The sequence below is a fragment of the Malaclemys terrapin genome, chromosome 1 (assembly GCF_027887155.1).
Source record: "Malaclemys terrapin pileata isolate rMalTer1 chromosome 1, rMalTer1.hap1, whole genome shotgun sequence".
Classification (NCBI taxonomy): Eukaryota; Metazoa; Chordata; order Testudines; family Emydidae; genus Malaclemys; species Malaclemys terrapin.
In genome coordinates, this window is record NC_071505.1 from 95874249 (window position 1) to 95946337 (window position 72089).

The 72089-nt window shown below is 45.4% G+C and overlaps 1 protein-coding gene across 1 annotated transcript; it reads right to left on the bottom strand.

The window, feature by feature from the left end:
- Nucleotides 1-14590: 14590 nt before the first annotated feature.
- On the bottom strand, nt 14591-51651 carry ISX (intestine specific homeobox). The gene is made up of 5 exons (XM_054032541.1): nt 51468-51651; nt 39010-39261; nt 21455-21606; nt 16238-16354; nt 14591-15404 (listed from the first exon to the last, which is right to left on the bottom strand). The coding sequence occupies exons 1-5, from the start codon at nt 51649-51651 to the stop codon at nt 15168-15170; spliced, it is 942 nt and encodes a 313-aa protein (XP_053888516.1). The 3' UTR covers nt 14591-15167.
- Nucleotides 51652-72089: the final 20438 nt, after the last annotated feature.

Below are 72089 nucleotides of genomic sequence, written 5' to 3' on the forward strand. Positions count from 1 at the left end.
TGGTAACCCTATTTTAAGGCATTTGGAAAATGCTGTGATATCAATGAAAAATGGACTCGCCTGGTTTCAATGCAAGGATTTTCCAAGGGTATGGGGGAAAAACAACAACAACTTTCAAGCACAGAGGAAAAACTTTTGAGAATAACAGCAATTAGAGGGGTTTTTGCCCTGGGCTTGCAAGTGTGATTATTCCTTTTGTGGCAAACAGCATGCTTGCAGCTTTGCATGATATGTACAAGAGAAACATTAGAGCCCAAAACCCCTGTATAGTTAAAAGAGCTTTCATAAAGCAGAACCTACAGAAAATATATATTTTGCAGAGGAATCATGATATTCAGGAACGGCTGAGACCCTTCTTTCAGTAATAGTGAAATTCCATCCCTGTGCAAGGGCCAGCAAAAGGTCCCTAGACCCATCCCACTTGAGTACCTTTTTGTTAATTAGCCCCTGTTTGCAACATGTAGTGCTCCTCTGTGTAAAGACTAAACCTTATTATTATTTATTGTAGTTGTTTTTGTTCTTTGAGGTTTTATAGCCCTCTAACAACTGCCTCCCCGCCCCATCCTGCAGACTCCGCTCTTATTACACGCTTGGAGAAAGAAACAGAAAGGGGCTTGAGGTGAGATTTGTTAAAGCTGCTAATTAGCCAGTGCCATAGCCTTAGAATTAAAGTAACAAGGAGTCTGGTGGCACTTTAAAGACTAACAGATTTATTTGGGCATATACTTTCGTGGGTAAAAACCTCACTTCTTCAGATGCATCTGTTAGTCTTTAAGGTGCCACCAGACTCCTTGTTATTTTTGTAGATACAGACTAACACGGCTACCCCCTGATACTTGATACCATGCAAAGAATTAAAGTACACTCTCTAGGAGGAATCCTGAGTCTTCTTTCCCTGCATCTGAGACACATACTGAATTTACCGTCCAAGAACAGTGGCAAGCGAGTGATGTTGATAACCTCCGATGCTCTGCTTGACAATCCGGCTGAAAATGGATTGGTATGAGAGCCTGGCTGGAACTGAAGATTCTGATCTAATCTTTAAAGTTTTTAACAAGATTGCCAAACTAATTCAACTAAATGTGAAATTTGATCAGGAAAATTCCCCCTCCGGAGCCCTCAGGCTGGGGAAGAAAGGAGAACAACAGCAGCACTGTTGATGACAAAATTCAATCAGCGTTGAACTGCCATTGATTGCTTTGATTTGGTGTGTGTTTATCTTTTAATTAAGCCATTCTAATCTGTTTTATTTTGTTTATTTTTGTCCTCTTTCCCCATGCGTAGTTTGGTGGCAGCTGTTCTGTGGGCCCGACCAACTAATTCTACAGCACTATAGCTCTTATAGATAGGCTTGAAATGATTAGATTTTTTATCAGTAAATGTCAGCAGATGTCGATTTCATCGTAGACACACAAACCAACAAAAAAAATATGTCCATCTACAATAATCAAAATTTACAGCTAGGCAAAGTAAGAAAAATGCTGTTTAAGAACTTATTAGAGCTTGATTTAAGGATATTTACTTTGTATATTTTGACGTGATGTTGACAATTTGTGTTTTTATCGCTTATAAAGCTTTGTTTTTGAATCTTTGAGGGGGGCCATTTAGGGATCTGGGGCAAAAAATCTGTCAGGGACAGTACTTGGTCCTGCTGTGAAGGCAGGGGACTGGACTCAATGACCTTTCAAGGTCCCTTCCAGTTCTTTGAGATAGGTATATCTCCATATAATAAATCTCAATATTTACTATCATCATATAATTATTTTCTGACATCATCACCCTGTAATTTCTCGCTAACGGTGTGAAAATCTGAATAAATCAAACTAGAAAAAAAATGCTTAAACCCCATAATTTCCTGCAACTTTGAAAATTTAAATAGATAAAAATTAAAATAATAAAAAAAAATAATAGAATTTGGCCAAGTTTACTTATAGATCAGGGATTTTAAACCTTTTTTCTTTTGCGGATCTCTATAAAATTTCGAATGAAGGTGTGGCCCCCTTTGGAAATCTTAGATATAGTCTGCGGATCCCCAGGGGTCCGTGGAAAACCATTGTTCTATGGTAACGACAACCTTTTGTGGACTTCTTAGACATAGTCTGCTGACCTCAGGTTGAAAACCACTGTTATAGAGCATGATGTAGGGGAGATACAATGGTAATAGCGGTCTCAGAAGAAGATAGCTATTATTAATATTAGTTATGGATATCACAGTAAGCTCTAGAAGTCTCAGCTGAAATCAGGGGGCTTATGCTATGCACTGTCCAAAGAAGTAGTTTAATTCCTGCCTCAAAGAGTTTATATAGACTAGACAAAGAATGGGAAACAGAGGGTCATGCAACAGGTTAGTAGCAGGGCTGGGAATATAGCCCAGGTATCTTGAGTGCCCGTCCAGCTCTATCAGCTGAAGGTAGAGTCACAGAGTTTAAGGCCAGAAGGGACCACCAGATCATCTAGTCTGACCTCCTAGATCGGGCTAGAAACCATAGATGCAGATGCCCACTTTATACACTTCCTTTTCTTGATGAGGCTGACATGCCATGATTAAAACTTTGTTTCTTTTCTGTGTCTGGCATAAGCCTCTGCATAAAGAATTCAGTCTGAAGCATGGGCATTTCACTTCATATAATCACAGTCTGTTTCCTCATGGGAACTTGCAACAATGAAGAGATTGTGAGTGGGATGGATGGAGATTTGAGCTCTACTGCAGGTTAGGTCAAAAGTGTTGCAAGTCTGACACGTTTCAGTCTAGTACTAAGAGGTTCTTGTCTGCATCATAATACCACAGCATCTGGGGTTCTCAAACCACATCTTAATAGAGTAATAAGGGACTGAGATGTATAGTGGTTACTGTCACACCTACTAGTCACAATTATATATACTTAGATTGTTAGCTCTCAGGAGCAGGGGTTGTCTTTTTGTTCTGATTGTACTGGCCTAGCACAGTAGGGTCCCGGGCTCTGACTAGAGTTCCTAGGCACTACAGCTATACAAATAAATAGTAATAATAATATAGACCATCTCCCCATTCATTCAAGAAACTGCATGTAGCAGCTGCAGGCCTTGCTCAAATGGCAAAGTAATGTTAGGGAAATATTTGATGTGCTTTTAGCTGTCTTTTAATGCAATTTTATAGCTGGGAATAATGAAGAGGAACCAGAACCATATGACCTTCCATTTCTCTCTAAATGATCACCAAGCTCTCCAGGGACCACAGTTTGAGAACTGCTGCACTAGCCAATTCAGCATCCTGGGCTATTGATCCACTGGAAGAGGCCCTGGGCTGAGAAGACATGGGGTGTTGTAAGTCAGGTTTGAAATGACTTGTGAGCAGGGAGCTTGCACTGCACGGGACATTACTGTGACAAGCACTAGCTATTTCTAACAATCCATCAGAATCAGGAGCATGAAATTCACTAAGTTTCTTTAACAAACAAATAATCATACAAAACAAGGGAGGTGGACATATCTGCAGAGAAGAGAAGCCCAAACATCATATAGAAAGTACAGTGAGGAGACAGAGGTGGGGTAAGGTTAGGGTGACCAGATGTCCTGATTTTATAGGGACAGTCCTGATATTTGGGGCTTTTTCTTACATAGGCACCAATTACCCCCTACCCCTTGTCCCGATTTTTCACATTTGCTATCTGGTCACCCTAGGTAAGGTCTAGGTGGGAAGAAAGATAAAAGGGAAGTTGCTGCTACATGCAAAGGGACCAGATTGCACCCACGGGTGTATCGGCACAACTCCAGTTGAAGTTAGTAGGCGTTCCGTACTGTAACCAAAAGGCAGAAAACCCTTTAATTCACTTTCCATTTCAGTCTATTGAGATCAGCCGTGGGTGTTAAATAAATACCAGAAGATAATTAAAAGCATTAAGGACTAAAAGCTGTGTCATTCTGTAATAGTCAACTATTAAAAGCGTCTGAATTAAGTCCTGACTTGTAATGGGCACGATATCTAATATCGTCATTGCTAGGGCATTAGACTTTTTGTCGCTTTGCGTTTCTAATAAGCAGGTATGCTGCTTTATTATGCAACGGCTAATCCTTGCATATGTTTTTAATCATCACTTGGCATTTATAATCCAATGTTGTATTAAACCTAAAGCACTGAATTAGAGAGGCATGTTTGATTTGAAAATGATGTGATGTTTTGGGGAGATGGAGGAAGGGGTTCTTCTAAGATTCCCCTCCTTCACTCCTCCCTTTCGAGGTGGCCCTTATGTCATGGTGAGTGAGCCTCTCTCTGGAACCTGACACTGTTGTACCACTGTTGGCCAATGGAAGCTGCCTGAGAGCAGGGCACAGTGCTCCCTTCTCCCATGGGCTGACTACAGTGACTTTGCAGCACCCTAGCTCTTGATAGAGTCCAGATCATCCACACAGCACGTCGAATCAATCCTCAGGGATGGCTGAGCTCTGTTGGGTGTAGGACGTGAGAGGGACTGGAAGTGGGGGCAAAGATGGCTGTATGTCACCTTTGAGCTTCCCTAATACCTATGGCTGTCACTTCAGCCCTTAGCACAAGTTAGAGCAGCCTCAGCGATGCTCTAACTTATGATAGACTTCAGTGCCCCCAAAGGTCCATTGACAGGAATGTCCAGAGCATGGTGCTACACTATGGCCCTACTGCCCTCCCTGACATGGGGGCTGGTTTATGCCAACTAGGGATTTCCCTCACATCAGGGAAATCCCCAGCTAGCCACTTTGAAGGCTCTTATGTGCTGCCAGTAGTGTAAAGCAGCTTTTTCAAGGACAAACCTGGCGCCTAGAGGTGATTATTTGAGCATTGCAGAGATATGGAATTGGTAGAGTGTTTGATTTAAGGTTTAGTTTGGCCCTGTCTCTAGTTTTCAGTAATCACTGTTTAATTTTTTAATTTCAAATCATAGCTGAAAGTGTTGTCACATAAACCTATTCAAGACATCCATTGTAATTGAAACCACCTCACCAGAAAAGACAATGGAGTAGGAAAGGACCAGTCAAGTAGGATACCACCTGTCCCCGTTTTGCCAGCGTTCTCTCTTTCTTGAGGTAGCTGTCCTTGGAAATCTCTCAGGGTGCTCTTTACACACTGCCAGCTGTTCAGTTTTATGAGCTCAGGACATTCCTGGATGTCCTGGTCTTTTGTACCTCAGAGGTGGCAACCCTAGGGGCAAGTGAGCAGCGTGAAAAGGCCCAAAAGCAATGAGACTTCTTAATGAAATGATCTGAACGTTACTGAGAGTAAACTGGGGGCAAGTGATTCCTGTAAACCTCAATATTTGAGATGAAGACAGAGCTATTTCCTTGTTCACTTGCTGCTTTGAGCCTGTTTTTAAAGAAGCCATCAGGGCGCAGGGCTCAAAATCAAAAGTCTGGAGTGTTCTACAGCAACTTTAATGCTAGGCCACAAGGTGGAGGGACATTAAGGCTTCTATCCTACATGGGTGCTCCCACAATGTTCTCAGTGTAGGCTCAGGGCCTGAGGCCGTAGCTCCGTTTAGTGAGCAGGTATTCGGGTTGCTTTTCTCTCTCAATAGGTCCAGAGCTGCTCCCACTGAAGCCAGTGGAAGTTTTGTCATTGAGGACCAGCACCTACATGTGCATGGATGTGAGTAGGAATAGAGCAAAAAGAGACTCACTATTCAGCAACTTGGGAGTGGAAGAGGCTGCAGCTGAGAATCTAAAGAGAAGGGGGAAAATCGTGGAGAGAGCCATCACAGTCTATCTGAGTTTCTGGACTATCATGATTGAGAATGGGCATGGCCAATAAGAAATACAGATGGGAGAGAGAGGTTGCCATGGGGAAACAAGGGCATGTTCAATTGTTTACATGACCTAGCTAAATACACAGCGTAGTAGCACAAAAAACCATGGAGGAACAAGGCGTTCCAATGTGTGATTGAAAAACATTGCTTAAGTCGTTGAAGGCCCCCATTCTGCTGCCCTTCCTCACACTGAGTGATACCTTATTCCATGAGCATGCAGTCACTCTACATGTGAAGTAAGCCACCATTCAGCTCGAGGAAGGGAGGCGGAATCAGCACCATCTCCCATGCAGTAAAGGCCAAGTCCAATTTAGTTGGGTGGATTTTTTAAAATGGATTCTTCCAGCTCTAAACAGCAGAGACTCACACTCTGGAGCCTAACCATAAACAGGTCTCTTCATGCACCCAATCATGCACCTGTACCGTTGTGCTCTAATGGGCTTGTGGGCACAACCTATACTGCATTCCAAGTTTCTCCCCTCACCCCTACTTTGATCATTCAGCAGAGGGAGGATTGAGTTAAAAGAAGCAATTAAGTATTTAACAGTTGGAAAAACTTCCCAGAGTTCTACAAAAATAGGCAATTTTACCAACAGGATCATCTTTTGCCCAACAGAACATGAAGGGTCCCTTTAAGGAAAAATATTTATGAAGAACCAGTCATAGAACTGCAGATAGCGTTGGAAAATATCTTTTGAGCCAGCCAGCCCAATCCTCTGCAGCTGAGTCAATGACAGTTGCGGGCACTCAGCACCTTGCTAGCTCAGGATTAATTTCCATGCTCCTTCACTGCCTTTTACACCCATACATACAAACAGGGCCGGCTCCAGGGTTTTTGCAGCCCCAAGCGGCAAAAAAAAAAAAAAAGCCGCGATCGCGATCTGTGGCGGCAATTTGGCAGAAGGTCCTTTGCTCCAAGTGGGAGTGAGGGACCGTCCGCCGAATTCCCGCCGAATAGCTGGACGTGCCGCTCCTCTCCAGAGTGGCCGCCCCAAGCACCTGCTTGGCAAGCTGGTGCCTGGAGCCGGCCCTGCACACAAACTACATTAAAATACAATTAAGGCTACAAAGTCAAGCACTCCAAAGTTAAGAATGCCAGCATGAAGGTTGCCTGTGCAACCTTCATTTGGCCTCCTTGTGCATGTGCATTATGATACAATCTTACAACCTACATGCTCTCAGCCTGGCATATCCTGCAGCAGCCCAGAGCTGCAATTGCCAGGAGTTCAGTCCTGTTCAGTCCCAGCCTGGAGCCTGCCTAATGTGGACAGAACCTTTGTGGATTTTAGTTGCTAACATCTAAGAAGTCTCTACTCAGAGGTACAAACTCTGATTTTTCACAGGTTTATAATTTGGCCAAATTTAGGGCAGATTTTCACGAGGCCAGAAAAAGGCGCATCCCTGACACAAAGGCTGCCTCCTGCTAGGTTTGTTCCACCCCTGGGGGGTGCTAGATTTTTTCAAAGAAAAGGTCACTAGACTTTTTTTATGCCGGCAAATGACCTTCTTGGAAACAGCTAAACCATTTTGACTGAAATTTTCCAAAAAATAAATTCAGCTTGAGGCAGACACCCGGCATGGAAAATTTCAGCCTGAACAGTTAAAGTTTGGCAAAGTCATAAGCAACTGAAAGGGGATCTGATAACAGGAAGTGTCAAGCTACCTGCCAATTATAATTAAATCCCACCAGTAAGGGGTCAATCATGGCTTTATGAGAAGCTCGGGGGCAGCGGGAAGTTGTGCTGCTCCAAGAGCAGACTAGGACACAGATTGTGATTTGAGGACTCACAATCTACATCCTGGTTTCCTCGTGCCCCAGCGGGGGGAGGTATCCAACCCCAGTCTCACATCTGGTGCAGGGTACAGCCCCTGCTGCACTGGCCAGCGTGCTGGGGATGAGAGTGCCAATGCTCTGCCTCTTCCTCTCCCATATCCCACTTCTTCCCCTCCCACAGGTGATCATAGCAGCTTCACAGAGGGTGTTCTCCCTTCTGCATAGGTACCTGTGATATGAATAACCATTGCAGTGGAAGAAAGGGGGTGGCTTGCACCCCCTTACTCGGTTGTGTGTGCATGCAGGATGGCCACAATCTCACCCTGAATTTGAAAGCAGCAGAAGAAATTGGACCAGCAAAGTAAGTCAAGGAAAAGCAGCAGCTGCTCTGTTAACGCGTGCGGTAAACCAGAGACAGGCGACAGCACTGCAGGGCTGCTGAGGGCCCAGACTAGAAAATTGGTGACAGACGAGGTTGCTGTTACTGAGGGTCCCAAACAATTTCTTTGCCTCAGCGGACACAAATGAAGCAGCAGGTAACATCCCAGACACAGAAACGTGTTTCCTGGCGAGAAAGAGGGAGAACTGTTAAATTGGCTCTTCCAGATGAAATGGCCATTACAGCTGATAGAACCGTTCAAAACCTCCAGAAGCTAACAAAGCCCCAGGTCAAGAGGGCTGCAAATAGCAGTGCCTATATTTAATCCAAGAATAAAGAAGGATTCAGGGAACTGCTGCCATAAACTTGACATCAGCTGTGTGGCAAGGGTACCTGAAGCAATGATGAATGAAATTGTTAGCTCGCTTAGCGATGCAGCAGTCAGGGACAGTCACTGTGGATTCCTGGCATGAAGACCCTGTCTGATCACCTGTCTGATTCTTTTCATAGGCCACAGGATAGTTCAAGTATCCGAGCATGGGCCACTGAAATGCTGGTCTCAGGAGGGGCCAATGCAAGCTAATCCATAGGGGGCGTTCTATCCTTGGAACATTTATGAAAACAAGAATGATAATGATGAATTCTTGGCTCTGTTGAGACCCGGGATTTATCTGAGCTGATAAAGAAAGTGATTTGTTTTGTTTTTTTTAAAAAGCATTTAATCTAAAATCCCCTGTAGATTCGACTCTGAGTTCATTTTTTGATCATAGAAATGAAATAACTCCGGACTTTGCTCTTTTCAGAAACTACTGACTCTGAAGAGATGGAATGAAAGCCATTCCCCTCCCCCCCTCTTATGTTCTGCTGGGTTTCAAGAGGCCACAGAGGCTAGTTTAGAATGCTAGTCACTTGAGATGACATTAGACTGGATGGAGATCCTTGGACAGACACTGGAAATGACCAGTTTCAGCAAAATCAAAGGCAAGGAAGTTTGACATCCTATGGAAATGGGTTAAAAAGTGAGTGAGGGACAAAGAGCATCAGAAAAAGGGAAGTCCAGTGACACAGGGTGGAGGAAGCGCTTCAGGAGGCTGTATTGGAACTAGCTGCTTGCCTTTGCCAAATTCTGTTCCCCGGGACTGATCAAAGCCCATTAAACTAACCCATTGGCTTCAGTAACCTTTGCTCAGGCCCTCATTTGCATGCATTCAGCACTGATGACCTCTATGGGGAGTATAGGCAGGGCATAATCTGTCCCCTTGTCTATAAATTGTGTGTGAAGGTGGTATAATTTTCTGATAGCACAAACATTGGCCACTGGAGACAAAAAGGAACGGAGCTGGCAAACACCATGACCTGCTGTACATACTGAGGAATTCAGCGTGGAGGAGAAACGTAAGGTAATAATAACATCTATCTCTTCTAGAGCATTCCCTAGCAGCAGCTCCCAAAGTGGTTTGCAAAGGGAGGTCAGTATCATGATGACACCATTTTACAGATGGGAAACCAGACACAGAGAGGGGAGGTGACTTGCCCAAGGTCACCCAGCAAGTCAGCAACAAAAGTGGGAGTAGAGCCCAGGTCTCCTCTGTTCTAATGTAACCTCTAGGCTAGGGCCTAGAATGATAGTATACACCGACTCATGCATTGCAGGTCAGAGCACACACCAGGCAAGAGACTGGGAGAGGGCTCTTCAGTGGTAGTGTGAAGCAGGCAGCGCTATATAAAACGAAAGGGATGACGTCCTCAGCTGCTGTAAATTGTAGCTCCATTTGGCCCGAGGCTTCAGTGAGTACATATGAGATTAAGAAGCAGGCAGAAGCCTCCTCAGCATCTCTCCCTAATCCCAATCATGTTTGTGGGTAGTAGAGTGAACAACAATGAAAATAAACAAGCCCTCTGGAAACCACAGTGCTCTTTGGCTTGGGCTCTAAAAAAGTTTCCCCCATAGACTGAAAACCATCACTGCACGCATGCCTTCCTGCTCAGCCCACTGCTGTGAATTTCAGTTTGAGAGACAGCATGCTTTCCACCTTCAATTGTAGAAATAAGACACTGTTTTTATCTGGGTCCCTTTTTAAGTCCGGTCTTCCTCTTCTGGAACAGGCATGCCCTTTCCACGTTCTCTGCAAGCTTACAGTGCACTCAATGTGTTAACAAAGCTGGCTCCCAAACCAAACCCTGCCACAATCTGCTCAGCCCATTCATCTTCCTGCCTATTTACCACCCTATGTGTATTTTGGATTGGCCCCTCCCTCCTGATTTGTGCTTATTTACTGCTGTTCTCTGACCTTGGTCAGCAGTCCAATCGTTTGTAATCCAATTGCAAATGTCACCCTCAATAGGCTATGCACCAGATGGATTTATGAGGAAAGATTAAGGGAACTAGATATACAGATTAGTTAAACAACAAATCAGGGGGACATGATAACTTTCAAGTATCTGTGGAGTGTAAGCACCAAAGGCATGATTCTGCCTTCCTTTTGCTGTAATTGAGCAGCCCCATTGAACCAATGGGTCTGTTCACAGAGGCAGGTGTTATTCAATGCAAGGATGGAAAAATCAGGGCCCTAGGAGGGGGAGGAATTGTTCAGGGTGCAAAGGGTTTTTAAATAGGATTAAAAGGATGAAGCTGACAAACGGAACATTTAGGCTGAATATCAGGAAAAGTTGCCTAATGCTGAAAATGATTAGATTGTGGAATAATCTCCCTATGGAGCCGGTGGGAGCATTTTAAGACCAGATGGGACAAAACTCTGAAGAATATGCAATAGGGAATGGTTCTGCATTCTCAGGGGACTGAATGAGGTAACCTCTGGGCCCTTTCCATCACTCATTTCTGTGATGCTATTAGAATAATGTAACCTGATATCTAGTACCGCAGCAAAAGCCTTTCAGGAAGTCCAACTGCATCATGTCTGCAGCTTCATCCCTGTCATCTCTCATTGTCATTGCCTTGGAGAAGTTAATCAGAACTGCTAAGAGAACAGATGTTATTGTTGTCAGTTTTGAGTCCATGTTCTCTGCCAGGCCCTTTGGGTAGATTTTTTAGCCATATTTTATACTAGAAGTGGGTAGAGATGGCTGAGATATTTCAAAGAGTAATTTCCAGCTGACATAAGCTTAGGAGAGCTTCAGGGCAATCAGCCGATTGAGTTTACTGTGAGGCAGCATGGTGAGACAAAGGGACTGGGAATCAGGAGACCTGGCTCCTGATTCCCAGCCACTGACTGAATGAGGCAAGTCATTGAAACACTCTGTGCCTTAGTTTTCCTATCTGCAAAACGGGGATAAAACCAACCACCCATCTTGGTAAAAGACTTTAAAAACTTTGCACAAAAGCTGTTATATGAATGCAAATGACACATTAATTAGTTGTTAATTATTATTAACAGGAATGCCTCAGACAATTACTCTGAAATTAGGACTAAACAATGGTTGCATTATAATTAGGCAGCTCGCTGATCTCTCCTGAACGGCGGTCGCCATCCTGCCTCAAACATCTCCTTCCCCTGACAGCCAATGTCAAGGCGTATTTAGGCCCAATGCAGCACTACAAGCCTGAGACATTCCATGGAGTCTGAGGCGCCCCAAAGTTCCAGTTTCACACAACCTGGTCTGTTCCTAAAACACCAGAGTGCACAGCCATTCAAGGGAAAGTGCCATATCGGGGCTGAGCACAGACAGGACACTACTGGGCCTCTTTTCCTCTTACTTTGAAGATAGGTAAGGGCTGTAGGGGAAGGGGAGAGTGTCATGGTAGGAGGAAGCAGAGGCCAAGGGGATGGAAACAGGAAGGCCAGTGCGTGGGTCGGTGTCATAAGCAGGCCTCCTCCATTCAGGCCCCCGACACTGTAGCCTCCTAGAAACAGCAGTCCCCTACCTGATTCCATTACTAGACACTAAACCAGGGGTTGGCAAACTGCGGCCTGCGGGCCACATCCAGCCCATCAGACCATTTAATCTGGCCCTCAGCTCCCGCCAGGGAGCGGGGTCGGGGGTTTGCCCTGCTCCACGCTGCTCCCAGGAAGCAGCCGGCATGAACCCCTTCCGGCTCCTACGTAATACACGGCGGCGTGGCCAGGCGACTCTGTGTGCTGCCCCATCCACAGGCGCCCCCCGCAGCTCCCATTGGCCGGGAACCACGGCCAATGGGAGCTGCAGGGGTGGCACCTGCAGACGGGACAGCGTGCAGACCTGCCTGGCTGCGCGTCAGAACTGGAGAGGGGACTTGCTTCTGGGAGCTGCTTGCAGTAAACGCTGCCCAGAGCCTGCACCCCTGAGCCCTTCCTGCACCCCAATCCTCTGCTACAGCCCCAATCCCCCTCCTGCTCTCTGAACCCCTTGATCCCAGCCCAGAGCCCCCTCTTGTAGCCCAAGCTCCTCGTCCTCAACCCCAACCCAGAGCCCGTACCCCCAGCCGGAGCCCTCACACCCCTCGCCTGTACCCTACAACCTGTCCCACCCCAGAGCCCTCAGCTCCCCACACTCCAAACCGGAGCCCTCTCCCACACCCTGAACTCCTCATTTCTGGCCCCACCCCAGAGCCCACCCCCCCAGCCAGAGCCCTCACCCCATATCCCCAATTTCATGACCATTCATGGCCCGCCATTCAATTTCCATACCGCGATGTGGCCCTCAGGCCAAAAAGTTTGCCCACCCCTGCACTAAACCCTGTTTCATGACAATTTTAAGAAAGGAATCCCCTCCATAGAATCTAGTCACTTTTGGCTTGACCAGAGAAAGGCTTATTTGGTAGAGATATTACCTATAGACTACAAAGATCCTGTCACAGGATGTCTCTTAAAGAGAATCCTATTTTTGACTAATTGGCTGCCTCCTGGGTGATGGATCTGAGGCAGGGATCAGATGGCAGCCTGCAGGCTGCACGCAGTCTTTAAAATAAAGGGCCAACAAGAAGCTCAACTGAGAGGGAGACCTGCAGGAGCCAGATCAGGGACCATACTGGATCTTGCTTTATTTATGTTGAACTGTTTTGATCTGGAGAAATAAAACTCAGTGCTGAAGAGAAATGACAGAAGCCCTACTGCTTCTGGGAGTGTTGTTGATGCACTTGCCAGTGAGTTGGCCTGTTGGCTTACAGATCCCAATTTCAGTCTGAGCCCACATAGTGAGCCCAGCTAGTAGACCCTGGAAATGTGATCTAGGATGTGGTCACCAGTCAATGGACAGAAAAAAATGGAAATGCTGGTGGCATCTAGCTATTTGCAGACATTTCTCAAATAAACACTCTGTTTGGGATGACCAACTTACCTGCATGCCCATAAGCATGCTACAAATTATCCAGCAAACCTATGGGTTAATGGCTCCCGTTACTTCTTAGCTGCCATTTTGAATAGTGTCACTAGTGAGTGATAGTTCTGGGAGTGGGAGTGAGGTTACAACTCCGGCCAATCAGTATTTTCCACCTTCGGGGTGTAACCCTTACAGTAGCCACGGCACTGAAGATGGCTGTAACAGAGTTCTTAGTGGTTCCTCCCACAGGGGGTGGGCAAACCTGGCCACACCCAGTTATCTACAATGGAGGGTCGCAACACCAACCCCACTTCCCTATTATTTGCAAGGGGTGTGTGTTCTTCTTTTGGTGGGCCTCTGTAAATCTCTCTGGCTGCAGGATCAAAATGGAAGTCACAGATCCCCATGTCTTCAGGAATACTGTCTCCCTTTGGTCCCAGCAGAAAGGGCCGAGGTGGTGAGTCTACAGTGCTGCCAACAATCCAACCCAAATATAATGGGTCTAGGGAAATTGCTCTGGCTGGGTCTTACCCAGGGAGTCTGCAGTACTGTCCTCAGGGCCGGGGTGAAGGTCTCCTGCCTAGGAGTTGCCTTTGTGGCGTCAGGAGTCGCTCCTGAAGTCTGCTGCTTAGGGCAATCCTGCTTCTTTCCCCCTCCCTGCAGACTGCAGTTTCCTCCCTTTTAAAGGCCTCATCCCTATCATGTATGATTGACAGACGAAAGGGGTGGGAGTAGCCCTACTGCCAGGGCCTCTCTGGCCCGTTCCTCATCTGTGTGGGGCCTATACACCCTGTCACAATGTTGCTATCTATTAATTTGGCAGGGAGTTCAGGGAGTCTTGGACCCTACACCACTGATTTGCCAGTGGAAATTTTGCCATTGATTTTAATGGATGCAGGACGATACACCTAATAAGCATGAAAAACAGCCATATCTTAGAAGTATAGTTATATTATGTACCGTGTGTATGACTATGTAATATGTAATGTTGTTGTAACCTTGTTGGTCCCAGGATATCCTAAAGCTTTGTGTAAGCTCAAAAGCTTGTCTCTCTCACCAATGGAAGTTGGTTCAATAAAAAATATCTCACCCACCTTGTCTCTCTAATATCCTGGGAGCAATATGGCTACAACACCACTGCCTACAACCATTCTATTATGTCTAGTAGATTAACCAATTAGCCCGTGTCTTTTTAAGTGTTGTTTTTGATGGGATTTTAGTGCTTACTTAATTCAGGTCAAAAAAGAGAGGTTTCCTCTCAAACATTTTAATTAACCATCTACAGAAATCTCTCAACCCCAGAGGCTAAGATATTAAATATTCAGCTCAGTATGGATATCCCTCTCGGATTGTTATAGTCAAGCACAAGTTGTATTCATCCTCTTTTATTCAAGTCAAAATACAACAAGCAAATCAAACCCTCCCATTCCAGAGAAAACAAGTTAAGGTTGATCTTTGACCTAAATCTTCTTCCATCCAGAGAAACAGGACCAATGTGACATTTGCAAGGAAAGAGACCCACATCTGCTTGGGTCAACCATTTTGGTCAGTGGAATAGCCAGGGTTTTTGTAGTGACCATCACTAGTGGGCCTCAGCACAGGAATTCAACCTGCTAAAATCTCAATGCCTCAGATCATCCATGCAACAAGATCATTCGGTGTTTTCTGAGGGCTGAAGAAAGTTTCAGCTCTTCACCAGGACTGCTTAATGCACTATCCCATTAGGTACATGACCTCTGGAAAGTCATATTGTTTCAAAGCACACTCTTCTTAAGGATGATGATAGAGCACTTTCCAAGGTTCAGTGGTACTCTATGGTGTTAGCCCGGCTTTGGTTTTCTGCTACAATATGACTGCTATGCCAAGCTGGCTTCGCACCACACGCCATCCAAAGGCTGAGCAGTCCTGTTCCAAAGAGAACCCCACCTGCCCATGAACATGATCTGTCAGAAATGATGAAAGGATGCCCCCAGAGTCTCCCACTCCTGCTCCTCCTCATCCTCTTTTATGTGGAACTGGCACAAACACTGTTCCATTCAGTCTTCTGGGGCAGAGGGATGCCATATGGAGGGAGGTAGTCAAAGAACAGATAACATTTAGGCAAGGGCAGCGGGTCCAAGTGTGTGGGAGCAAAAGGCAATGTGTTGGGCAGCCAGGCTGATGTCAGATACCCTTGGGCTGGTGAGTAATACTCAATGGGGGGGCCTGCAGCACGGACGTTGCTGGGCATCGGGCTGGAACCCTGTCATAAGTGAGGGAAAAAACAGAAGAGAATTCTTTAAAAAGTCAACGCAGACCTTTAGTTAGATGTAATTTACGAGCAGCCCAGGAATTTTCCCAGTGTTCAGCAATGAAAACTAAGGACTCGTAGACTTTAAGGTCAGAAGGGACCATCTTGATCATCTAGTTGGACCTGCACATTGCAGGCCACAGAACCTCACTCACTCCTGAAATAGGAGAGAGATACCATGTGTACCAACCTGGATAATGCTGTCCAATCTAGGGAACAATACCAGGGCAAACAAGCACAGATTAACATAACAGGGTGAACATAGCAAGGATTTTGTACAGAAATGAGGTGGTATGGTTGCCTACACCAAAGTTCCTATCTAGTCCTCTTCTAGCCAATGGCTTCTGCAAGGTGTTCCTCCTCTCAAATGGTTGCTCAAAAATGGATATCAAAAAGGTGAGGGCCCCAGAGACAACATATTCAGCCCCTGAAGGGATGAAGTGCATTGTATTACTCTTGATTGATCTCCATGTGTCTAATTAAAATTCATCTGGAAGGACAGGTTGGTCCAGTGCAGACTTTTTGGGGAAAGGGCTTGGAAATAAAAGGGGGAAAACAATATTTCTGCAAAGAGACACCTCCCCAAATATGCACTGAATAGACTTAGTTTCAGGAGGAATGACACAATGTCTCTCTCTGAGAAAAAATGGAATTCTTCTGGGTCACAAAGACTCTTTCTTTTCTTCCCCCCTCCCTCAGGTAACAGCTGTACAAGGGCGTGATACTGAAAAGGGTGAGTCTCTCTGTCTTGCTCACTTCCTTTACACATGGCCTCCCATACTCACTGTGATTTCCAACTTTGGAGCTGGAATGAAATCGGCTTCGGTCAGATGCTGGAGGCCACCAAAATAGCCAAATTTTTCATGTTTCCTCCACTTTGCTCGCTGGTTCTGGAACCAGATCTGGGTGCAGGGGGGAAGGAGGGAAGGCAAATGAAGGTATGACAGGAATAAGACAGGTCAAAAGAAAAGTTCACATCTGTTTCAAAGAGCCATTTCTGATACTCTTTGAAGACTTGATGGAGAGGCCTGTATGGCTAATGGCCAAATCTACCGAAAAGAATTTGCTTTCACAATACACCTTTCATACTATAGGTAATGGATAGGCTGTGTAGTATTTGTGTTTGGACAGACATGGCAACCATTGTTTGATCAGCAATAGCGCACATTGCGCGAGGTCTGTCAGCCAGGATACAGGGGCTTTCCATTATCCTTTTGGGAAAGTGATAAGGGATCTATAAACAGCAATCAGAGACATATTGAGGGGTCCTTATTTTAATGCTTTTCCTGAAGGGCATAGCCCCTAGTACAACACTGCTCCTTTTCCCAGCATGGGAGAACAGTTTCAGCAGCGGACATAACAATGAAAGACCTGATGCAGGGTTCAGTTGGATGATCTACTGGCTCATGATGAAAGTGTTACCAACTGAACTATATTGATGACACTTCTTTCTATACTACCAGGTAAAAAAATTTAAAGCACTAGAATGATTTAAGGAGTCTGTGTCTCATTGGGACTTGAGCCTAAGTCACTCAAGTGCTTTTGAAAATTGTATCCATTAAACTTGCCCTAGCTAAAAGATTCCTACTTTTCTCCAAGGAGCATCTGTCTGCCAGCTGACTTGATCTTCCTGGCTAGTTCTAGAGACATAGCTAAATATTTACAGACTAACCACTATAGCGGTACATGGGTGTATCATTGGTTGCATTGCTCGGTCAAAAATATTTAAACCCACCTTCTTTTGTGTCAGGAGCTCGTGAATGGAATGCAAGTCTTTCATTCCTTGGTAAGTGGTTCAAACTGAACAAAGGATACTAGTAACCAAAAGTAGTTACTGTTGAATATGTGATTTTTTAAAAAAATCCAGCAACAAACAGGTTAATTATTTTTGCATCTCTTGCACATGAATTACTTGGAATGTCAGGTGTCTGCTATGTTGCTACTGGCTAAAAGCTCCTGAAAAGACAAACTTGTGTATGAGCTTGTATATGTATTGGAACATATGTGTGAAACAACTTAGTCCAGTATCTAGGGGACAGGATTCCTATGACAAAATGCATCACAAAATTACCCCTTTCTGGATTATTTACAGAATGGTCAAAGATGGAATGGGCCATGAAGACTCAGCTACCTTCTCACCCTTTATGGTGATCTTTCCAAAGTCAGTATTTTGAGGCATATTCATAGATTATAAGGCCAGAAAGGACTATTGTGATCCTCTAGTCTGACCTCCTGCATAATGCAGGCCATAAGATTTCCCTGAGTTAATTCCTGCTTCAGGTCCAATAGCTGTGATTAAACTAGAGCAGATCTTTTTGAAAAACATCCAGTCTTGATTTTAAAAATTTCCATTGATGGAGAATCTGCCATGACCCTTGGTAACTTGTTCCAATGGTTAATTACCCTCACTGTTAAAAATTTACACCTTATTTCCAGCTAGAATTTTCAACTTCCACCCATTGGATCTTGTTATACCCTTGTCTGCTAGATTGAAGAGACCTCTCTTATAAAATTTTTGTTCCCCATGTAAGTACTGATAGCCTGACCACATCACCTCTTAACCTTCTCTTTGTTAAACTAATCAGATCGAGCTTTTTGAGTCTCTCATTAGAAGGCATGATTTCCAATCATTGAATCCTTCTCAAGGCTCTTCTCTGAACCCTCTCCAGTTTTTCAACATCCTTCTTGAATTGTGGACACCAGAAATGGACACATAATTTCAACAGTGATTGCATCAGTGTGAAGTAATATAACTTCTCTACACCTACTTGAGATTTCCCTGTTTATATATCTAAGGTATGCATTAGCATAGGCGCCAAGTTTCTAATCTGCCAAGGGGTGCGCCACCTGGCTCTGCCCAGGCCCTGTCCCCCACTCCACCCCTTTCCCCAAGGCTCCACCCCCACCCTGCTTCTTCCCACCCTCGCTCTGCCCCACTTCTTCACCACCTCTTCTTGCCCCGCCCCTTCCCGCCCACTTCTGCCCTCAGTCCTCCCCCACCCCCCAGCACCTGCAGACATCGCAAAACAGCTGATCCGTGGCAGGCGGTAGGCGCTGGGAGGGAGGGGGAGGCACTGATCTGTGGGGCCTGCTGGCAGGCAGGAGGCACTGTGGGGAGGGGAAGGTACTGGTAGGGGGGCTGCCAGTGGGTGCTCAGAACCCACAATTTTTTTCCTGTGGATGCTCCAGCCCCGGAGCACCCATGGAGTCGGCGCCTATGTGCATTAGCCCTTTTTGCAACAGGGTCACACACAGATCATGTTCAGCTGGTTATCCACCATGATCCCCAATGCTTTTTCAGGGTCACTGCTTCCCAGGATAGAGTCCCCCATTCTGTAAGTATGGCCTATATCAGGGGTGGGCAAACTATGGCCTGTGGGCCACATCTGGCTCATCAGACCATTTAATCCGGCCCTCAGCTCCCGCCGGAGAGCGGGGTCGAGGGTTTGCCCCGCTCCGGTGCTCCAGCCGGTGAGCAGGGTTGGAGGCTTGCCCCACTCTGCACGGTGCCCAGGAAGCAGCCAGCATGACCCCTCTCCGGCTTCTTCGTAGTACACAGAGGCGTGGCCAGGCGGCTCTGTGTGCTGCCCCATCCGCAGGCGCCGCCCCCACAGCTCCCATTGACCGCGGTTCCCAGCCAATGGGAGCTGCAGGGGTGGCGCCTGCAGACGGGGCAGCGCACAGAGCCACCTGGCCGTGCCTCGGAGACAGAGGGGGGACATGCTTCCTGGAGCTGCTTGTGATAGGCGCCGCCTGGAGCCTGCACGTTGAACGCCCCAGTGCCCCAATCCCCTGCCACAGCCCTGATCCCCCTCCCACCCTCTGAACCCCTCGATCCCAGCCCAGAGCCCCCTCTTGTACCCCAAGCCTCTCATCCCCAGCCCCACCCCAGAGCCTGCCTCCCCAGCCAGAGCCCTCACCCCCCCATGTCCCAACAGCCTGCCCCATCCCTGATCCCCCTCCTGCCCTCTGAACCCTTCGGTCCCAGCCTGGAGCCCCCTCCAGTACTCCAAACCCCTCATCCCCAGCCTCGCCCCAGAGCCCTCACCCCACCCCCCTGCACTCCAACCCGGAGCCCCGTCCTGCACCCTGAACTCCTCATTTCTGGTCCCACGCAGAGCCGGCACCCCCAGCTGGAGCCCTCACCCCTTCCCGCACCCCTATCCCCAATTTTATGAGCATTCATGGCCCGCCATACAATTTCCATACCCCGATGTGGCCCTGAGGCCAAAAAGTTTGCCCACCCCTGGCCTATATTCTTTGTTCTTAGATGTATACATTTATATTTAGCTGTATTAAAACACATATTGTTTGCTTGCAGCCAGTTTACCAAGCGATCCAAATCGCTCTGTATCAGTGACCTGTCCTCTTCAGTATTTACTACTCCCCTGATCATTTTGTCATCTGCAACTTTATCAGCAAGGATTTTAAGTTTTCTTTTTGGGTCATTGATAAAAATGATAAATAGCGCAGGACCCTGCAGGACGCCACGTGAAACACCAGCTCAGAGATGATTCCTCATTTACAATTACATTTTTAGACCTGTCAATTAGCCAGCTTTTAATCCATATAATAGGTGCCATGTTGATTTTACATCATTCGAGCATCTTAATAAAAATGTTGTGCAATGCCAAATCAAATACCTTCCGGAAGTCTAAGCATATCACATCAATACTGTTACTGTTATCAACCAAACTTATAATCTCATTTAAATAATGGATGCAAGTGCAACAGTGCTTGAGTTAGGAAAATGTCATCTATAATTATTAGAAATTCTAAGAATGTTTTAGTGTTGGCAGCATGAGAGCTCCATTATATGCCACTCAGATTGAAGTACTCCATGATAATGCAGCTGTTTCCCTACACATTCTAGATAGGTACTTCAGCAGCGGGTCGTCCTATTCTCCAGTGTGATTTGGTGGTCTACAGCAGACACTAAATAGCCCCCCTTCTTGTGCTTTATATACTGGTAGGGCATTGTGAGTAAACTGTCCCTGCCGATGTCTGTGTGGTGGCTGTTCCATTCGAATGCCTTCTTGTCATCGAAATATTAGGCAATAAAATGATAGCTAGTTGAAAATCAGTCCCAGTCATATAAACTGTCCTCTGTGTTAAATGTCATGTATTATACTGGGATTCATTTACACGGATGCCTCGTAGTATGGAAACCCTTCCCACAGAGTAGGAGAGAGAGCCCAGAACCAGCATCTTGTGAGTAGATTAGCCCTGCAGATGGAAGATTTCCATACAGAATTGGGCTAAGCACGTTTCAGTTATAAAGTACGTGGCATTCCCCTCTAGTGTCTTGTAAACAGCGTCCAAATCTGCTGCATGCTAATATCTTTCAGATGTAATAGATCTCATATGCAGTAAGGTTATGGCATCAGATCCTCAGCTGGCATTAATCAGCGTAATTCCATTAAAGCCCAGCGAAGATATGCTGATTTATGCCCCGTGAATGTGGCCCATGGGTCTACCACATATGGTATCAAACAGAGAACTACCAAAGGTAACAGACTATGTTTCCATTTGGGCTAATTTTTGAGATAGTGCGGAACAGGCATGTGGGTCACACTTCATATTGAATGTACATAAAGAGTTTGTAAAGGATTGATAAATGATTAGTAGATATTTTAATAAGTGGCCAGTCAGTTGTTATAGAGTTCAGCAGGTTGCTTATTGACATTTATAACACATTACTTATGTCTGTGATATGCTGCTTATTACATCTGTTATTTATTAACCATTTGGTTAATCCCATCGAGGGTGAAAGATACTTTTCCCTCCCATCTGTAAAATGGGGATAATGATATTGAGCTCCATTGTAAAGCATTTTGAAATCTAAAGATGAAAAAGTACTATATAAGAGCCAGGAATAATAATAATAATAATGATTAATAATAGACAATTTATAAATGTACCTTCACTAGAAGGTATGGCTGCAGCGTGTGTGTGTTTGGATTGGTGTGATGCATCTGTCATTTTAGGGGCACAGACTATACCTGGACCCTGGCTTCGGGGAGATTGATCTTTGCTGCCAGTTGGTTGCGGATGTGAATGTCGGGATAGTGAGTGACCTGGAAAATCTTCTCTAGCTCTTGGAGCTGCTCTGCTGTGAATGTCGTCCGGATTCTCCGCTTCCCTTTCCTCTCATCTGTACAAGCAGTGAAAGATCAGTCACGCTGTATTATAAGGGTACATTTATAAATAGTTTATAAAGGGTTAATAAATTATGACTATAGATGTTTTAAAATGGTTAATCAGTTGTTACAGAGTCCAACACGTTGTTTATAACCATCTCTACACTACTTTCTAATAATGTGCTTATAACCATCTATATCACATAATGCTCAAGTCTATAACATGCTTGTAGTATATATTGATGTAAAATGACTGAATGATTCATTCATGCAGCATCCTTTTCACCTGTCCTTGTGCCCATCATAAAACCCAATCACAATCTCTCTGTTACCCAGATGGTCTTCCAACCCTAAATTTACCAGTCAGACTCACCTTGCTGTAATTATCTATGGCTTTCTGCTCTGAAAATAGAATACTCCCATTAAGGGAGTCTGAGCATACAAGTTCCCCTACTTGTTTAATTTTAAACAAACATTCAAGGTTCTCCCTTGACTTAAATTAATTTCTCTGTTGACCAGTTTTCAAAGTAGCAGCTGTGTTAGTCTGTATCTGCAAAAAGAACAGGAGTACTTGTGGCACCTTAGAGACTAACAAACTGCTCAAAAAAATTTGTTAGTCTCTAAGGGGCCACAAGTACTCCTGTTCTTTCTGTTGTCCAGGAGATCTTGAGTCAGGCTGAAGAAAAGTGGCACAATGCACAAATGCAGTAGCTGTTTGCCTTTGGTGAACTGTGTTTAAATCTTATTTTAAGGTCATGAGTGAAGTTTTTTTGCTGGTTTCAGCTTAGTTCCTCTGCCTACTACACAAAACCACTGCACACAATGAGGCTGCTGTGACCACTGCTTAGCATGTTTCTTTGTTAATTTGTGCTCCCTCGGTTTGTCTGATGTATCTTCCTGTTGCCACTTGTTTTTAAACTTAGATTAAGCTATTTTGGGCAGGGACCATCTATTATGTTTTTGTACAGTACCTAACCCAATGGGGCTCTGGCCTCTAGGTGCTATTGCAATACTTATGATAAATAATAATAATAACCACCAGTTGGAATATTTGTCTTACAAGCTCAATTGTACGCATTTTGTATGTTTTTAGAAGTTACAGGTCACGTAGATGGCCACTTGGCTTGATTCTGACTTTATACTAGTTTTACACCAGTGTAACTCCATTGAGTTCAATGGGATCACTCCTTATTTACACCAGTAAGAGCAGAATTCTGTACAGAGTCTACGTATGATCTCCTTTTGGCGGTGCAAGCAGGCCCCTTCAGCTTGGATCACTTGTTCCTGCTCTCTCTACACCAGGGGTCGGCAACCTTTCAGAAGTGGTGTGCCGAGTCTTCATTTATTCACTCTAATTTAAGGTTTCACATGCCAGTCATACATTTAAACATTTTTAGAAGGTCTCTTTCTAGAAGTCTATAATATATAACTAAACTATTGGTGTATATAAAGTAAATAAGGTTTTTAAAATGTTTAAGAAGCTTCATTTAAAATTAAATTAAAATGCAGAGCCCCCCCGGACCGGTGGCCAGGACCCGGACAGTGTGAGCGCCACTGAAAATCAGCTCGCATGCCGAAGGTGTCACGTGTGCCATAGGTTGCCTACCCTGCTCTATATCATTCTTTCATCATTATATACCACTAATTAGAAGTCTTGCAACTAATAATGAGCAGGGTGTTTACTACATTTTTAAAGCTACCTTGCAGAAAGCCATGTAGTGAACAGTTCTGCAGAACACACCCTTATCTGGTTCTAGACATTGTAATGGTCAGTCAGACTCATGGTCAAATGCCAAATTACATGGTCAGATACTCTGTTATGGTGTGACTACTATGTGCCAAACTGCCAGCACAAAGTGGTCTTAAAGCCTGCATAACAGCCTCAGGAAGTGTTTGTTTTGTTTGTTTGTAAGTTAGAGTAACCCTCAGGCTTACTCTAACGTGACACAAGGAGGCAAGCCCTGCACAGAGCAGCGGCAGCAGGAGCAGGGGTCTGCAGCAGTCAGTTTTGAGCCAGCTGATTTGCAGTATGTGCAGTTGGACTTGTGGTTCAGAAATGGAGAATTCTCCACCTAAATAGGATGCTGTTGATGGATCCGCTTGAGAAGATACACCCCTAGTATTGCGATTCATGTTTTCTTTCTGAACTTGAAAAATTGAAGCATGATAAGAACATACCATTTCTAATCTCATGAGTGACTATGATGATCTTGCTACTCTGACCTGAGGTGACTGCAGTGAGAGCACTGGTATAATGCATATTGCTGGAGAAAACAACCTATCTGAATAGTAGCTTTTGATCTTCCATGGTCTGGTGACAACTGCCAATTTAATTATAAGCAAACCCTTCCTAATGGGAAAAGTTATCTGGAGAGGGCTACTGCATTCTCTCAAAAACAGTTACCTTTTCTGCTTTGGTTGAAGATTTGACTGTTAAAATAAAACTTACCTCTTTGGGGCTAAAACATTTGGAAAGATGTGACACAGCTTCCTAACGAACATAATTGCTCTCTGGGCTACAGAATAAAATTTGCACAGAAATGGTCTGAACTGGAATCCTGTCTACTGCCTTGTCACCATGCTGACATAGAAAACCAATGAGTAATCAGTTCTGAGACCATACCCTGGCAGAAAGGCTAATGGGATATAAGGGGATTTTTGAAAGGCTAATAGGATATAAGGGGATTTTTGAAAGGCTAATGGGATATAGTTCTTGGAGACTGGTAAGTGAATTATTCCACTTGAAACATGGCAGCTTTTTTGGCACATTTCAGGTACTTAAAAAATGGATCCAGTTATGCAAGAATATATGTGAGAAGCATCAGTTGTCATGAGCTCTGCATCTCATTCAGAATGAACTAATACAGCTCCCGTCTCAAAGAATTAATTCCAAACTATTGGACTTTTCACTAGCATATCAAGCCACCATTCATTAGACTGCATCCCTGACACTAGCCCCAAGGAGCAAATGTCATTTACACCGAGTCTTCTTGACATTATTAGAGCAGTGATCTGAAATGGGAAACACTTTTGTGAACATATGTTGCAGGTAGCAGTAGTCAAGATCTCCCAGAAGCCCTGATTATAGCATTGAATCAGCTTGGAATCTCTATGGAAAATAGTTGCCAAAAGGGATATAACAGCAATAGTTCCATCATGAAGAGGGAAAAAATATGGGCGTTTGGTGCTGAGAATGGGAATCTCTAGGCACTTTATGTTCCATGTGGATGTCCCAGTTTGAACTTAGTTCTTGGATTCTCATTGGAGGATTTTCACAACACAACTCCATAAGTGTGACCGGCCATCAAACCCTCATGTGAAATACAGCAGAAAAGCAAGATCTACGGTATTCGCAATATTCTGCCAAGCCGGTGATGCTTTCTCACTCTGTAATGAATCCACATGCTATACTGATATTGTCATTTAACATTTACATTGTGATAACACCTAAACAACAGCCAGGTCAGAGCCCCACAATGCTAGGCACCATTCAAACATACAGTAAATGATAGTCCTTGCTTAAACAGCTTATGTATAGACATCACGGTCATCACTTATACCCCATAATGTGGAACCAGGGCTAGACCCTTCAGTCCCCAAACCACAAGCCTCTACTACTTGAGCGAAAAAAAGAATGGCCATATTAGCTGACCATAGTAGCAATAGGCCTTCTATTTACGTTTCCGCTCTGTAAACTGCCCCTTAAAGGATAATATGTTCACACACACTTGAGTCAGTAACATTATGACAAGAAACTGGAACTGGTGAAGCATGGAGCCTCTAGTCCTGGATGTCAGCTTAAAAAACTTCCAGGTGCTGAGTACTGTGGCTGTCTAGCATGGCATTTGGTGCAGAGTTAACTGGGTAGGCGTTCATCAGCTGATCCGGACACAGGAATCAGGCAGCTACATGAACTTCTCAAAAACATCCAGGGAAACAATGCCAAGCCTACAGAGGAGGATCAGCTATAGAGGTCAGTACTGTTCCAGAATCTATAAGATTGGTTGGAACTCAAGGTTTCATTCACAGGAAAAGGAAAATGTGGGAATGGGAATGATCTGGAGAACGTTGGGCCATATCCAGAGCTGGTGGAAATCGGTTTTTCCAAATTAGTGGAGCTATGTCAGTTTAGACTAGCTGAGCATCTGTCCCACTGCCTGGGATGTTTCAGTATTCTCAAACAATGCCAACATTTGAGCAAATGAAAGTGCTCCCCGGCAGTGTCCATTTCAATGGTCTCGGTCACATCAGCAGACGGCGAAGTGTCCAGGAGCAGCATGTCCTTCAGAAACAGAAGGCTCTCTTGAGCTTGTGGTGTCATATTTATTCCTCTGAAATAAATGATGTTGGGCTTTGTGATGAGCTGAAAAAAATCTTTCCAGCATTATTCTAACAGCCCTAATCCTCCATTCTGGTATCCCTCTTGAAAGGGCTTGGCAAACTGTTTCCCAATATGTATGTTGTGCAGGGGAACATACACACAGTGCCTGGGAGTGTCACTTCGGCTGAGAGCAGTTTCTCAAAGCTGAAACTCATCAAATTAAATAAAATAAAATAACCTGAGGTCAACTATGGATCACGTAGAGAATGAGTGGACAGGCTTTGATTTCAACTGGAAATGAAATTGCTGGCGAAATAGAATGCCGTAAACTAATCAAGGACTTTGCCACTAGGAGAGCTAGAAGACTGCATTTTTAATTAAGTCTAATCAGTCATTTTATTTATGTTTTCAAACAAGATCTATTTTTAAAAAAATCTGGGACTGTACATTAGCATTCTCCCCCACAAGATGAAACTTTCTCTGACTGTAGTTTCAATAGTTTTTTTTTTTTTTTTGCCTTGGGACCTTAGCTTAGAGAGCCCATGGCAAACAACAGAATTCAAAATTAGTCTAATAAAGAATGTGGGACGAAGATATAAGACAGAACATTTTGGAAGTGTAACATTGGCTTTACAAATTTGTTTCCAAAGTCTCTGGGGAAATAAGAATACATATGAGTTTTCTTGAGCTATTTCTATATGTAAAAGCTTGCAGTGGCATCTGTAGCCCTATGCATGTTATGCAGGGTGTTTTCCACTGGCAGGGCCAGAGTGGGGCACAGGAAACCTAATGGGCCTGCAGCCCAATTCATGGAGGTGGCCCAAACGGAGTTCTGACTGGTGTGGTTCAGGTACTGGTGCAGGAGCCAGACCAATGGCAGTGGTGAGGAGCAGCAGCACTGGCCACCCCACTACCCACTCAGGTTTGGCCCCATTGCCCTCCATCATGATGCGGGGCGGTGGGGCCAAAATTGACCAGTGTGGTGCCCCCCCCCCATGTGCCAGGTCGCAAAGCCACTCACTCAAATTTGCCCCCAACACCCCCAGTCATGGTGGAGGGCCACTGAGCCAAACCTGAGTGGGCAGTCAGGGGGCCAGTGCTGCTTCCTGCTTCTGCTACCATGTTGCTGGCTCCTGCACCAGGCTCCCACAAGGGCCTGCCTGGCCTTTTCCTGCTTCCAGCAGCCCGTGTCCTCTCTGCTCCACCTGCAGAACTCACTCAGCCACAGCATCAAGACCTGCTACAAATATGGGGAGCTGTGATGAGTGCCCACACAGGGGAGCCGGCCGGGAGAGGGGTGGCGGGGAGACCTGAAGGGGGCAGACCTGAGGGGGGTTTGCTAGGGTTTTGCCTAGTGTAAGATAAGAAGGCATATGGGTAAACTCCATGCTAAGTTAAAGTGAGCATGATTCATACCATGTGAAAAATGTCTGGGGGTGCCCTTGGAAGCCAGTGATATTCAAGTGGGCAGTGTGTCCTGTGAAAGGCATTCAGTCACAGGTTCATCATCTGCTGAAACCAACCCCACAAAACGCAGGCAGCTAGCTATGTCAGCATTCGGAGATGCTGCAGAGATATAGCTGTCTTTAAATTAACATATGGTTAACATTGAAAGGGCCAGGTCATGAACTAGTGTAAATCAATGTAGTTGAATTAAAATAAATGAGAACACACCAGCACCCACCTTATGTAGTTTCATCTAGACCACATTTCCTTAACTGAGGATCTGACCGTTTATTTATAATTGGATTTGGGATAAAATCAGAACATCAGAGGAACTTTGTGGAAATTTAGATCCTGATTCCCACTTCATCTCTGCTGATATAGAATCACTGAAATGCAGGGCTAGAAGGGACCTCGAGAGGTCAACAAGTCCATCCCCCTGTGCTGAGGCAGTACCAAGTTAACCTAGACCATCCCTGACAAGCATTTGTCCAACCTGTTGTTAAAAACTTCCAAGGCTGGAGACTCCGCAATCTCCCTTGGAAGCCTAATTCAGAGTTTAACTATGCTTTCAGTTAGAAAGCCTTTACTAATAGTTAACCTAAATCTCCCTTGCTGCTGATTAACCAGATTATTTCTTGTCCTATCTTCAGAGGACACAGAGAACAATTGATCATTGTCCTCTTTATAACAGCCCTTAACATATTTGAACAGGTCTCCATTTTGTAGTTTACATTTGTTTTTTTCCTTCCTAACTGTAGTACTTTGTCTTGATTGAATTTCATCTTGTTGATTTCAGAGCAATTCTCTAATTTGTCAAGGGTCCTTTTGAATTTTAATCCTGCCCTCCAAAGTGCTTGTGTAACACCGAGGACAGGAGACCTCTAGAGCTTAGTGCACGAGCCTCTACAGCATGAGCTAAAAGCCAACTGGCTCTTAGCTAAGCCTGTAGAGCAATCTCATTTAATTCTCTCTAAGTGGTCTCAGTGCCACTAGATGGGACAGAACACCACACCCAGAAGGTGTGTGGGTTACACTTGCAATCCCTCTCAGCTTGGTGTGATCTGCAAGCTTTATAAATGTACTACTCTCCACTCCATTATCCAAGTCATTAATGAAAATATTGAATGATACTGGACCCACGACAGACTCTTGTGAGACCCTACCAGATACACATATCCCTCGTTTTACAGCAAACCATTCATAACTGCTCTTTGAGTATGGTCTTTCAACAAGTTGTGCACCCACCTTATGTAGTTTCATCTAGACCACATTTTCTTAGTTTGCCTGTGAAAACATCGTATGGGACCGTGACAAAAGCCTTACTAAAATCAAGATATTTCACATCTAAAGCTTCGCCCCAAACCACTAGGCCAAGGGAAAGTGGAAAGAGGCCACCCAAAAATTCCTTCCCTAGGATGCCAGTACCTTTAGGATAGTCCTGCTCACAACTCAAAGGGCCTGAGTCTCAGTTACACTAAGGCCCCTTTACTTCATTCTACTTTTAAATCTCCTTTATGCTGTGAGAGCCATGGAAGGGTTTCCAGGCACTCTGTAAGATCTCCTATGTAGCTGCTCTATGCTGAGGGGAGAGAGTTCCCCTGTCAGAATAATTAAACCACCCCCAACGAGCGGCGGTAGCTATGTTGACGGGAGAGCGTTTCCTGCTGACATTGCGCTGTCCACACCAGTAGACATAGCCGACATATAAATGATCCCTTTATACTGCCTACTGTAAAGAGGCCTTAGGGTACAAAAGGATCAGGGCCCAGTACTCGCCCTGCTTTGTGACAGTATGTTTGGAAATAGTTATAAAAGAAGGGGTGGGTTTAGTTATAGTTATTTTGAACCAATTTTTCTCTGTGTTCCTGAGCTGGCTGGATGTCTGGTGTCTTAGAAAAGAGATTTCATACTGGGCATCACTGTCGTTGTTTTTAAAATCCTTTAAAAAAGACTTCCTCTCTCTTTTTAATCTGTTTTGATTACAGGACTTCCAGGCTGGTACTTCAGGTCACTTTCAATGATGTTTTTCATGGTGACACTTGGTTAGTGTCAGCCAACACCAGGGTGGAAGTGATCACTCTTCTTTAAAAGAGTCAGTTATTATGTTGTGCTTCACTGACGGCGTTAAAACCGAATTTGTCTGTCTGGGTATGGAGAGATGTCTGTGGGGGCTCACCTCTGATTTAAAGAGACTGCTTACTGATTTCAGCGAGCTTGTGCTGCGGTTTTTAGGTAGACATACGGCAGCATGGCTAATCTTTATTATTAAAGTGGTTCCTTACCCCTTATTAAAATGGACCGGCTAAAGCAGGGAGACTGATTCTAATTGGGTATGTACAAATTGCTCTTGGTAGAGCCTTCTGCTAGTGAAGCGTAGCATTTAGCATCCTGCTGCTATCTGTTGAGGCATTGCAGAAATGGAGCAGCAGTATACAGGGGCTTTTAAAGGTTTGATTTCCCTTCCCTCCATCCAAATCACTCTGGATAAAGTTGCCTTCACCCTGGCACTGAACACAATGCTTAATTACCAGATAATGTGGCTGAAAAACTGATAGGTGGGGCCCCTAAGCTGTGTGAGCAGGGAAGCTAAAAATACAAGGTCAGACACATCTTTAGGCAAGCAGAATAATGAGCATTTTTCCCCCCTAATGAGAGACCATTAAATGTGGACCATGTTTTGGAACAGGTCTTGCTGAGCTGCCACTGCAGCAAAAAGCAATGGCGGGGGGCGGTGGCGGTGGGGACTTTTGAAGACTAAAGTGATCAAATCAATTACCATCAAGAATTTTAATGATAATTGATAGCCTGTTTGCTTTGGGCAAAATAGCGGCAGCTTTGTTTCGGAGAAGTCACAGAAACTTGAGGAACGGTTAGAGAACTTTTTTTACCGGAGTTTGTTGATGGTTGGGTTCTGTTTATTTAGACGGAGGAGCGATTTCAAGTGCTGTCCACCAAACACCTGCCATAAAGATATATATATGTGTGTGTACGTATATAAATGCACGCAGGGGCATGCGATAATGTGCTAGACGGAAAAACCACTCACTTCACATCTCCGCTTCCTTCCTTCAAAATCAGCAAAACAGCACTAAATAATAATAACTGACTCTCATACAGAGCTTCTCCTCTGTAGATCTCTAAGAGCTTTACAAAGGCAATTAGTATCATGAGCCCTGTTTTGCTGATATGGGATTTGGAGGGACAGAGATGTGAAGAGACTTGCCCGAGGTCACCTGGCAAAACTGCTGATCACATGGGTCCTAAGAAATTAGAGTTGGCCAAATTATTCATTGCAAACAATTTACTTGGGGCTAGGTTGTGACTTGGGACTATGCACCTATGCAAGGGAGTAGGAACTCCTCTTACCCCACAACACAGCAACCCAGACCTCAGGTTCTGAGATGAGTAGGGCTATGTGCCTTTTTAGTTCTTCCCTGGAACAGGTGGGTAGAACAGTGGATGGAGGGTTGGCTTCACCTCCTTATTGGCTAACCACTGTAGGAGTGCCACAGTGTGCTGCTGGTATAGGCCAGCTGTAAGTAACTACCACCTGGGGGAAAAGAGGAGTCAGGGGAGGAGTTGTAACTCAGAGGGGACTCTGACTCACAGTGCTTCCCGGGGCTACTCTTGGGAGTAGCAAATCACACAGCACTCTTTTGCTCAGCGCTGTGCCTAACGTCAGAATCTAGCCTGTGATGACTTTAGCCCTCATCTCTGCTCTCTTGGCTTGGCTGCAAAGAGATTGTGGTGCCACTAATTCCTACAGACACGCTGGAGCACTGGATTGTTTGTGAAATTCTTGGAGCGAGTATTCAGTCCACAGTTGGATGTCATTACCTGAGCTTTGTGACTGGTTGCCTCCGTCACATGGTATTGTTTCTGTGCCCCAATTGGATGACCAGAATGGTTGTAAACTGCTTCCAGCCAGAGAGAATTTGGGTTTGTTATATCAATAATTTCCTTTCTTGCTTCAATAAATATCAGCTACTGGCTTGAACTTTGCTTTCTGTGAACATCTGTGTAAGTCAAATGTTAGTTCTGAGGATGCTCACAAACAATGGCTAATAAAGTGACAGGCCAATAACAACAGGCCAAATCAAATAATGGTTTCCAGTTTGGCGAACAGGTTTTGACACTGTTCAGCCAGCTCTGTAGGAAACACACTGTTCACACAGGGATGAATGCTATTATTGGGGGTCTCAGACAGATCCTTCACTACCTTGTTCTTGCTAGTTGTTATTACTTGCACCTGGGAACCTTTACACATCGGGCACACTTGCTTACATTGCTGTCTCAGTCAGGGTCCCTGCTTCCTCCTCTGAACTTTGATTCTGTCATTAACTTGTTATGTAGCCTCTGCTCTTGCCTGATTATAGGCTAAAACTCTTGTGAAAAACAACCGAGAAAAGGCATGCCCTCAATTTCAAAGTGGACGTATTAAAAGCCCAAATCTTGGTGTTGTGATTGAAAGTTCTCAAACCCAGTTTGCAAAAACCAATAAAAAACACAGAAGATAAATTTATCAAAAACACCCTTAACCTACAAATGGTCACATCACACAGGTCCTATTATCAGGAGCCTATTGCCCTGTAGCCTCTGGAAAATGTGCTCTATAAATGTACCATGCTAGGAAAATGGGGATTGGCGGAGGGAAGTACCGAATCCTTGCTTAATGGTCTCAATTTTTAAAAACCGTGTTAAAAAAACCCCAAAACAACATTTACGATATTGAGAAGCTCTGTCTACATGGTTGCACGCTTCAGTGCCCACTGGCATCACTGAGAGTCGCTCGTGCATGTGCTGAGAAGTGAGAGGGGAGAATTTAGTCTTAATGCCTTCCATTAAATAGGCAGGAGGAGTAGTTAAAAGCAGCATTACCCTTGTAAGAGTGAGAAGAAAAAGCACTAGCTTCCAACAGCTCCCAGCTGTAAACCCAGCAACACATGGAAATATGAATATCACATTCCTACCTGTATATGTGAGTGCTACACATTAACAGCACATATAACGCAGGAATTATTATATCGGTCTGCAGCGAACTAGTGAGCTAAACAGTGGCAACAAAATGTACGTATAAACATTTACTCTTTTCTTCCCTGTTTGCCCTGTTCCTTAGGAATTACTCCCTTTTGTTCAGCGGGGTGGGGTATTGGTTTTGCACTGGTCCCAGATCCTTTGGCTCTGGTAAGCAGTGTAGTATATGCTGGCTGGACAATATTTATTTGGGATTGGAATGGTTTGCAATATTTTATTGACGGATGCTTTGTTGTGGTTGGACAAGGGCTTTACACATTTATTAAATACATGAATGTCTTAATAAAGTTCCTGTTTTAGAGTGAAAAACTATGATGTCACAGGTGTTTCTGAAATTGGACTGTGTGGTTCAGGAAGGGCAGAAAGTACAGATGATGAGGTTTGGGAATTTGAATAATATGCTCAAGCTGTAAGGTAAAGAAATTGTCTGTGTCTGACATCAGTGCGGACACTGAGATTTCTTAGAACGTAAGCTCTTTGGAGCTGGGCCCATCTTTTTGTTCTGTGTTTGTACAGCACCGTGCACACACAGAGAGGTCCTGCTCCATGACTGGGGTTAGTAGGTGCTATGGTAATATGCTACGATAAACAGATTTTTATGCGTGATAGAAATCCATTCAAGTGTGTGTGTGTGTGACTCTACGCAAGAATTCAGAATACTTTTCAGTTTAAATAAGAAAGTCAGAATTATCATCATTCACCAGTAACTCAAAAATGGCTCCCCTTTCCAACCAACATATATGGACCATGCAGAGATGATGCAAAACATGGCAGGATCAGTTATTCAAAGTGACATGTAAGGATCATGCCTAGTGAAGGCCCCACTTACATATTCCATGCTTGATCCTTGAACTATGCATTCATGCCTTTTGTCCGCTTACCAGCCCTGTGGCAACCCACACAAAACCTCAGGATGTGGCTTGTACTCCCCATGACAGAGCCTCTTCACAAAGTTTAGTGAAAAAATAAAATAAAATAAAACATGTCTGTACAAATGAAAAATCACTGCTGACCTGTTCAGTGGGGATCTGTTAGCATTTTTAGCCCGACTTCTCTGCGGTTAGGCTACTGTGAGCAGATCAGACCGGTGCTCAAGTCCTTCTGGTGGCTACCAGTCAGCTTCCACTGCTGGTTTAAGGCTGTGATCCTAATCTTCGAAGCAAATCATGGACCAAACACCAGCTTCATCAAAGATTAAATTATAATTGATGAACCACCATGAAAGCTGCACTCCTCTGGGACAATGCAGATCACAAAGCCCAGGACAAGGTGGTTGAGATCTGCGGACAAAGTGCTCTCCCTTGAGGGGATCCAGCAATAGAACAGTACAGGAGACCAGCAACTCCAGAGTCTGATGGTCTTTAGGAACTGCTGCAAAACCCCTCTCTTTGAAAAGGCCTTTCCACCATAAGAATGACACTCATAACACTGACACCCCCAATGTCCCCCTCAGCCCCACAACTTTGCAGCCCCTCTCCGCACTGTGGAGGCACTAGGACCCAGGTGGTGTCTCCTTCCCACCCCCATGTGGGCTTGGGAGAAAGCTATAAAGGAGCCAGCCAGAGACTCAGGTTGGTTAAGGCCAGAAGCAGCCAAAGCAAGGACCCTGGTTTGTTCCTTGGCCATTCTGAAAACTCTCTACAAGTCTGAGTGGACTTTCTCTGCCCTGTGCTGATTGGCTGTTTGCTCCAACCCTTCCCTTCCCCCACAGCCTCTACGCCTCAGTTTCACTCCACACCTGCCCCTTTTACACTCTTCTCCCCCGCCCTGTCCTCCTCAGCAGCCTTCCCTTCAGTTTTCTTTCCCTTTAGCTGATCCCCTCCAAAGTAAAGCCACAAAAATAAAAATATGACACTAATCTGACATTTGCCACCACCACATTGCTCACTCTGCCTGTGTGTTCTAGCCCTTCCCACACCCTGCCTTGTCTATTGAGATTGGAAGCTCTTCGGAGCAGGGACTGTCTACTAGTCCATGTTTGTGAAGGGCCTAGCACAGTGGGGCCCCATTCTTGGTTGGTCTTTGGGCACTGCCGTAATATATATGATTAATAATAAGAACCCAATACAGCATGACCCAAAATAAACAAACAAACATCTTAAAAAACAAACAAAAAAACCCTACTCCAAGTAGAGTTATCATCCTAGAAAGGGAGAAGTGCCAGAGACTCCATGAAGCCCCCTGAGCACTGTGCCGTTGTTATCAATTTTACATGGGAGGTGCTCAGATCCTATGGTGATGGGCGGCAGTATGAAACCTTAAGGTAGACAGACAGACAGAAACCTTGTTCCCCTTTTGTACTGTAACATAGGAGACTGGGGCCAGGTACTGCTGCTCTCACACTGTTGGGCTAGTTTTCCTGGGAGAGGTTTAAATGTCTCTTGGAACGAACAAACGGACCAACTAACTAATATCCTCCGTGTTTTCCCCCAAACATTAAAATGACGGATTTCAGCTCACACACATGAGGAAGTAGAAGAGAAAGCTCCACAGTAACATGAACTCCATCACTTTGCCCATTTTGGGCCAAATTTTTCTCCTGTCCTGGAGGAGGGGGGAGCTTTGGGTGATGTTGAGCCACTGAAGCAACTCCTACCCCATCCCCCATCCATAGTCAGTGCAAGAGGCATGACTGGAGGAAAGGAATGTGACCAGGTTGTCCCTGTGCCCCAGCCATCTCCAGTCCTGTGGGGGCAATGAGTAGCCAGCACAACTTAGAGAGACCTTCAGACTGCTCTACCCTGTGCCAGAAGTCTTGCCCAGCAGAGAACAGCACCAGAATCAAGGATGCAATGGTGGCTTAAAGTCATCTTTACTCTGCTGGACATCTGCACTAAGTGCTCTTTAGTGGCAGCAAAGGATTGAGCCCACAGTACATATTTAACAGACTAACAAATAATTACAACTGTTCGTCCACTGCCTTGCAGTTTTGCGTGGATGTAAATGGCCACACAAGGCACAAGGCACCGGAGAACCAAGCCCAGTATGTGTAAGGAATTCAGCAATTGCCATACTGGGTGAGACCCAAGGTCTATTCAGCCCCTATCCTGCCTTTGGCAGTGGCTGAGCAGTGGCTAAGTTTGCATGGGAAACTTAACTTAATCATTTCCTGACTTTAGTGTGGTTAAATCTATAACCGTAACACTGCATTATTGAAGGGCCAAATCTCAAGGGTCTTACACAGCCAAAGCATTGATTTAAATCAACGGGGGTTTGTCTGAGGTCAGCCTGAATTAAAACAGAGGCAGGAGCTCAGGATTTGAATTTATTCAGTGGAGCTGTGTCAATTTACAGCAGAACGCTTGTCTCACTTGTATTTAAGTTTTGCATTAGAACCACTGCACTCCTGGCCTGTTTTGATAACCATTTATAGTTGCACATACCCCAATACCAGTTATTAATCATTTCACAAAGAGCCACTGCTATCAGCATTCACACACAGCACACGCAGCTCTAAAGCAGGGCCTTTCCCTATCTTGTCACTTTATGGAGCAGATTCCACTAGCTCAGCTACTAATGCAAACTGGTCAGAGAAAGCACTGTGGAATTTTTCACATAGCAAGCAACGCGACGAAGTCAATCACATTATAACTGGCATCCAGCTGAGTGGTTAGCAAAATTAAGAGAGCTGTCAGTGTAGTAATTCTAACCAGGGCCAGCTCTGGCTTTTTTGCCGCCCTAGGCAAAAAAGCCACCCGCCGCCCCCGCCTTCCCCCGCAGCGTGGCAGGGGAGGGCACCGAGCCTGGCCGCGGGCCGCAACCCCCGACCGTCCGGAGCGCCGGGGGGAGGGCAGAGAGCCCGGATGGGGCTCTCTGCTCTCCCCGGCGGCCAGAGCGCTGGGGGGAAGGCGGAGAGCCTGGCTGGGACTCTCTGCTCTCCCTGGCGGCCAGAGCGCCGGGGGGAGGGCGGAGAGCCTGGCTGGGGCTCTCCGCTCTCCCCGACCGGCCCGAGTGCCGGGGGAGGGCGGCGAGCCCAATTGCGGCCCCGCTCTCAGGCCGGAGCACCCCCCGCGCCGCCCCCCTCCAGGCGCCACTCCAAGCACATGATTGGTGGGCTAGTGCCTGGAGCCAGCCCTGATTCTAACATATCTGGTCCCAACCTCCAGGATATGAAATCAATGGATAGGAAATCACTTTTCTCCAGAGTGGGGAGAACTGGGCTCTCATAAAGGAATATTCTATCTGTTTTGCTCACTCCAGCAGTCTTGTCACTGTAAATAAACTGTAATAAGGTTATAATTCTGTTTATTATAAATGACACAGTTTTTCTAACCCCTTATTGGCAGTGGCCATCTTGCTAGACAGTTTTATCACTTGTAGTGCTGTGGTGTGACGGGTTCGTAGCAAAACAAGTGCTCACTCCAGACTCAGGATGCGTTCAGGGTTCGGTTGCAGACATCAGCCTCTAGTCCGTGAATGTGATACTGATCATACAACCCCATTGTCTTCTTTCTCCCTCAACGCCACCACAGCTTACCTTTAGAAGTAGTTTGATCTCTCTCTGTCTCTCACACACACAGCTGCTTTCTGGGGCCTGGTGACATCCTTCCCAGATTATCACGGAGTTCTGGGAAATAGGGTCTTTGGGGTGGGGTCCCAGGTAAGGATTAGTGTTTCCCAATTCAAAGGCTCTTCAGGGGGCAGGAAATGCCTGCCCGCTCCCACAGGGCAGCAGGACCAGAGGACCCCCCCACCCCCGCATTCCTGCTACCAGTGCTGTTGCAATGAGTTGAGATGCAGAGATGATTCAGAATCCTTGGCATTGTAGCTAGGGAACCCCTGGGGATTCCCTAGCTACTACACACTGGGGATTATTGGGTGTACTAGCTACTGCACTATGAGGTAATCCTAGTGGCTGCCTAGCTACTGCGTCAAAAGCCTGCTCCAAAGCCCGCTTAAGTCAATGGCAGCGGAATGGAAGTGCAATGGACACTGGATCCAACTCTAAGGACGGTGGGTGTACACTTAGTGGCCCTTGCCTGTCTGCCTTTCCTAGAGACACTGTTACTGCGTAGGGGAGCAACCACCTCTAAAGACGGAAGTTCTAGGCCATAGTTGAGGGCAGGAGAAGATGGGGGAAGGCCACCAGCCCCTCTTCCCTAAAAGACTATACAGCTAAGTGAAGGAAGAGTTCCTGGGACCTTTGGATATGAGTGTACAGTTATGGGGTGGGATTTTCTACAAAATCCAACCCCCCAAGTGAACCTGAGGCTGATGCAGTGCCATCCTCTGTGAAATGGATCCTGTCGAGCCTAATCTGTGTGCACCAGACATTCCAGTGGCCTCCATTAGAATCCTTTCGCTGCCTACGGTGGGTTTCTACAGGAGAATCAGTAGCTGCAGGAACCACTAGTCCCAGCAAGTGGCAGACCAGTAGACCCACTGCTCTGTTCTAAAACCCAGTTACAGCTGGGATCAGAAGGCATTAGTTTAAAATCTCCATCAGGAATTCCTACAAAGGAATGCCACACCAACTGTCATCTAAAGTGTCTGGCTAGCCCTAATCGTTTCTGACACCGGCAGCAATCAGTTCCCTGCTTTAATAGTGGTTAACGGCAGCAGAAGAACGCTAATCTTGTGTGACTAAACTAGCGATGGTGCTGAACTGGAACGCTGGACCAGAAGCCCCCATTAGCTTTGGGGAAATTTGACTCCAGCACAGCATCTAGACGTTGCAGTTTAGATTTCCCTCTAACTTACAAAAATGTTTATTTTTAACCACTCATAGTGAGCTCTTCCTGTGGGCATTAAATCAGTGCTAGTGAGATGGAAACTGGCTCACAGCTTCCACCACTGGGCTCTCCCTACACTGCCCCATTACAGCAAAATGGTCTTCTCTGGCAGGGGGTTCATTACAAACTGTGGGCCTGATTCTGCTGTGCGCCACAGTCCATGGCAAAGCTCCCATTTAACGGAATGACAGCAGGAGCCAGCCCTTTCCTTCAACGGCAGATCACAGTTTATTCCGTGAGAAGCATTTACCTTATAAACATTAGAATATGGGCTGAGAAAAAGAAGTGGAATTTTCTTTCAGTGATGCCAGCCCCACAATCCCACATCCTACAACTTCCCTGGCTTCACTCGTTCACACACAGGAACTAAAAAAATGCACAGTCCCCTGCACTGGCATTTTAAAAACGCTGCGCTGACTTTTTAGGACTATCCACATACCGCCCCATAACTTCTCATTGCTGCAGCCTAGAACCAGCCCTTCCTTCTCTATTATATGTGGACCTCATCTTTCTGGTCGCACACTACCTAGTGTGCTAAGAGGAAATTGCAACTTGTTTACTAAGAAGGTCAACGTTTCCCATACAGCTACCTCCTACCCTAAAAATATGTGTAATGCACAAGGTCCCCCTGCTATTGCAGAGTCACAGATTGCTCCTTGCTGCTGTCCATGGCCACTGAGGTCACTCCTTTAGCTCGAGTGGCAGAGCTCTGCTCTTGGGAACAAAAGGTTCTAGGTTCTGACCCACCCAGGAGCTGATGTTATGGAAAAGCTGTTGTGATGGCTAGTAATGGCTGACATTTAATGGTGACCCCTATATGTAAGGCACCATAACCATTGTGATTTCAAGTACCCTTCCAAGAGGTAGGATCTGAGTGTACTCACCATGGAGTGGATGGTCTGCTGGGAAATCACACAGCTGAGCTTCCTCTTCCTCATGTTTTCTCTTGCCTCCTAGGTGCTCATGTACCTCATCCTCACTGAGAAAGGCAGTTGGGCTTGCATCCAGGGCAGTGGGTCTTCTGCAGTGAACTGGCCACATTCCGCTGGCATTGGCCACAAGTGCAGAGGGTGAGGCTGAGCGAAGCATCTTTGCTGAAGGTAAGGCATTGTCTGATTTCCACATGCTGCTGGAATCTGTGAAGGGGATGTGTGGTGTTTAGATGCTGCATGTGATTATTAGAACTGGGAGCACTGGCTGTTGGGAGTCTGAAAGGACAGGAAACAGGAAGGAGGGGGGAGGAGTTTAGGAGGCTGGGAGAGTTACAGAGTTTGCAGCTACAGCTTGGAAAAGAGACTTCCACTGTAAATAAAGTTCTGTTGAAGTTGTTAATACTTTGCTTGATGGATACAACATTTTGGCGACAAGGATGGATCTTCTGCCTCTGAACCCACCTGCACCCTTTCTGCAAAGCTCAGGTGAGCCTCCAATTGCTTTTACTGCCTGGATCCATATGTTTTGAGACTTATCAGCTTGCAATCAGCGCTACAGAGATTTCTGAAGTAAGAAAGCATGCTCTGCTAATCCACTGCCTTGGAGCAGAAGGGCAGCCTATATTTTACACTTTTCCCCTTGCAAATGATAAATATGAGACTGCACTCACTGCATTAAAGAACTTTTTTGTGCCCAAAGTGAATGTAGTAGCTAATTGCTACAGATTTCTCCAGCGTGAGCAGAAACCAGGGGAGACTATAATGCAGTATATGGCTTCCCTGAGGAGTCTGATTGTAACTTGTGACTTTGGGAATATGGCAGATGAGATGATTAGAGACCAGCTCATTGAGAAAACAACCATGCTTTGTGTAAGAGAACGCTTATGTCTAGAACCACAACTTACACTAGAAAAAGCAATAACAATTGCTACTCAGATTGAGTCAGCTACAGCTGAAGCCAAAATAATGACCCAGGGTACATATAGGAGGCCCAGTCCAGGTTGTGACTCCTTTGCAGAAAAGTTCACTATCGCTGCAGACAAACAATTGCAAAAGGAAAACTAATGAAAAGCCACTGAATCAGCAAATGCAAAATACAGTAACAGCATGCTTTCGCTGTGGATCCCCACAACATCTTGCAAGCTACACAGGATGTCCAGCAAAAGTAGCTCAGTGCAAAAAGATTGGGCATTTTGCTGAAATTTGTCGCAGTAGCCAGTTCAATCAACAGGTGCATGCAGTTACGATACCAGATGTTACTGTGCTTAGTGTAGACAAAATCACTACTGCACATATTCCAGAACAGATAAAGTGCACTGTAAACATTTCCACCATACCCTCAGGCAAATCACACTCTGTTCAGCTAATGTTGGACACTGGCTCAGCAGTATCTATACTACCTGATTCCATCTATTTGCATTACTTTAAAGATGTGCCTCTTACTGAACCCAAACTTCACTTGGTGTGCTATTTGAAAAACCATATTCAAGTACATGGCTGCCTGTCAGCAATAGTTACTTTTGGTGATCGCTGTGTAACTGCGGAATTCTACATTGTTCACAAAGGCACTCCTATCTTTGGCAGAGATTTATTAGCTGCTTTAAATCTCAGGGTAGTTAATGGACGAATTGATCTTCCTCAGCAAAGCACTTTTGCGGTACACACACCAGTTTCAGCTGGGGCCCAACTCCAGGTTGAGGAGAAATGTGGCTGTGCTTATGGGTTTCTGCATAAAGTTAAAATGCGGAATAATGTGTTGCCTGTACGACAGAAATTACGGCGCTTACCATTTTCAGTCAGGGAAGCTGTTTCAGAGGAACTTAGAAAACTTGTTCAAAAGGACATTATTGAAGAGATTAACTCCTTGGAATGGGTTTCACCTATAGTAATGACGCAGAAGAAGTGTGGAGACATTCGCCTTTGTGCGGACTTAAGGGAGCCAAATAAAGCTATTGTGATTGACAGCCATCCTCTTCCTCACATAGAGGAAGTATTTGCAGAACTCCGTGGAGCAAAGATGTTTTCTACTCTTGATTTGCAGAGCGCATACCACCAGGTTATGTTGCATGAAGATAGCAGAGACCTCACAGCATTTATTACACATGAGGGACTATTTAGTTTTAAACGTGTTCCATACGGTCTCGCATCAGCCCCAAGTGCCTTTCAAAAAATAATGTCATTGATTCTGAAGAATCAACATGGAGTTCAGTGCTATTTGGATGATATTATTGTGTTTGGAAATACTACTGAGGAGCATGACAATAACCTGCAGTCTGTACTAAACTGCCTCAGCAAAGCAGGCCTCAAGCTCAATGGGTCCAAATGCAAATTTAGACAAACTGAACTCTCCTTTCGGGGGCATACAATTTCATGGGCTGGACTAAAACCTGATCCAGATCATATCCTGGCAATTTCAAATACTCCTCCTCCAACGGATTTGCAAACCTTACGTTCCTTCTTGGGTCTTACCTCCTGGTATGCAAAATTCATTCCCAATTATGCTTCTGTCATTGAACCGTTACGAGAATTACTACGGAGAAGTTCGACCTTAGTGTGAACAATGGATGCACAAGTTAGTTTCAAAAGGGTGAAAGACTTGATTGTACATAGTCCAGTACCTGCATTATTCAGTCCCGCATTGCCCACAATTGTAACTACTGATGCTTCTGATTATGGACTTGGGGCTGTCCTCACACAACTTCATGAGGACAACACAGAGAGGACTGTTGCATTTGCTTCAAGGACACTAAGTAATGCTGAGAGAAAATATTCTACAGTTGAAAAAGAAGCACTTGCTTGTGTCTGGGCTACTGAAAAATGGAGAACATACCTGTGGGGCCGCACGTTCAAGTTGCACACAGACCACAGCCCTTTGATGATGTTGCTCACCATGAAAGGACTGGGAAGAGCAGGATATCGTATTGCTAGATGGTCTGCAAGACTACTCTCTTTCAATTATGAACTGGAATATAAGCCTGGAAACAAAAATGTGGTAGCTGATTGCCTTTCTCGCCTGCCTTTGCCTTCACCAGATGGTCCACCGGAGGATGAGGATGTAGTAGTTGCAATTATTACAAGCACTCTTACTGCAGTTACAAGAGAACAATTTCAAGCTGCTTGTTCAGTGTGTCCAATTCAACAAAAATTACAGGAATTTCTGACAAAGAGATGGCCCAGTAACCTTAAAAACCTTGACCCAGTTTTGCTGCCTTATTTTAGAGTTCGGGATGAACTTTCTTTGCTCGATGGCTGTGTGCTACGAAGTACACACCGGCTACTTGTGCCAGAAGAATTACAGTCAAAACTCATACACCTGGCACACGATACTCATCAAGGAATTGTTAGAACCAAACAACGACTATGCGATCTGTATTGGTGGCCAGGGATGGACTCTCAAACTGAAGCACTCATAAAATCCTGTGTCACTTGCCAAATGCATGATAAGACAGCAGTGACATGTACCCCTCCATTACAGCCTGTTCCTCTTCCTGAATCTGCATGGGAAAAAGTGGCGATTGACATTGTAGGACCTTTTGATACTGCTCCACTTGACTGTCGTTATGTCATCACTTTAATAGACTATTTCAGTAAATGGCCTGAGGTGGCGTTTACATCGCAAATTTCTTCTGCTACAGTAATTAAGTTCCTCTCTTCAGTTTTTAGCTGGGAAGGTAACCCCAAAGAACTGGTTTCAGATAATGGTAGTCAATTTACTTCCCTGGAGTTTGAAACTTTTCTAGTAGAGAGGAACATTTTACACAGGAGGTCATCCCTATATTACCCTCAAGCCAATGGAGAAATCGAACAATTTAACAGAAGTTTGAAAGAGAGTTTGCAAACAGCTAAACTGGAAGGGTGATTGTGGATACCCTTCACTACTGATTTCTTGCAAGCATACCGGGCTACACGACATGCCACAACGCAAAGATCACCCGCAGAGTTACTTCATGGGAAACAGATGACTACTAAACTAAACATTGCAGGATTGTTAAAGGCACGACCTGATGCCCCACACAAGGATGATGTGAGAAAGACAGTTGAACAGAACCAAGCAAAGTCTAAGGCTTTCACAGACAAATGGCAGGGTGCTAAGGAACCAAAGTTTGAGTGTGGATCCTTTGTTAGAATACAAAAACCTGGACTCTTATGCAAAGGGGACCATAAATTCACAATTCCTCTTAAAATCATAGAGAAGAAGGGACCTTACACCTATCGACTTTCTGATGGGCGGGTATGGAATGCTTCTTATCTTGCACCTGCCTATGCACCAAGAGGAGATTAGGCCAACACCCAGTCTGCATTGGATGACTTCACTGTAGAACCAACACAACAAGACATTGCACTGGAACCGGGGCTTGAGAGACGGCCTGTCAGACTCAGACAACCACGTGCCTGGACTAAAGATTATGTTATGTAGTATCTACAGTGTTTTCAGTGCAATATTCCTGCCAACAGTATAGTGTCTTGTTTCATATTTGTTCCTATGGTTAGAACAACAATGTTTATTTTAATTTGGAAAGTTTTTTAAGAGAGGAGGCAATGCGGTGTTTTGATCCTGCATGTGATTATTAGAACTGGGAGCACTGGCTGTTGGGAGTCTGAAAGGACAGGAAACAGGAAGGAGGGGGGAGGAGTTGAGGAGGCTGGGAGAGTTACAGAGTATGCAGCTACAGCTTGGAAAAGAGACTTCCACTGTAAATAAAGTTCTGTTGAAGTTGTTAATACTTTGCTTGGTGGATACAACAGGATGGTACATGAGTGCTTTGTGTCAGGGATGGGCACCCTCCTCTTCTGTTTCAGTGAAAGCCAGAAACATGGGCACCTAGTTCAGACCAGCATGCGGGCAGGGAGAGAGGTGAGAAGTCTGAACTAGTCAAGGTAGACATTGGTGGGGATGGGCTTGTACTTGCTGAACTGTGGAGCAATGCTAGAACTACATGTTCCATTGACATTTTCGTTGTGAATACAGGTTCAGGTGAAGCTTTGAGCCCCAAGGAGCCAGCTGCTCTTTTCTACTATCCTCCACCCCTTCGACTTTCCAGGCCCCATGGTTAGATTTTCAAAAGAGCACCCTGCGTTAGGGCTAGGTGGTCATGAGATTTCAGCTCCCAGTGAGGAACCTAAATAGGTGGCCAGATTTTCAAAAGAGGTCAGCATGCTGGAGGCGGCGCTGTTTTGAAAAACTGGCGTCATAAAGGGAGATGTTGGATACCAAGTAGTTTTGATAAACCTTAATTAGAGTTTAGAGGTACCTAAATGGGAGCGGAGTTCATTTGAAAATCTGTTTCCAATTGGGGGTGCTGTGCTCTTGAACACCAGGCCCTGAACTCTTTGGAAACTCCAAATGCACATTATATGAACATCTTCCTGATTTACAAGGATTGGATGTAGCTACTTGCATAGCCTCATCTATCCAGAAGGGGCGCTGTAGAACTGTGTACGTTTTGTCTTTGACCTCGCTGCTCCTCATCCACACACCTCCGGCAGCCTTGAACTGAGCATGAGTCCGGAGTTTACATTCCCCCTGCACTGCTGGTAGCCCATCACTCTGGATTCTGGTCAAGATTTTGTCCCATTATCAAGCTGCCCCTGGGTATTGTTCCTTTCCTGTCTCAACATCTGAGCTGACAGCAAAATGGGGTTGTGCTGAATTTTAATCTGGTCTAGCTAGGTGAGGCTGTTCCCATAGCAATATACTTTTCACCTGACTATTTGCATGGAAAGAAAATTTGGCTTTTAATATGTATTTTATTTCTGGCCTTGACAAAGTACCTAACACTTTAGGCCTTGTGGAGTTTCACTTTTGAATACGTTTTACTCTGTTCTATTGATAATCACCCACACAGTGGCTATAGTTATATCATCTTGAGACAAAGGGCCAAGACACAATGACTTCAATGGGAGTTGCACAAAAGTATCAGAGGGCAGAAACTGATCCAAAGAAAATACAGTCAGAAAAAGCTTTGGAAATTGCCCAAAGCTTCTTAGCAATAAGGGACAATTGTTCAAATGTTATCTTTTTAAATTATCACAAGTCTTTGGAGAGACTTCTACAGACAATCAAATACAGCCCAAGCATGTTGACCTTTAGACCCTGGTGCAAGGTCCATCTCTTCTCTCAAATGTGAGAGGGAGGGCAGGGGGAGCACTGTGTGGGTTGATGTTTACTTCATTCCTTTGTGGGCCTTGGAGGTTCTTGACGTTGGTGATTAAAATTAGTCTTTTTTTTAAATAGACTAATTAAGAAGAAGAGCTCTGTGCTGCTCGAAAGCTTGTTTCTCTCAACAACAGAAGTTGGTCCAATAAAGGATATTACCTCACCTATCTTGTCTCTCTGTTTTTTAAGGTCATTTTATGCAAACAGGAAGGATGGTCCAGTGGCTAGGGCTCTAGGACGTAGAAGACCTGCTTCAGGTCCCTGCCCTGCCACAGATTTCCCCATGACCTTGGGCAAGTCATCTAGCCCAGTGGCTCTCAAGCTTTCCAGACTACTGTACCCCTTTCAGGAGTTTGATTTGGATTGCGTACCCCCAAGTTTCACCTCACTTAAAAACTTCTTGCTGACAAAAGTGTCACAGCACGCCTTTACTGAAAAATTGCTCACGTTCTCATTTTTTCCATGTAATTATAAAATAAATCGATTGGAATATAAATATTGTACTTACATTTCAGTGTATAGTACATAGAACAATATAAACAAGTATGAAATTTTAGTTTGCACTGACGTCACTAATGCTTTTTATGTAGCCTGTTGTAAAACTAGATGAGCTGATTTACCCCCTGGAAGACCTCTGCGTACCCCCCAAGGTACACGTACTCCTGATTGAGAACCACTGATCTAGCCTCTCTTTCCTATCTGTAAAATGGGGATAATATCACTTCCCTACTTTACATGGGTGTTGTGAGGATAAATCCATTAAAGATTGTGAGGTGTTCCAACTAGAAGTATCTAAGATAGAGTGATTCACTTGGGGGGGGGGGAGCAGTTAAAACATTTTATAACTAACATAATACAGTAAACTTCTATTTCACATGCTGTCCCATCCTTTAGTCTTTCGTGCACAAAAGATCATAAAGCACTTCACTGAAGTGCTCAGATACCACAGAGATGGGCATGATATATGGACCTCAATAGAATAATCGTAGGCCAAAGAGGAGAAAGACTCAGAGCACGAGAGTGACAGATAGAGGGAAAAACACCTTTATTTGTGGAGACTGGAGGAAAAGACTGAGCAAGCAGGGAACAAGCAGTTATGAGATCAGAGAGGCAGAATGGAGTGGAATTAAGCATAGAGAGAGTTTGGAAAAATCAAGGGAGTAGTTCTGCAGTAGGATTGAAAATGGAGAGGAAGTTACTAGGATAAGAAGGGTGGAGGGAAGAAGGCTGATATTTTGTCAGTAGGAACGAAGCTGGCAGTTAAAAGACCTGGGTTCTGTTCCCACCTCTGCTGCAACTTCCATTGTGACTTTGGCGTTCCTATTATTTGGTCACGCTTCCTAGAAGGAGCAAGCAGTCTGGCTGAGGTGGTGGCGGCATTCAGAGCAGCCAATTTTTGTAGGGAATATTCATGAGAGAATTTTAAAAAGTATTTATGAATTTGAGCCAGGGAGAAATTTTCTTTGGCGAAGGCAGCTTTTTGCTGCAGGGATGGTGACATTTCAGCCTGGCACAACCTGAGAGGAGCATTAGTCATGTGCAGAGAAATGGCCTTGACAGCTGGCTCAAAACAGCCTCTCTGTCTTGGCTTTCATTCTCACAGCAAGTGATGGTGAAATATCATCGGGAAACGATTTTTGTCAGCAATGTTGCTAACTGTGGCGAGAGGGTTGTGGGTTTTTTTCCTCCTGATTCTATATCTAACTATATAAAAAAGTGCTTTTTATGGATTGGGTGATTTGGCAATATTGAACAGATGGTAGCTACTCAGTTACATGCCTTGATCTAGCCTCTCCTCTGCAATAAACTGGGTGGAGTGCAGTTATGGGTGAGGTAAAACAACCAACATATACAAGTTTCTCAGGACAGGGGCAGTGAGTTCCTTGATCCCGATTGGGGACTTTGGGCACTATAACAATACACGCATAATACCAGTACTACTGTTTCTGCTACTATTACTAATTCCCCAGACCCAAACTCCCCAGCCCGAACTGTTCTGGCAAGACAAAAAAGCTCCTGATGTTGCAATGCTGCTGCCAGAAGTACAGGCCAAACTTTTATTTCAGGCCTGCTTCCCCTCCTATTGAAATCAAGCTCCCATGAATGTCAGCAGAAGAAAAGTCAGACTGCTAATCAGCTCACCCACCATAGGCGGTAACAGGGCTCCCTCTTTCTGAATTAAAAGGATCCAACACACCAGTTGTTCTTGGCCAGGAAAAGTTGTCTGACTCGTGGGAGTCTGCTTTGCAGATGGCACCGAGAGCTGTTTGGAGAAGTGGAGGAGTTGGTCAGAGGGGAACAGAGGGCTAATGACTGATGTTATTTGGTGCCCCTACAAAAGGGAATGGTTACTCCATCCGGGCCCAGTGGGAGGATGGGGAGGGAGAAACTAAAGACAAAAACATGGTAAACAGGATGAAATGGGCTTCTACTTCAGAGGCCTGCATCTTTAACTCCATAGGACTCTTTCAAACACATGCTACGGCCAATTCCAATGTGCTTTGGATCCCATGCTGCAGTTAAGCGGCCATCTGGTGGGAATTTTTGCAAAGTAAATTCATTAAATCTAAGCACTGAGGAACCTGAGGGATGAAGAAGAGATTTTGCCTGATCCAAATCCTATGGAAGTCAACTGAAAGATTCCCATTAACTCCAGTGAGCTTTGAATCAGACTCACAGAGCCTAGCATGCTGCCGGCAGGGGCTGTGGAAACTTTTCAAAAGGCCCTGGCAATGGATTTCACACCTGAGCTGCAACATCTGTTTCTCTCCCAGAGAAGGGTTTTCCCACATAAGATCTGCTAATCCACCGCATTTCTGATCGACTGTATGCTCTGTTATTCTGGTCCTGCTTGCCCCTCCAGCTCCTTTCTCCGTGCAGCTGCACCCTGACCTGCAGCACTTCTTACTGTTCCACTCCTAAGCGCTCACACAGTTCTGTTCATGCTGCTGATTCCTGACCTGCACCTCTCCTGCCATTGCAGGCCGCCTCTGCCAATACCCATTATGCTGACCTGCAAACCCCACTGCTGTTCCAGTCCTGGAGTCTCCCACAAGTTTCTCAGTGCACTGCAGTTCCCGCCTGACCAGCAGTAACGCAAATCAGGAGTGGGCTGGGTCATTATGTAACATGCCCCAGGCCAGTGTTATGTGGCATAAGGTTGAGCGACTTTGATGAAACACAGTAATTATCCTGAAATGTACAGCCGAGGGTATCACTGCTGTTATGAAATAAATCTTACATGGAAAAAACTGGTGGTTCTGCTGGAGAAATGGAAGGGCAATTAACTCATGTATCTCCTTGGTGTTGTTAACGTGCATGCAATGTCACTGCCTGCCAATCAAAAGCTTCATTTTTGTCCTGCATTTTAAAGCCATTTGATCAAGGATGGCAATGAAGTGGAACAAATAACACCAACAAACCCACTTGATATATTTGTGTAGAGGAGGGAACATCTATATAATTTACATAGCTTGTCCATGTTTCAGTGATTAATTAGCTTGTGTGTGCATCTAAAGTATTAAGTAGTATCATTATTTAAAGTATATATTTTATATTGCCATAAACATATGGGTAATGCCATTAATTTAGTACACAACAGATGTGCAGACTCTATTATTGCTTTTCAGTAGTGGGCTGAAGAGTCATCACATTCTCTCTCTCCAGCCACCTTCGGTTTCTAAGCTGATAAAATTTCCTCCGCTTGCGCTTGATTTTTTTTTTTTAAACAAAAAGGAAAAACAAATTACAATTCATCAAGTCAAGGGACGGGCCTTGCTGTGCTGGCTGCATCATTTACAAGTCGAACAACTGACTGGGCTCTCGGCTGGAACCGTTTGGGGTGAAAATGTGTTTGTAGTGACATGCAGTAATGGAATCCCTGACATCCTTTGAGTCCTCTGCAAGGACTTGTCATAGCTACTACCGGGATTTGACAAGCTCAACAGGGATGCAAATTGAAACAGAGCTGGGTTACTCCAACGCCTGCCTCAGTTCCAGAGACACCAGAGTTAAGACATAAAGGTCCAGTCTACACTGTGGAAATTGACTGCGTTGCATGTCCCACTTATAACACAGAAGAGCCCAACATTGTTAAAATGGAGTTAAGCCCGGCCATATGGATGGGACTGCATTGTTTTTTAAGCATGTTTCAGAACTGATCTAAAGAACAGGCTTTAGCATGATTCAGGGCTACGGTTAGAACAGGGTATGGTGCTGCCAATACTGAGGCTTCATCTATGCTGGCAATTCTTAGGAAATCTCCCACCGTTGCACTACAACCAGTGGCATAGATGGTGGGGATGCTAATGGAGACAGGCCACTAGAGTTTTTACCACCATCGATGACAATGATAAAAAATTGGTGGCTGATTGACATTAGTGTTTCCACCATCATTGGTGGTAGAGCCATGACAGAGAACATCTCAGACACTCTCAGCAGAGATGCAGCCTGAAAGAGCAGACCAAGTTTTAACCAGGCCCAAACATGATAGATATTTTTGTGTAAAAGGGGCCAAAATTCCAGTGTATGACTGAGTTTAACCATTGTGCTAAGTATGGTTAACACCCAGCTGTGGCCAAACTGGATTCCAACACAGTTGGTCAACCAGTGTGGACAGAGGCAAAGTGTGTTAGGCTAGAACATATTTTGTGAGTATCATTCTAAATCCCTACCTAAGCCAGTTGTGCTGCCTCGGTTTGGTCCTGTTCATACTGGCCATCCAAGCCATATTAGAACCTACTTCGGACCCAAAAGAGTGGAAATCATGCTGGAGCACAGTTCTTACTTAGACTAAGTTCTTTGGGCCCACGGACTGTCTCTTACTATGTGTCTGTACAGTGCTTAGTGCAACAGGGCCCTGGCCCATGACTGGTATCTCTGTGCTGTTGTATTACAAATAATAAATCATAATTATTAACCTCTGTTGTAAGGTGTATCGATGGGGCCAAACTACAGCTGGTCAAAAATGAGCTGTTTTTCGACAGAGAATTGGGTATTTATTTATTTTGGTGGAAAGCGGCTGCTTTCTGCAGAAAATTTCAACTTTTTGTCAAAATCCCAAACAATCAAAAATGTTGATTTTCAATCTTTTCAATAAAAAGTTGAAATTTTCTGCAGGAACAAAATACTCATTTCTGATTAGCTCTACGCCAAACGGACCAAAGTCAAGGAAATGAGAGTTAAGAAGGCCAACACACTTGCTGTTCTGCAGCACTGGAAGTATGCTCATGTTTGCTGCTACCTAGCTCGCTCCAGGAGTTTATGAAGGAGCACTTCTGTCTCTCATGATAAAGAGAGATTTTAAAGAAAAAGTGCTTTCTCGTCCTGAGTTCTAGTAATTGACTTCCAACACCACTTAGCTACCTTTTCCTTACAGTCCATTGGTCCTGTTTGAATCTAAGCAGTTGAGTTTATCATGCCAAGGCATCTGCATGGAATTTGGCTCTAATGGAAAAAATCTGGTCCTGGTATGCACCTGGTTGCATTAGGCCTGAATTTGGCCCTCAGGCCTTTTTTCCAGGAGGAGGAGATGTTAATATAAAGTAAATAATAAGGGTATTTTTTTTTAGGTGAAAGGTCCCAGGGTATATTATTGGGTTGTAATTTCCAGGTGTTCTTGGACTTCAAACTGTTGGTATGCACAGGTCACATAGACCCAGGTCCTCAAAGGTATTTACATGCCTAGCTCCCACTGAAATCAAGTGAGACTTGAAGTCAATGGGAGTTAGGCACCTAAATACCTTTGAGGAGCTGGGTCATTGTTTCTTGCCTGTTTAAATAGCGCAGCTCTCTGTCCCCGGGCTCTGGAGCCTTTGTGGCATACTGCATTCCCAAAAGGGGGGAGGGATAGCTCAGTGGTTTGAGCATTGGCCTGCTAAACCTAGAGTTGTGAGTTCAATCCTTGAGGGGACCACTTAGGGATCTGGGGCAAAATCAGTATTTGGTCCTGCTAGTGAAGGCAGAGGGCTGGACTTGATGACCTTTAAGGATCCCTTCCAGTTCTATGAAATCAATAGGTAAGGGGTGGCAGTAGGCAGCCATGGCTATAAGCAAAGTAATTCTCCAAAATATCTTTGGTTTCAAGTTAAGATTATATTCATATGTGTGTATCAAATATGCTGGGCCTGAACTCTCCTGACCAATGAATTCCCAGATTCCTGCAAGGGCACAACGGTACAAATTCTATTTAAGTCACACCAAACAGACTTAGAAAGAGGGAAAGTTTTCATTAAGTAGTAGAAGTGGTGCTTACCCAGGGCAAGTTCCAGCTGTGGCTCTGATCCCATGGCTGGAGCTGCTTTGGCATGGCTCCAGCTAGTCCTTGGTGTACTGTTTAGGCAGGTCCTAGCAGAGGGTTTCTTTAAGATCTCCTCAATAGAAAAAGACAGAGCAGGCTTCCCCCGACTGTCACATTCCCCAGAGTCACACATCTTCATCCCACTAGGAGGAAAGAAGACCAACTCCAAATCTCTTTTTGGGTGCAAAAGGGAAGAAAAAAGCCACACCACTGGAGTGCTCTCTGCTGCTTGCTTATTCCAAGAGCAATATAGGTGAGTGGGTGTATTCCTCTCCTTACCGGCACTCTCCTGAACTAAATCAGTGGCAGAGGGAGCAATGGAAACGACTGGTGTGTGAGAGAGCCCACACCGTCTCTTTCTGATCCCAGGAGCCCACTTCAAGGCCAACAATAGCTCCTGAGTTTCTATTAAAGTAGCACCAGATGACGATGGGGAAAAAAATCTAAACAGCCCCGAAACCGCTGCAGCTTTAAAGGGCTCTGCACAATCTCATTGTAATCCCAGGAGGAGGAGTGTTCCCTGCACAGTCATGGCAAAAATGCCCAGGAAAGAGTCGCTTCACTTAGGTGAATAATGTTTGCGGGACAATTATCTTCCTTTTCGCTTTTCCACAAGAATCCATTAGAAGTCCCAGTATCTTTTTTCTTGTACTAATATGACTTGAGAAAATAACTGAATGCTAAGTCAACGCATTCCTTTGTGCCCAGTTACTAACAGGAGGGGCACAATGTAAACTTTCCAAAAATATTAGACTGTCTCATGCAGAGAGAAAAGGACCTTCCCTTCCCCAGCCTGTAACTCGCAGATTTACTGCTGCCCCTTCAACCACAATCTTTGAGTCAGGTTTTCTCCTCTTCCAAACACAGAACCCTTTGAAACTTCCACACAGGCCCTTGTCAGCGTCTTCCCTTCAAACCAGCCACGCCAGAAGGAGAAATCCCTGTCAAGCCGCCTGCACAAAAGTGCTCCCCTTTTTCTCAGCTCTGCAGCAGGGTTGGTTGAGGAATCTCCCACGAGTTGTCTCCTCCTTCCAGCTGGGTGTCTAAACCAGGGGGAAAATTCCCTGGATAACGCTGAAGAGTTCCAGTTATTCCCCTCTGCCCCACTTCTTTGTTCTCAATTACCTTTATTTAATGAAGAACATGCAATTGGTCAAACTTTTTTTTAACCTTGGTAAATCCTCCGGGGATTGCCCTTGCCTTTTACATTTTTCCCAGTCTGGTTCCCTTTTTCTGCTTGTTCCCCTTTTGTGCTTTCCTTATCTGTCTCCTATAATTGTATCGACAGGCCCTTCCTTATTTGTCCAATGAACTGACAATCCTTGAGCTGATTTCCCATCATGCGATCCCTTGGTGGAGCTAAGACCAAAATTACTGTGTAACCAGGGGGCAATAAAACACACCTGATAAGATGAAAGACGTGCTTTTTCCAGGGATTCTGGAGACCGGGCAAGCAGCGAGGGTAGGGGGGAAAAGGGTGGCGGAAAGGCTCAGAATGCTGCAGTGAGTCACAATGAAGCATATTTAGTGATCTGACTTTATTAATCAAATTTCTCCACAGGAGGGTGAGCAAGCAACTCTTTCATACTGATAAAAAAGGGAGGAGTTGAAAACGGGTCGTGTTTTTCTTTCTTCCCGCACATCCTTCTCTCTACTGTATCTGTTCGTGTAAAAGATGCCCCTACTTCTTCCTGGGCAAGGGACAATCTAGCCCTCCTCATATGAGACAGCTCTCTGGTTAAGGGAACCCTTGGATTTCTTTCAGTACAAGGGGTACCTCTCACCCATCCTCATATGGGATACCTTTGTAGGTAAGAGATGCCTTAGCCATTCTCCTGGAGAGAGTACCTTAACATCCTAGCCGTTTTTGCTTGTTGACCACTTTGCTTAAGGGCGTTGCCATGTCTTTCTGACCTGCCATTTGGAAGGTTGGGTGAATGCGCCTGTCCAGTCTAATGCACTAGCTACATCAATAGCTCTGCCTGGGCTCTCTGAGCATGGGGTTTCATTTCAGCGCCGTGTTTAATTAGAACAGCGCTTTGTGATTCAGGACAGTCTTGTCTTTATGGGCAGGGGTGGGAGTGTGTTTGTGCAGAGGGATGGGGAGAACATCTGACATCTCTGGACTTGGTCTTGCTAACCCATGTAGAGTGTGCTTGCTCTTTCCCCTGTGATTCTTGACCTGTAAACTGGAAACCAGTTTGAACGGATTCTGTTTAGGGAGAAAGGGCAAGGACAACCCTGGTGCAGTATAAATGCTCTATTGATGCAGTGACTCTCTGATGTCTACTATGCTAGTTTTATCAGACACAGGGCAATGGCTCATGCACAGGTAGCCTTAGGGTATCTCTACACTGGAATAAAAGACCTGCGGCATGGCTGCAGGCTGTCCTGGGTCAGCTGATTTGGGGCTGTGGGGCTAAAAATTGCTGTGTAAATTTAGACTTGGGCTGGAGACCAGGCTGAGGGACTCTCCCCTCTCCTCCCATGGAGTCCCAGAATCCAGGCTCCAGCCTACGCCCAAACCTCTACACTGCAGTTAAAAAGCCCAGTAGCCCGAGTCCTGCACCAAAATCAGCTGACACAAGCCAGCTGTGCATGTTTAATTGCAAAGTAGACATGCCCTCAATATTGTTCTTCAGGCCAGGCCTCCCTCCACCTTTATCAAGGACTCTCTGAACTGGAGCAGCAAAGATCAAAGCCCACTCCAGTGGATTTACCTACCTCCTGTAGTTGCTGGGAGAAGCGCAGGCAAGGCTGTGGCAAGCTTGTAGTTGCAAACATTCCTCTTTACTTCCAAAAGGGCTGATCTTTGGAGGTATGAGAAAGGTGGGGAATTGCAGGGAGATGCATGACTCATCGCAAAATGCCTTATGAAAGGGTCAGTTAATACAGAAGACAGCAGCTGTCAGGGCCGGCTCCAGGGTTTTGGCTGCCCCAAGCAGCCATTAAAAAAAAAAAAAAAAAAACCCGCGATCGCGATCTGCGATGGCAGTTCAGCGGAAGGTCCTTCGCTCCTAGCGGGAGTGAGGGACCGTCCACCGAATTGCCGCCGAATAGCTGGACCTGCCGCCCCAGTCCGGAGTGGCCACCCCAAGCACCAGCTTGCCAAGTTGGTGCCTGGAGCCGGCCCTGGCAGCTGTGTGAGTGAGCTAGGATTATTTCAGGGCAACAAATGGCCCACCCACTTGTCACTCTCCCCAGCCAATTCAGTTCAGTACACTTTTTTGGCAGGACAAGAGGTCAGATCGTCAGGTGGCATTACTCCATTTGTATTTATACCACCTGAGGATCTGGCCCCAGGAATACAAGGGTTGCCTACTTTAAATGCTACTCTAAAGAAATAAGAACTGGAGACTGTAATATTTACAATTCTTCCAGGTCAGTGCAACACTTTTATTCAAAATGACATTAACAACATGACGGATAAAACCCAGATCTATTATCTTACTCAGAGAACCCCCTAAACTCCACCTGTCTCCATGTTTCTCTCTAGCCTACTTCCTGTTAGATACCTACAGGGTCCACAACATAGCTCTATGCTACAAAACCCTAATTGCGGAATGCAGTGTGGTTTAGTGGATAGAGCACTGCACCTGGACTCAGGAGAGCTGGGCTGTATTCCTGGCTGTCTGTGACCTTGCGCAAGTCACTTCACCTCCCTGTGCCTCAGTTTCCCCAATCTGTAAAGTGGGGATTATGCTGGTGACCTCCACTTTGAGATCTCCTGTTGAAAGTTATAAGAACTAGGAATTCTATGTGAGACCTAGGTATTATTATTATGCCTCAGTTCATACCTTTACATTTCTAAAGACCCTGCTGTTTGCAGAGTCTATAGACATTTTGTGGTCAGCTGAGTTCAACTGAGGTGCATGCACACGTGCATGCATGTGCACGCGTGCGCGCGCGCACACACACACACAGCTTTCTAATGGAGACTTGACTTTTATTCTTCCTTGTTGCATTGTTCTCCTTATTTACTATGAAGCTGGTTCTGTCTGAAAGTATCATTTTGCTCTTTGTCTGTGGAAAAACATAACCAACCAAGGACGGTGACAAACTCTGAGGTGGGGAAGTAGGGTGGGCGGAGTAAGGGCTAAAGGTACAGGGTTATGCAGTTACTGAGTGTAGTGATACCCAGGCCCTGAGTGCTACAGGTTTTGTTGAGGGTGTTTTGTGTGTGTTTTTACAGTTCCGCTTGAACTGGAAACCCAGATGACTTTCAGCAACTACAATTACTGCATTAGCTAATTTAGATTGTAAACTCCTGGGGGCAGCAACCACATCTTCCTCCAGAATGGCTGAGCACCAGAGGCAGTTCTCTAAGGGGAATCCATGCAGTGGTGAGTCCCTCTTCTGGTTTTGCCTATTTCAACCAAATCTACAGGTGTTTAAAAGCTTAGCTTCTGAAAAGTTGAGAATCCTAGGTCATGTGGACTTGAAATCTAAGTGGGCTCCACAGTTCAGAGTCTGTTATTATAGAGAGCCTGTTACAAGGGAGAGAACTGTTAGCTAATGAAGTCTGTGCTGGTGGCAGACAAGAAGAAGGTTCCCTTCTCTCCCTTCAGTCTCTTTCTCCCTTCTATATCTAAAGAGAAGAATTCAATGAGATTCCACCTGAAGCTGTGGATTCAATTTTCCTAGGCACCTCCCTTAGCTCCTGCCTTAACAATCTGTGGTCACATACAGTCAGAATGGGCAGCTGTCACTGGGAATGGACCTCATGGCTAGCAACTCCACAGCTTGAGCCTGGTCAGCAATCAGGAGCCGTTCTAGCCACTCGAAGGCACTGGCCCACATAGGCGCAAGCCATTTGCTAGGTGCAGAGCAGCTGTAAATTGTCGATGTCACCTCTGAATCATCATCTCCTTGTAGGTTGTCTTCCATCCTTTACACCTTACTGGAGTCTGACAGTCTCCTCAGTGACAGTCGCAACGATCTTCTCAAAGCTCAACAGCTGGCAACAATCCAAGCAGAAAGCCCTTGTGACCAGCCTTCCGGAGTTCTTTTAACCTTAGGTGTATTGGCCCTGTTGTCTCTGTAGCTATTCCAACAAGCCCATACATTAGAAATGGTAATAAAGCGGCCCTGTGGGTTTGAACTGATAACATTTATGATGTTTTATTTTACGACACAATGATCATCGACCGACGGTGGAGATGGCATCACCTGTCCTCGAGGTGAAATGGACTCAGAGAGCTATTGTTCCACGGTAAGGAAGCGAGTGAGTAAATAAATAAATAGTAACAACAACAAAGGGATTGGAAAATAGAGAAGAGCCAATAGTTTGAGTCTAGGACAGGGGTAGGCAACCTATGGCACGCGTGCCAAAGGCGACACACAAGCTGATTTTCAGTGGCACTCACATTGCCCGGGTCCTGGCCACCGGTCCGGGGGGCTCTGTCTTTTAATTTAAATGAAGCTTCTTAAACATTTTAAAAACCTTATTTACTTTACATACAATAGTTTAGTTATATATTATAGACTTATAAAAGGAGACCTTCTAAAAACATTAAAATGTATGACTGGCACACGAAACCTTAAATTAGAGTGAATAAATGAAGACTCGGCACACCACTTCTGAAAGGTTGCCAACCCCAGGTGTAGGACGTTGATTATACAGTTTGGTGATGGGCTTTAACAAGTTCAATTCAAGTTGAAGTTATTTTCACCTTTTATAATGCTGAGGAGTTTTTTTTCCCCCTAAAAACTTTATAAATGTTTTCCACTGGGGAAAAAATCCAGTACAAATCCATGCAACTTTATTTAACCTGCTGCTTGAGTCCAGGTGCCTTTTTGTGCTGCACAGCTGCTGTTGTTATGTATGGGTGGGTATAGCTGGAGAGTTCAAAGGGTCACCCTTTCCGTGGCAGTGCAGGGCTTTGAATGCTAATCAGAACACAGAGCTGCCTGCTGCAGGTAGAAGCTGGGTCTGGTTTTTGTACTGTTAGGTAAATGCAAAGTTATATAAACAAGAAACGTACGTGATTAACACGAGCTCTCCTTGCAGTAGTATGGAGAACACACGTCTGTCTTTTGTTATGATATGGCACCTCTTTGTATGGTAACAATGGAATCCTTGAAGGTAATAGCCCAGGGGATTAGGGAGCATATCACCTTCAACTTATTATTTCATAGTGTCATAAAGTTTAAGGCCAGAAGGCATGATTAAATCATCTAGGACAGGGCAAGTAAATTTCACCCGGATACCACTGTATTAAGCCCAAAGACTTTAGATAGACTAAAGTATTTCAATCCTCAGGAGACTAAACTGTGCGGCCTCAGGTTGGTAGTGAATAAATGTGTTTAGTTATGCAAGCAAATGAGCTTTCCGTGTCCTGGAGCAATGCTGCATCACCCAGATGTGGAGAGGACATTCAGCCCCTCCATCCACCAGACCCTTCTGCTGTGTTGTCATTGTTATTATTTGTATTGCAGCATCACTGATGGGTATCAATCAAAGATCAGGGCCCCATTCTGCTAGGGGCTTTACAGAGTAGAGCTAGGATACAATTTTGTCCAACCCTTTTTCTTGGCAAAAAGTTTCAGTGACTGAAATGTCTTGGCGTTCATGTCAGTTTCATCAAATTGCTTATGTTATTTAAAACAATTCTGAAAAAATGGCAACATTTCATTTTGGTATTTTTGAAATGCAAAGTTTTCATTTCAAAATTTCCTTTAAAAACATCAGAAACATTTTCAAATGCTCAAAATCAAAATGAAATGTTTCGGTATTGTTGAAGCCAAACATTTCGTTTAACTTGAAATGAATTTTATTTTCAACTTTTTGATTCATCAAAAATCTCAAAACATTTCATTTTTAGTTTGACCCAAAATGAATCCCCCCCCTCACCCCAGTTTTTTGGACTTGACAGTGAACCAAAACACCTGTTATTTACACGGCTCTAGTACAGACACACACAAAAAGTCTATTCTACTCCGGTTCTTATATCTCCCTTGTCACTGTAGCCTCTGAACACTTTCTATTGGTGCATTAAGCAACATGACTCACATCTGTCACAAGTGTTTCATCCTCTCCCCAGGGGAAGAATTGTATATGCAGGGAAATGTTTTGGTGTGGTAGGATTTTTTTTTTATGTGCGTGCTGCTGTGTGTTTATGTTAGAGAGGCAGGTTGAAGACGTGTGCCTTACACTGGGAGTGGAGGAGGGTGAGGTTTGTGAGGCCCTTAGAACCTCCCACACTGATGAGCTTTACCCTTATGGCAGAAATTTCCATTGTGCCAGAGAAACGGCAGCTCTCAACCATGGTCTTCTTCCCAGCGCTTTAGACAGCTGTTCAGAACCTGCTCACTTACCATGTAAAGATTTGGTTTATGCTACATCTTTCATGCGCTAGATTTTCTCAAGCAATAATTTAGGTACTGGTTGTTAAGCAACCGGGAAGACAAACAGAGCAGCCATTATGTGACCTTCAACTTCTGCCACCACTGCCAGATAAGCTGAAGGCTGTGTCAAAAATTAGCATCACATCCAAAGTGTACCACCACCACCCAACTTTGCCCATTTACGTTCCAGCCAAACTAGCATTTGGTATATTCCATTTCTTTCCAACCATTGTTATTTTACGTAGGGCTGGGCAAACACTATGGCAAATAAATTCTGCTCTCATCCCTGTCACCGAATGCCTGCCCAAACCTATTCTTATTGGTGCACTCTTTATGAGGGTTAATCCCTTGTAAAGGTGCTAGAGAGTCTAACTGGTTGAGCAAACAGTGCTTGTTCTATTTATAGATTGTTAATGTGTGACTATGTCTGTGACTTCAGAATGGGCTTCTGGGGCTGGTAGAATTGTACATGCTATAGGAAGGATTTAGCTGAAAAGAAAGGACTCTGAAGTATTAGATGAAGTAATTTTGAGTGTCACCCATGTTTACCTTAGCCTTTATGAGTAATCATTTCAGAGAGAACCTGGGCTTTGGAGAGGTTATAAAACTCAGCACAAAGGGTATATTGACAATCACTGGAGACAGGGAGAAGTCAAGGCAGGGTGCATTTTCCAGGCTTCCTGGTAAGCTCTGGTATGGAGATTTGGGGTTGGAGTGGGGTTGCCTATGACAGTCATGTGAGTTCCAAGGAGAATCCCTCTGAGGGTCATGTGATTTTCAGGGGCCTGCATCTGCTCACTGAGATCTAGAGGAATCATGCTGTGACTTTGTGAAATCCATGGGCTAGCCTCTTCTATATCCATTTGTGATCCATGCCTCAGGCTCCCTCTGACTAAAGATTTGATTTTTCTCTGTTATAAGCTTGAGATTTTGAGGATGGGAAGCCTTCCAGTGGCTATATGAGTTCCAGAAGTATAGGACACTTTCTGATATCCATATGAAAGCAGAGGGATTCACGTGGAGGAGGAATGAGGGGGGCAGGGAGTGAACCTCTGATAGCAGCATGTGACTGGGGGAGGAGGAGGGGAATATCTGTTTGATAGTCATGTGTGATCCAGGTGTGCAAGGCTCCCTCTGATATAGTCACATAAGAGCCTAGGCTGTGAGATGTTTCCCTTATTTGCATGAGATCCAGAGGCATAAGAGCCTTCTGATATTCATGTGAAATCTGGGGAGGGGTGGCGGTGAGGAGGAGATGGCATCCTTTTGACATTCCGGAGAGATTTTGTGGGGGTGGAGATCCATATGTTCCCTTTGATGTCTGCGTGAGATCTGAGGGCTTTGCTAATATGCACTGTTTTTATTTCCTCCTTCTGATTTATACAAAACGTAAAAGAGCATAGTTCCAGGTTCTTGTCTCAGGTGCTGTGGTGAGGAAAGCCATGTAAGTGTCTAGTTGGATGGACAGATAGCTACATACCCTTGTCAAGAATTTAAAATTCACTTTTTATCAATGACAAATCCAATATCTTCTAACCCCTTGTGGCTAGAAATGACCAAGCAAGAGAGAAGATCCCTTCTCTCATTACTTAAACTTCACTGCTTTCCCCTCACTTCCCACCAAAGCTGGAGAGAATTGGTGGACTTTGCCATATACCCTATATGGCAACACATCGGGGCTGTTTCAAACAAACCGGGGTGTGATAGTGCCTTGCTTCAGCTGCAGGGTGTGCTGCAAGTCAGGGGTAATCTGTATTGTCCAAATTCACCTGTAGGTCTTGGCCAGGAATAGCAGGGAGTACTGCAAGGGAGGTTTGAGATGCTTTGGAAGAGTCATGTGGTGTCTGTCTTAGACCTCTAATAGCAAGGAGCTCTGCAGGGTTAGGAATGGGAGGTATAGTGCCAGAGCCGTGGGGAGGGATCCAGGCCTGGGATTTCTGGGGATGCTGCAGGGCAGGAGTGAGGTGCTTTGGCAGAGCTGTCTGGGATTCCAGACCTGAATACCAGGAAGCACTGCTGGGTCAGGAGTGAGGTGCACTGGCAAAGCCCCACGTGATTCGGTCTTGCATAGGGCTTATCCACACTACGCATGGCAGCTGCCAGTGCTGTCAAGGCTTCACTTTCAGAAGTACTAAAACTCAGCTGAAATTCCAAGAAGGAACCAAAGAGATTGCACGTCAGTGATTCCATTAGTTCTGCTTATGAAAGCTGGAGAAAAATGTCACTTCCAAATGTAGACAATGCATCAACATTTCAGTCTCTGCCAGAGAAAGTTATGTCAGGCTGACCAGCTGGCAACCTGCCACAACAAGAGAGCAATCCACTACCTTCCAACACAACTTGAGAGAGAACTTTATGTCTTTACATGGAAATTAAGTAAATTGTAGCAGATCAGAAAGACACACAAATAAACCAAAGGAGACTCCTGTCCCTTGCTGGGGAGAATATGCATCTCTCTGTTGCTCTCTTCCTAAAACAGCCCCCCTCTTCCTCCTTTAGGAAGTTCTAATCCCCCCAGCCTCTCCCTAGAGATGTTCAGAAGAATGTGAAGTGCCCAGTATTCCTAGATTCTCCGTGTTTTGTTTTCTTTGATGGGTTCCAGTGGGATCTCCTGTGTAGTCCACTCTAGGGAGAAGACACTTTTCTTTTTTTGTCCTCTTCTGCCTGATCATGAATTATGTGCCGATGTTTTTCCTCACTCCTGCACCTCCCTGTAATATCCCATGGGGGGCCCATTAAGCAACTTCCTTGTCTTATCTCCCGAGGGAGACAGATCACATGCTGAAATGGCAGGGGCAGGAGGGGCTCTTGTGGCTCAGAGGGTCACAGGCTGGAAGCAGCATGTCACCACTCCTTGGGATAAGGGCAAGCCATCCATTTAAATATGAAGAAGCACATGGGTCCGTTGAGTGGGTATGAATAGTCCAGCTGGGTATGGAGACTCTTGATGTAACCGATTAAAGGGCAGACTTGGGTTTTCACTTCTGTTGGTTGATTATGTTTTGCAATATTTGCATTCATTTAATTGCCCGTATACTTAAAAGTTTAGGTAGGTGCATCTGTGACCCATCGGTGGCTGTGTGTTCCGTGTTCCGTGTTCCGCGCTGCACCTGCTCCGCAGAGGAGGTGAGTCTGTTACAGCTGCAGCTAAAAAGCCGTGGCTGTAGAGTTCAAGCTACAGCTGCTCCCGCTTTTAGCTCTGGAGGTCCCTGCTTCAGTTCCCGGCATGTCAGCCAAGAGGGCTGCCGTCACACATTCTAAACATGAAAACACATTCCGAGCAGGAGCCAACCCGCCCCCGTTTCTCTAAGAGCAGAAGTGATTTAAATTAGTTTCCTTTATACACGTCAGAAGCTTCACCCTGATGAACCAGCCACCCGACCCGGGCTGTGAAGTTGCGTAGGCATCACGGCTTTTCCCCCAGCTGTCTACAAAACAAAAGCAGCGTTGCTTTAGCTGTGGGTCCTACTGTCCTTGCATCAAGTACACCATTTGCATTTTATCTATAAGATGACATACAAGACAACTACCTTCAAAGAACATTATAAACTAAGGCTGAAAAGTCAAGCACTGGAAAGTTGGGAAATACCAGAATTAAGGTTGACTGTACACATGCACTATGATACTGTCCTTAGTTACATGGTCATATGCCGACTGGTCGTGGGGGGGGGTGGGGGTCAGGCTAATAGGCTAATATGGAAGGGGAAAGAGCTTGCTCCACAACCAGAGCCAATTGAGTGACTTACGAGTAACTCATCTGCATGTGCCCTCCATCCACCACAGCCCAGAGAAGCCCGTTCTGTGGATCGCAGGCCCTTCTCTTTGTCTGTTAAGAGCTCCCAGGGGTTACTGAAACCATGTGACTTCAGTAAATGTCATGGTGCTACTGTGGTGGGTGGGAAGAGAAAACAGGAGGAGGACTGGATTCCCCAAATAGGTACCCTGTCAGGCAGGGGGAAGGCACAAAGGGGTACTGCAAGGCCTATGTCCTCCCTCATGTGTTATGGAGGAAAGAGTGTTCTTCAGCCCGAAGGTCTCAAACCTCCCTCCTGGCTGAGAGCTCTGTTTTGGAGCTGTTGACTGAGTGACCCCTGGGTTGGGCTCGGTGGCCTATTCAGTCTCTTTAGAGGACTGACAGCCCAGGAGGAACCCATCACCCCTCCCTAAGTAAGGGAGAGATTGCACACACCCAGTGCCCAGATCTGTGACTCTGCGTGTGAACAAGAGACCATGCTGGCCAACCATAGAAGGTTTCTGTTGTCCCCCCTGTGGGGGCACAGGGAGGCAGCTGGGAAAATCCTAGGTTCTGTGGCCATGGCGTACAGGACAGCTGGACCATGCAGGGCCAGATTAGGCATTTTGGGGGCCCTAGCCACACCCTTACATGGAACTCCAGTGGTGACAATGGCTCCCTCATGCCTGTCAGTATCGGTAGCTAGGTTCCCTTTGAGTCCTGATCTGTGCTACTGGTTGGGGTGGAGCCACGCAGCTCCAATGCAAAGTTATATAGGTATATAGTAGGCTGCTGCTAGAACTGGAGGAAAATGTTCTGTCCAAATGTTCTTTTGATGGAAAATTGGTTGTGGGTTTGGTTTTTTTTGTTTTTGTTTTTTTGACAAAATGGAAATTTTCACAGAAAATGTCTGTTTTCATAAAATCATCATCATCATCATAAAGGGGTGGGGGGAGGAGTGTGTGAAAAATGAAAACCTGAAGACCTGCAACAATTTGGTTTTAGGTTGCCAAAAATAAAAAAAATTGGCCGAAAGCCCTAAAATGTTAAATGTTCAGTTTTCACTTGCTTAAAACTAAGAAGTTTTCAGATTTCTGAGACCTAAACAAAGCCTTTTTCATTTTCATCTTTATTTTTCATGGGGGAAAAAAGTAATTTCCCACCCAGCTCTAGCTGCTGATTCTCCCTCTACTGGAGGCTGTCTGCAGACTCAGGCAGACATCACTGCATCAGTTACACTCAGCTTGCCTTTTCAAGTTTCTCTTCACAATCAGGAGGCCCAGAAACCTGTTTTCTACAGGAAAGCGGAGATTCTAATGTCATCAAATCAGAGCTAAGGCCCTAGGCACATTCCTGTGTCTTAATTTGGTTCTGGGACCATGCAGCAATGTCCATCTCTGCTCTGCAAAGGTAGGCAAGATTTTACATTAGCTTTTCTACAAGCACTTCCCTGTGAAAAGCAAATAATTTTTAAAAATTACCCTACACATTTGCTTGACATGTTACAAGGTAGAGGGGAGAATGCAGTGCAGTGTTTATGAATTCTTTTGTAATTTGGCTTGCATTTGGATACCAGGATGATGTAGATTAGATCAGATTAGGATTTGGTCCTAATTGCCCATTTTCTCCTTCTTCAAAAGCATGTATTTGACTCACTCTGCTAAGTGAGTAACAGAGAGCCAACTCACATTTTCAGTTCCAAAATCCATGAGCTCTAAATCAATGCTCTATTAGCAATAGAGATTATCTCTCACTTGGCTATCAATAGTAACACATTCAGTAAGGCTAACCTCCTTCCTCTCCCTCTCATAAAATTCCTTATCTAGAATTTCTACTAAATCCACAGAGCTGTGCCTCCAAGGACAATAAAAGGAATTTGAAAGCTGAAGAATACATTTTCACTCACATTGTTAAATAAAACTGAAACGCTGGGCACCCAGGACCCAATCCGGCTCCCATTAAAGTCAATGGAAAAGCTCCATTGATTACAAAGGCAGCTGTATCAGGCTTTCAGTGTCTGCTTTTCATTGGTAGCCAAGTGTGAGAAAGCATGAAGTGCATCTAAGCTGTACATTTTCTAAGGTTGTGTTTTGAGCTCAGGGCTTCTGGTGACATATACTTTGGACTCAGCGTTTATATTGTATTTGGCTCACTGGTATACACTAGAAAATTAGATTGACCCAGCTACATCACTCAGGTGTGAAAAATCCATATCCCTGAGCAATGTAGTTAAGCTGATCTAAGTCCCCATATAGACAGTGCTATGTTGATGGAAGAATTCTTCCATCGACCTAGCTACTGCCTCTTGAGTAGGTGGATTACCTACGCTGATGGGAGAACACCTCCTGTCCTGTCAGCATAGGTTGTGTCTAAACTGAAGTGCTACAGCTGTGTAGACAAATGTAGACAAGCCCTGAGTATAGATATTACATATCCATTAAAAAACCACCCCTGGAAAATGTTCTAGGTGTTCTAACCATCAGTTAGATCTACAGTTGCACATGATGAGCACCCATCAGCAAGAATAAACAACTACGTAACCATATACAACTAATGAATTAACTCAGCCAGTCAATAAATCAAAGCAGCAAACATGTCTCTTTAGCTCATGCGCCCCCTAAAACACACCCTCGACCTTCGCCAAGAACCCTGTTACCTGAAAACCTTTTACGGCGTATCCAGAAAGTCATCAAGGTCAGGCTGTTTCACATCAAAGGGGGAGCAAATTCCAAAGTCCTGTGGCCTTCCCAGAGAACACCTGCTGGCATCTCCCATTATTTTATTATGAGTGGGAATCCAGCTTGAATGTCTCTGCTAGCTGCAGCAGTATGGCACAAGGAGAGAGACTATTTCACAGGTAGGCAGGTCATTTGGGGCTTTATAGGCCATAACCATCACCTTAAACTCCACCCAGAGATCAATAGGCAGCCCGTTCTGATCCTGGAACACTGGAGTCAGGTACTTCCAGTTAGACACCCCACTCAAGCAATGAGCTGCTGACACGACCAGCTTCTGTATTTTAATGTGGAGCATAGGAACGCCTCAATGAAAAATACTGTCTCATAGGGATAGGTGTACAAGAGGTTAGGCTCTTGATATGCATTGTTTTCATGCTGGAAATAGGGATATTGGTCTACAGTGGGAATACATGGTTCATTTTAACAGTAATCTGATTTATTTCAACAGAACAGAATAGATGCTATGCTGGCTAACACAGATCTAAGTCCCCCTTCCCGTCATTTGCAAAGTGTTCAATTGGGCCCTGGCTGGAAAACCCAAGGTTCAGTGTGCAGTATTTCTTCCAAGACAGTGCTCGAGGTATGTCAACGCAGCTCTCATTCATCACAAAGTAGCTGGCAGAGGAGCATATTATTACAGTATTTATTCCTTGTATAATCGTAGTGCCTAAGGGTCCCAGTCATGGACCATTGTGCTAGGCACTGGACAAAACGACAACCCCTGTCCTAAAGAGCTTGCACTCTAAAGTGACACCAGTGGATGCAGACATCCATGTGTCATTAACATCCCATTGTTTTTTCATCCTGTACCTGGTGGGATGCGGCTCTGATGAGCTGGGGTATCTCGCCCTCTGTTCATGCTCTGTTAGGTTTTAAAATCCTGCATCCCTCCCCTCCCCCCATTGTTCTTCATTACTAGGGAGGGACATTAACATGCAGTTGGGATCTTTGTCTTTTAAAGACTTCAAGCTGCTCCTGCTGCCTGTTTCCCCACTTCGGTCGTAGTTCGTTGTGACATCACAGTCAGTCGCTTTGGAAAAGATTTGGATGTCTTGTGTAGTGGGTGATGGCTGGCATTCCTGGCAGTGCCAGCCAGGAGAAGTGGGGAGCAGGGATTTTAATAGTAGCAAGCCCCTCATCAGAAGCTAAACTTCCTTTGGCTCATGGCCCACATCATCCCTTCAATCGGGGAGTTTTATCCATGAGCCATCACACTCCTCAGCTCTTGCTGCCTCCCCCTCTCTCCTTCCGCTTAGTGGTTCATTTGCTGCTCAATCTGGGATTAATTAAAACAAAATCCAAGTAACTGTGCTGATGCTAATTCATTTATAGCTACCCACTCGACGCACGGATGTGTAGGGGCCACAGGTGAGGAAGCACATCTTGCCAATAGCCAGCAGAGGGAGCTGTGCACACAGGCTCAATGGCTGTTTGGCTGAGAGTGTAGTAGGAACTAAAAGTAAATGATTCCCAAAACATCAAAGACATAGTTTCTACCTGACCAGGAGGATGGTGGTGGAATATCCTGAATAACTAATTTGTCGCTAATTGCATTAACTTTCCTATCAGGGATACAGGAATACAGTAGAACCCCTATGCTATGAACTAACTGGGGATTGAGACATTCCTAAAATAGAAACATTCATAAAATGGAACATCTCAAAATTACAGTAGATACGTTGCATAAATTGCAACATGGTGCACTGCCTCACTTTCTCCTCATCATTCAAACCTCTCCTAAGCCATGCCCAATGCACTGAAGACATCAGAATGTGAAGAGATGTCAATTTGTTCTTCATCCACATCATTTTCCTTCTGTGATTTTTTTTGCCCTCCTCCCCCTTCTTTGGGAATAATGGTTCAGATCACTAGTCATTCATAAGACTGGTGTTTGTAAAATTGAGGTTCTACTGTATGTGTGGTCCTAAAGAAAACCAAGTGGAGAATTCCTTGATTTAAGGAATTGGGACCCCAGTTCTGTCTCATAGATTCATAGACTTTGTCAGAAGGGACCATTATGATCATCTAGTCTGACCTCCTTCACAACGCAGGCCACAGAATCTCACCCACCCACTCCTGTAAGAAACCCCTAACCTATGTCTGAGTTATTGAAGTCCTCAAAAGACCTCGAGGTGCAGAGAATCCTCCAGCAATTGACCCGTGCCCCATGCTGCAGAGGAAGGCGAAAAACCACCAGGGCCTCTGCCAATCTGCCCTGGAGGAAAATTCTTTCCCGACCCCAAATATGGCGATCAGCTAAACCCTGAGTATGTGAGCAAGACTCACCAGCCAGCACCCAGGAAAGAATTCTCTGTAGTAACTCACATCCCACCCCATCTAACATCCCATCACAAGCCATTGGGCATATTTACCTGTTGGATTGTGCCTTCCTACTGTGAGGATGTGCATTTGGTTTAAGTGAGACGGCTCCCACAGAGCTAGACTGAAAGCTCACTCTCAGAAACAGGTGGCATGTAGCGCTGATGCCCCAGGAACTGCCCTGGCAAGGAATTGTGGCTCAGAGACACTCCCTAAGTCACAGCTCCTTTAGAGCTCCTGTTTCGCCTAACAGAGGAAGAATATAGGTGGAGTGAGAGAATCACACACATTTCTTATCTACATTATTTAAAAAGGGTGGGACTGTACTGCATGGGCACAAGAGATCCTATGAACTCCAAAGATTTATGATCTTCCTCCTGATCGCCCCAGAACATAAGTCCTTTTTAACTGAAATTGTCTAAACTTCTGGAAAAATATATTGTTTATGAATTTAGTGGGAACTATAAAGGACTCAATCACATTGTCAGTTGTGGGTGTGCAGCACCTATTAAAGTCAATGGAAGTTTCTCGTGCATAAAGTGGTGCTGCTAGGATGCAACCAAGATCAGGGTCTGATGCTTCTGGGTTTCACCGAGACCAGTCAGAGGTTCTGTCACCACCTGCCCTGTAACCCTGAGTGCCTCTGTGCTGTGTACCTCTGGCTCAGAGCCCTGACACCAGCAGTGTGGCCTCACTCTGGTCTCCACAAGCCTGGTTTTTCCTTGCAAGGTGGCACCAACAGCCCTTCAGTTTAATACACATCCCTGAGACAATTTTGTGATCAAGCAAGAGTAAGTTTATTAACAAAGAACAGATAAGTAAAAAGAGAAGACAACACACATGGTTACAAGGGAAACAAAACGAGCTTTCTCGTGGCTCTGAACTCTAAAACTGAACTTTATAATTGTTGTCTGTGCCGGCTTCTCACCTATAGTCATTTCCATCTACTCTAGGTTTTCAGGCCAAGAGGATTCACTTCTCATCCACTCATAGGGCACTGCTCACCCTTTGTCCCCTAGCTGATGGATGCCAAAATGGCTTATGGCCTTTGCTTTTATTTCCTATAGTCTATTTTCTCTGTTTAAAGAGCCAGGAAGGCTTCCTGAGGGTGCAGCATCCATTCCCCATTATGACCGTTATGCCCTCTTCCCCCCTGCTCTTTGAGCTTGATGGCTTTGTTTACCTTCTACGTCGATGTAGTTTTCACTGCCCTCTGCAGTGCTACCTGGCTCAGTTTATAGACACTGAAGAAACTGGAAAACAGGTAAAACAAGTAACATTCCTATGTCTGGAACAGGCTGGGCTTATGCAGTGCTTGCAAAATACCTTTTACGAATATGTTTCCAACACACATCTATAATTCTTTATCTGATCCCCCTGTACATACACCATGCAATAATATTAATGACCAGTGTGTTACTGGTTTGCATATGACACCTTACTTAACCCTTTTAGATACAGATTATGGCCACAGTGTGTTGGGACAATGAGTGTGTGAGGTCTGATGTGAGTTATGGTGGGGTGTACCCTCTGCCAGTTGGCATTGAGGAACTCCCTGGGTTACACAGGGCCCCATTGTCCTGGGTGCTGTACAAACATATAGTAAGAGACAGCCCCTGTCCTGAAGAGGTTACCATCTATACCAGGGGTCTGCAACCTATGGCACGCGTGCCAAAGACAGCACGCGAGCTGATGTTTAATGGCATGCTAGAGCCTGCCGGGACTCCAGCGTGCCATTAAAAATTCTGCCCTGCCCAGCCCAGCCCGCTTTCCTCTGCCCTCCGCTCCCTCTGCGGGGGCAGGGAGCAGAAGCATAGCCCTGCGCATGGGGTAGGCAAATGGCCCCAATCTCCCGGCATGGCAAGCCGTGGGGTCTGCGCTCCTGGGCCGGAGCGCCGGGCCGAGTGCAGCAAGCTACCGGCCCCTCCCCTGCCTTCTCCCCTCCCCTGGAGCCCTGCCACTGTACGCGCAGCGCTTTGGGGGTCAGAGCTGCGCACTCCCGCGGGGCAGTGTTTGGCTCTGCCGGGAGGGAAGGACGCTCCCCGCTCAACCGGAGCCCTGCCACCGCGTGCGCAGAGCTCTGGGGGGCGGGGCTGTGCGCTCCCATGGGACAGTGTATCTGGCTTTGCATGGAGCCTCATGGTAAGGGGTCCCGGGCCAGGAGGGTTGGATAAGGGGTGGGGGCAGTCAGGGGACAGGGAGCAGGGTGGGTTGGATGGGGGGGGTGGGGTCCCAGGGGGGAGGTGGTTAGGGGTGGGAGGTCTTTTGAGGGGGCAGTCAGGGAGCAGTGGGCGTTGGATGGGGCGTGGGAGTCCCGGGGGTCTGGCTGGCGGCAGGGGTGTGGATAAGGGTTGGGGCAGTCAGGGGACAGGTAGGGGGGTAGGGGGCAGTCAGGGGACAAGGAACAGGGAGGCTTAGATAGGGGGTGGAGTCCTGGGGGGCAGTTGGCGGTAGGGGTCCCAGGAGGAGGTAGTAGGGGACAAGGAGCAGGGGGGTTGGGAGTTCTTAGGGGGGGCAGTCACCCAGCCCTCTCCCCTGAGCCCTGACCCCCCCACCCATACCCCGCCCTCTGCCCTGAGCCCTGCACACCCCCCAGGCCCCTGCCCTGAGCCCTGTAGCTCCCTCATACACACTCAGCCCTCTGCTTGACTCCTTCATCCCACCCCACAACCCTAGCCCTGACCTTGGCATTCCCACACATCCCCAGCCCCCCCTCTGCCCTGACACCTGCACCCCCCACATCCCCAGCCCCCCGCACCTCATGCACCTGCCACATCCCCACCCAGAGCACCAAACGGGAGCTCCTGCACCCCCCCCATTCCCATCTGCACCCCTCGCATCAAATGGGAGCTGCCCAGGTAAGTGCCCTACACCCGAACCTCCTGCCCCAACCCTGAGCCCCCTCCCTCATTTCAGCTCCTGGCCCAACCCTTCACCCCCAGCCCTGTGCTCTGTGCACGCCCACCCTCAGCTCAGTGCAGAGAGAGGAAGAGAATGACCAGAACCAGGGAGAAGGTAGGTACCCACTGTATGTGGGGAGGGCTGGGACCCCAGACTGGCAGCGGGCTGAGTGGATCCCGGCTGGCAGGAGCCGGCGGATGGAACCCTTGAGCGGCAGTGAGCTAAGCCGCTCAGTCCACTGCCGGTCTGCGGTCCCGGCTACCGGCCCCACACAGCCCGCTGCTGGTCTGGGGTTCTGGCTGCTGGATCCTTGCCAGCCGGGGTCCCGGCCACAGGCCTCACTCAGCCTGCTGCTGGCCTAGGTGAACAGAACCCCAGACCAGCAGTGGGCACAGCGGGCCGGCGGTGTAAGAGCAACATTTTAATTTCATTTTAAATGAAGCTTCTTAAACATTTTGAAAACCTTGTTTATTTTACAATACAACACTAGTTTAGTTATATAATATATAGACATATATAGAGAGAGACCTTCTAAAAAACATTAAAATGTATTACTGGCACGCGAAACCTTAAATTAGAGTGAATAAATGAAGACTCAGCACACCACTTCTGAAAGGTTGCCGACCCCTGATCTATACAGACAAGACAACAGGTGGGAGAAAGAAAATGTTATCCCCATACTATAGCTTGGGAAACTGAGGCACAGAGAAATTAAGTGACTTGCACAAAATCACACCGGGAATCTGTGGCTGAGCTGGGATGAAACTCGGCCCTCTTGAGTCCTAGTCCTGAAGCTTAACCACCAAGATGTTTAGGCTCCAAAACTATACAATGGGTTAGACTGCACAAGCTCCCCCATCCTTTGGGATGAAACAAGTCATGCATGTTTGCAGTGTGTCTCCAGTCTAACTTAGTATAGTGTTTCAATATGGCGTCAATGTACTTTGTACTTGTTTAAAAAGAATGAGTTGACAGTAACTACCACTGTTGTTTCAATACTATGGCAATAGGTGCTTTAGAAATGCATAGTTAGATTAGAGATTTAACATTCAGTAGGAGTTCTGGCACAGACCGAGGGCAGCAAACATAGCCAAGAATATGTAGATTCCTAAAACTCCTTCCTGTATGAAATCTCAGGCAGCAGCTTGTCCATAGCTAATGAGAAGGAGAGAAGAAAAAAAAACAGTATAAACAGTCTCTCTCACCTCAGTACTTTCTCAACAAATACATTACAAAAATTCATTACCCAGCTGGCCATTCCGCCCAAGTCTTTCTATTTCCCTTCCTCATTCTCTCTGGAATCAGTGCTCTAAATTACTTCTTGAATTCAGGAGATTAGGCTGATCTGTTGTGTTTTATTAGCTGAGACGATTTCATGCAAAAAACTCTTTTAGATCCATGAATGATTATGCCCCTGCAAAGAAGAGCAGCAGCTGTGGGGTCCGATAGACCAGACTGATCATGGCATGTTGATGGGAGGCTTGCATGGATCACATGCAATTGTTTAAAGGTGACCTGCAAATAAGAACAGCAAATTCC

Coding starts and splice junctions, on each gene's coding strand:
- ISX (XM_054032541.1), bottom strand. CDS start 51,651: ATGAAGATGTGTGACTCTGGGGAATGTGACAGTCGGGGGAAGCCTGCT. Junction 39,262..51,467: donor ACAGCTGGAACTTGCCCTGG/GTAAGCACCACT, acceptor TCCCCTTCACAG/ATTCCAGCAGCATGTGGAAA. Junction 16,355..21,454: donor TCCCCGAAGCCAGGGTCCAG/GTATAGTCTGTG, acceptor CCCTGCACCCAG/ATCTGGTTCCAGAACCAGCG.